General features: G+C 37.3%; 3 protein-coding genes across 4 annotated transcripts; 1 reads left to right on the forward strand and 2 right to left on the reverse strand.

Moving 5' to 3' along the window:
- Positions 1 to 13,708: 13,708 nt before the first annotated feature.
- cyp24a1 (cytochrome P450, family 24, subfamily A, polypeptide 1) lies at positions 13,709 to 20,824 on the forward strand. The gene is made up of 12 exons (XM_084129001.1): positions 13,709 to 14,149; positions 14,575 to 14,765; positions 14,845 to 14,938; positions 15,021 to 15,114; positions 15,205 to 15,296; positions 15,472 to 15,583; positions 16,798 to 16,943; positions 17,187 to 17,353; positions 19,107 to 19,185; positions 19,633 to 19,830; positions 19,919 to 20,030; positions 20,146 to 20,824. The coding sequence occupies exons 1-11, from the start codon at positions 13,907 to 13,909 to the stop codon at positions 20,027 to 20,029; spliced, it is 1,527 nt and encodes a 508-aa protein (XP_083985127.1). The 5' UTR covers positions 13,709 to 13,906; the 3' UTR covers position 20,030; positions 20,146 to 20,824.
- A 5,706-nt stretch (positions 20,825 to 26,530) lies between these two features.
- On the reverse strand, positions 26,531 to 34,974 carry LOC311092879 (N-acetyltransferase family 8 member 3-like). Its single transcript, XM_084129890.1, has 2 exons — positions 34,740 to 34,974; positions 26,531 to 27,377 (listed from the first exon to the last, which is right to left on the reverse strand). The coding sequence occupies exons 1-2, from the start codon at positions 34,843 to 34,845 to the stop codon at positions 26,692 to 26,694; spliced, it is 792 nt and encodes a 263-aa protein (XP_083986016.1). The 5' UTR covers positions 34,846 to 34,974; the 3' UTR covers positions 26,531 to 26,691.
- Positions 34,975 to 36,045: 1,071 nt separating this feature from the next.
- On the reverse strand, positions 36,046 to 43,745 carry LOC311092285 (N-acetyltransferase family 8 member 3-like). Of its 2 annotated transcripts, XM_084128871.1 has the most exons (3): positions 43,733 to 43,745; positions 43,447 to 43,516; positions 36,109 to 36,878 (listed from the first exon to the last, which is right to left on the reverse strand). In XM_084128871.1, coding segments are annotated over exons 2-3 (687 nt in total). In that variant the 5' UTR covers positions 43,448 to 43,516; positions 43,733 to 43,745; the 3' UTR covers positions 36,109 to 36,192. The 2 variants fall into 2 exon arrangements, with proteins under 2 accessions (XP_083984996.1, XP_083984997.1); XM_084128870.1 differs by lacking the exon at positions 43,733 to 43,745 and having other exon boundaries at positions 36,046 to 36,878; positions 43,447 to 43,620.
- Between the last annotated feature and the right edge of the window lie 28,344 nt (positions 43,746 to 72,089).

Below are 72,089 nucleotides of genomic sequence, written 5' to 3' on the forward strand. Positions count from 1 at the left end.
AGTAACTCGGTGCTTCAAATAACGATTGTACAGATTACATCGATAACAGCTTAACAAGTGACTGTTAAAAAAAAATTATTTAAAAGAGAAATCCTGATTTATCCAGTAATGAAAAGTGAGTCACTGAATCATTCATTCAAACAGATTTTTTTTTAAATGATTCATTCAAATTAATTAAAAGTTATAAATAGACTGCAGCAATTAACATTTTGTCAGAGCCACTAGTAAATTACATGTTATTTTGTTTAGTTGTCTGTTCAGAATCGTGAAAGAATCGTTATATCTATTTGAAACAAAAATCGTGATTCTCAATTTTAAATTTGTTTAACCAGAGTCGTGCAGCTCTAATCAATAGCTTAGAAAATGTGCATAAACATGCTGGACCAGGGGCGTAATTTGTGGGGGGGTTGGGAGGGAGATAACCCCCCCAATATTTAAATCTATGCATTACAACCCCCCCAGTATTTATACTATGATCACATGAAAAGGAGGCACCAGGAGGCATACCCAAACTTCAACCCCCCCAATGTTCAAACCAAATCTACACCCTTGTGCTGGACAAAATACACACTGAAATACTTAAGGTTACGGCTTGATAACAAACCCTAACCATAATTATCTGCCTAAGAAAACCCTACTAAATATACAAAACACAATTACAGGCCATCCTGTTGCATGCTGGGAATTATTGGATAGCTGTTTACAACTTAATGCAAAGCAGCTGTCCCATAAAAAAAACTTTAGCGCAAGAGTCACAAACTCCAGACTGTGTTGATTTTTCAGTGTACGGCGCAGAACAGAACGTGTCGTACGGGAACTCATTGAAATAAGTCAAAGGGCGATCATAACAAGGGAAGCACTAAAGCGTATCTGTTGTTTGACTGTAGCACAGAAACTGTCCCCAGGCTACAGTTTCTCCACCGTCTTTTATCAAGCGGAAGAATTTGTGGTTGCACAACACGCTCGTAAATTTAGTGTTACACTCAAGGAACTCGAGGAAGTTGACGTCATTTGAGAAAACACAGCGGTGGGCAAAACAACCATCTCTAGAAAACAGGCTCGGGCAGGTCATTGAGAGCACTCGGATATTGTACCGTTGCAAAGACTGAAACAGAGATCAAATCTGGATGGTTTCCACCAGAGGAAAAAAGCAGGGAATATGTGGTCGGGTGTTTGTAACTTCACTCCCGCGCTCAAAGAACAAGCATTACAACATTTGTCCCAAGAGTCAACGTGCCATTCGGGTCTGGCGCGGTTTGAGGGAACGGTCAATGCTTTTAAACTTGACCATGATGAGGAGAGGCCAACAAAGTCAAACAACGTGCCTATAAAATACGTCAAGCATCTGGAAGTCAAAATGTTCCCAAATATGATCCAAGAATTTAGCAGTGGTGTTTGGTGAGGCAAGGTTTAGGATTGGTTCTAGACTTTAGGGTGGGCTCATTCGACTTTGACTTAATTGCTAAACAATGCCCTAGCAAGAAACTAAAATACACCCAGAAGACCCTACTAACCACCCAGCACTGCATGAAAAGACTCAAATCCGGCAAAATACGGGCATGGTAAACTCCTGTGTAATTTGATGTTTTCCGGATGTATGTGGGAAAAAGCGGATCAGAGTAACATCGAACAGTATATTTCCAGATAAACCCGGAAACCTCACATATGCGGACATATACAGGAATCCATGAAATTTCAGGGACATAAACACTGCTGGGTGTGAGGGGACTGACGACTGTTAGGTGTGAAGATCTTTCATATGTTAATGACTGACACTAACACAGTGCTGGCTGTTCTCAGAGGGAGGGGTGGCCAGGGAGGACTTCAGGATTGAGAATTATCTATGGATTACTATGCTACAGCAAACAAGCTTTTTGTACAGAAAAATAAATAAATTCTTAAGGCCCTGAAACACAAAACCGACGTCAAAGAACTAGCAATGACTAAAGCCGACTCTAGGGTTGGCTCACGTCGCCTGTGTCAGGGCCTTAAAACCACTGCATGAAAAAAAGTCTCTCAATCAAATATTTTTTTTATAAAAACAGGACAAAATAAACAACCAGTCTGAACATATACGTTCACAAAAACATCTGAATATTTGATTCCCGTCTGCTGGGCCGCGGGCCGGGTTCGGGCAGATAATTCATGTTGATGTGTCGGGTTACATCGGGTCCGGGCTTTAAAAGCCACGGGTCGGGTCGGGTTGTAATTTTCAGGCCCGTTGAGAACTCTAGCTGTGACCACTTACCTCTTCGAAGAATTAAGGACAACTTTTACAGACGTTGACCCTGAATGTGTAAAAGGTAATCTTAAAGATGATGTAATCATTTTAATGTCCTCTGTTTTACTTAGTTTTATTGGCATTACATTTATTTATGATTTATTTAACAGGTTGCAAGACGTATTTTGAGACTTTGCGGAGAAAGTATTCTTTGGCTCAGCCTGAAAAGGCCCAGAAAAGAAACACTATGAAGAACATTGCAAAGAACCGTCAAAGAAAGAGACGGGTAAGTTAAGAAACTGGTTAAGCAGTTTTTTCTTTTTTTTCTTTCTTCAGAATGTAACTGTCCTCCTCTCTGTGTTTTAGTGGTTAAATTACTGTCATGTTTTGCAGTTGCTGGAGACCAGGTCCAGTGTTGTACAAACCAACACAGAAAGGGAACTGTGGAAGACTGCAACAATAGAACTGATGTCTGATGAAGATGCTATTGTTGATGGAAGGCCAGTGTGGATGCTGAGGTCTCCACCGAACAGAACCACAGAGTTATCTGCTCTCTGCCAGGTACTACAAACCAGACTAGAGGCTGACCCACGCTACATGTCACACCACCAGTGCATCATGGCAGTTTGAAAAAATGAATATTTACATATATGTTATATACACTTTAATTTCTATATTTCTTATTTATTGATCGTTTTATATTGTATACTTTGTATATTTGTTCCTTTTTGATGTGCATGTTGCTTATCTCCACGTTTTGTATTTTATTCCTTTACACCTTTGTTCACATTTCTTTTTCCCCATTCATTTTAATGTATGTTTATAATGTTCTTTGGAATGTTCATGTTATATTTGTTTTTGTTCCTTTACATTTTCATCCCTTCAAATATTTTTGTTCCCCCATTCCTTTTTAATGCTTGTTTATAATGCTCTTTGGAATGTTTTATTTACCTTAATAAAAATGTCAGACTTTCTCATTGTTTTTTGTGTGTGTTTTTAAAATTATATTTGAATGTATTAAAATTGGGGGAAGGGGGGTTTAGTGTATACTGAGCAATATCTGCATAGCTGGCCTATAACCAATCAAATCACTCTGCGATAAGGCCTAGGGTGGGCTATGTTCTAAAAGTAACCAATCAAATCACTTTCCTGGGTTTTCAATGTGTCCTGTCCTCCAATAGTGGTCTGAGTAATGGGAGTGGTTTTAAAAGAAAAGGACCAATAGGGGGGAAGGCCAAAAGGTGCACAAAGGTGTGAAAATGTTCTCTTGAAAAAACCTTTGATGGGATTACTTGCCATGGCAACAAATGGCTGTAGCATGGAAGTATATGTCCATAACATACATCCGATTTGGTATCATTTTGGATGTATACAGATATATACAGACCCATGGAATTTGAGCTATCCGGCCAGTATACTCCTGGATTCTTCCGAATTTCAGCAGTGTATACAGGAGTATACTGGTCCGGATACACCTCTTTTCATGCAGTGCAGTATCCTATAATAACTGCACAGCAATAAAATAAAACCTTTGCAACTGTATAGCAATGCTCTTAAAACTACACAAAAGACCATTAAATGTGCACATCAATGCATAAAAGCAAGTTGACACATCCTTTAAACCACATAACAATGCCCTAGCAATCACCTGTCAAAGCTCTAGTAACTCTAGCTCTAGTGAACGTCTGATGCATATGGCACACAAAATGGGAAATACTTCAGGAGTTTCGAAGTCGTCATTTGATTGGTTGAATTCTACAGGATTTCCAGGAGACGTGTGTGTCGTGTTCTTTAACAGTCTGCCTGGAAACAAAGATGCCTTGATGTCAAACCCCCTTATGGGAAAAGCAAGCCACTGTGTTCACAACTGTGACAATGAGCGCTTACCAGGATCATAAACGCAGGATTTTCAAAAGTATGTGAAGTTTGCGGCTCCATTGTTGTAGTAAACTTGCACAACATTCTTGAATTAATCATTTCACGCCGGTCTGTAATCGTAGAGACATCGAATTTATATTTTCACGCCCCTAAACAAGACACGGAACAAACCGAAATGTGATTGGTTACTTTACATGTCGGTAAGACGGTCCTTGGCAAATGAAAGCTGTGATGGAGTCCAGACCTTCTGTCAGTCTGAAGCTACGAAAGACTATAGTAATCCGAACCTAGTAAACCACATACCAATGCAATACAAACAGCCAGAAACCATTTGCAAGCGCACAGCAATGAACAAAAAATGATTCAGCACACCCTAGCAACTGCATACCACATAGCAACGCCCTAGCAACCACCTAGCAACCAACAAAGCACTTTGGAGGTAGTTGTGGGCTAATGGTTAGCAAGTCTGACTGGTAACCCAAAGGTTCCTGGTTCGATTCCAGAACCAGCAGTAAATGACTGAAGTGCCCTTGAGCAAGTCACTTTCACTTTCACTTTCAACTATGCTAAAAACTATTTAGAGCACCCCAGCAACTGCATAGTAATTCCCTGGCAACCAATAGATCATTAGACCATTCCATCAGTAAGGGCATGATCATGTGTCCAGTTTGCATTCAGATCATATTATTCAGAGCTTTAATGTGTCAAGACCTTTTCCAAACAGCAGTCTGGTTTATGCACAGGTGTCCGCTTATATTTTAGAAAATCGTGTATAGTAAAGACCTAAGTGAGAGCTGAGTGATTTGAATCAACATGTTGGCTAAACCACATGTTGGCTATACAACCCCCATCATAACAACCAGCAGTGATGAGCTCATAATAACACTGAGTCACTTTTGTGTGACACTGGAAATGTGTAGCGGGAGTTCTTCCAAAACATTTGGAAGACTTCATCCTTTTAAAATATCTCAATACATCTATTTCAGTCAAATAAACCTTTAACTCATGGGGGGAAAAAATAACCCGCGCCAACATTTTAGAAGTAGCCATGTGGAAACCACAGACTTAGCAAACCCGGCACAATGCCAAATGGCGCTGAATGGGTCGAGTAACACTGTCAACACCTATCAGTTCCAGTGTAGGTAAACAGTCATTCAGATTAGTTTATTTTTTCTTCTATTTTCCTTCTAGATCAATAGAAATAGATTGACTATAAATAACCCAGTAAATAACCCCCAAAATACCCTAGCAACTAGACAAAACACCTTAGCAACTGCGTATAAATGCCCTAGAAACAAGTGTTAAGGAAATTACAAGATACTTAGAAATGAAAGTAGTTCTGGATGGATGGATGGATGGATGGATGGATGGATGGTACATAAATGAATTCAGTGAACAGTCCAGGAGAGATCCAGAAAATTGAAGTTTTATGAAACCACAAAACTCCAATTTTGATTTCATTGGGGGATGATTCATTTTAAAAGGCATGATCTAGTCATCATGGTGGGCAGATTTATGGGAATGTTTTTAACCTTGTGTAAAACAACATCAAGATTCCAGTCTGATAGTTTTTCCGCTCGTCGTCTGGAGGGTATTTGCTCTGTTCAAATTTCTACCACTAACAGACGTCAAATGGCAGAAAACTAAACGACTGGAAAAGAAGGTGCAATAAAGAACCTCAAGCCCAAATAGATTTACAATTTACTCTCACATCAAACTGATGGGTTAGTGAGCTCTTCAGTTCTCAGGGGGATTGATGTGTGTAGGGTAATGTGCAGGCTGACATTCTCTGTGCTCCTGTTTGCTTACTCATAACATGATAAGATAAGACCAGCTGGATTTCTGCTTGTTTCCGAAAGGCACTGCACCCTAAATAGGGTTTATGTGCCCTATGGGACACAGTATCTAAGGTCAAGAGCTTCAGCAAATTTACCCGAGGCTTTAAGTATCTTGGTCGGGGTCATGGAGGACGAGGGGTTTCATCACCTATGAGTCGGGCAGTTTACTGGCTCTTTGAATCCGTTTAGTAGTGAGAGTTGACAGTGTAGGCTTTGTTCAGACAAGCAGCAGAAATCTGACTAAAATCCACTTAGTTCTTTATAGTCTAAAAACTCACAAAATACATTATTTGAAATTTGAATTAAAATACAATTTGGGGAAATTGGTTTCAGTTGGCCTGAATTGTTCAAAGTGTTATGCTCACTCTTTCCCATTTAGTATACTATTTTAGCTTTAAGCAGTACACGGTATATAGGCTACGTGAATATGTAAAATAAAATAGGTCTCTTGGCAATGCGCTAATGCTTAAGTCATCACTAACTGCGTTTCCATTGCCCTTCAAATTGCACAAATTGAAATTGAAAATTCAAAATACGCCCAATGGAAACATGTCAATTTTGCAAAAACTCCCATATATATCGCAAAAAAGTCTCATTTACAGGTCACCTGGTGTACGTAAGTCACATGATCATTCTGAATCCACAGTTCCTCTGTGAAACTGTGTCATATAATCTCGCAGAAACACCTCATATGTGTATAAGTATAAGAAGCTTTCCTTGCCATTAAAGCTTGGATAACACGCCTACGTCTCCTTAGATTTAAAATAATGGCTAGTGCGCTGGCTGGGATATATGTAAACCTACCAACATCAGTCACCATGATTTTTGGAATGACTTATCACGAGAGGAAAAATTACGTTTTAGTCGCATAACATTGGCTAATGGAAACGCCGTCATTTCACAATAGTTTTTTATCTACAAAATATCGCAAAAGTTTTGTACAAATCTGTAATGGAAACCAGGCTAAGTGACTTTTCTTCACTTAAGAGGTTTGTTGCAACCGGCTGCAAAGCTTCACTTCATGTCATTTAACCCCAAAATCCTCTTCAGACAAGAGTATAAGAGTATAACTGATTCAAAATTAAATATTAAAAAACTGGTAGGAGTTGTTACTAGAACTTTACTGTAAACATAAAGCTTTAAAAACTCTATTTGGGATTGGGACTCTTTTTCCCAGTCATCTCAATGGCAAAAAGTGTCCCAATCAGCCTGTATTCACCCCTATATTGTATTTTAAAATATAACTTTAATTTTATATGCTAAGGCAACTTAATTTAATACGGCTGACCAAATAACTGTAGCGTTTTATATAGTTTTTCTGTTAAAATCACTGACCTTCTTCAGTAAAGAATATACTGTAATCATCCCCATACCATTTTTCTTTAAATTATGTATTTGCGATCAAAGATACATTTGTTGGAGGCACCACTTCACCATCAAAATGACATATAAAGAAAAATTATGGGAAAGGGTCAAAAGTAAATCATCTCATGGTGGTTTGCTTGTGACATGACATCACAAGAATGGTTAAAAAAGATAAGAAGGTAAGAAACACAATCCTGGCTTTGTCACTTTTTTGGGGGTGAGTGATTCTAACCTACTTATAATCAACTCGCTAGTTCTCATGGCAGTGCGTCACCGGTGGTTTTAAAGTGTTAATCTTCTTGACTCAAGATAACAACACCCAAACAGACTGTTTACAAGCTACATTTTATGGGAAAGACCAATCAGAAACGAGAGCCCTTTACAGTAATTTCTCAAGTTTTTCTTAGAAAGCAATAAGATTCAATGGAGAGCGAATAGACTTTGGACTAAGTATCTCAGTTCTCAGATGTTTCTACTGAGAAAATGACCCCAGCGACCTCACATGTGTCTCCTTCAGTTTCAGATCTCAAACATCTGTCTGAGATCTCAAACACTTTTCTCTGAATGACCCTGAATGATCTGAGCTGATCTACACATTCACACTCTTCTCTACGACCACCATCTCTGAGGAAAACCCAAACATAATGTGTCATGTTCCTCTGGGATGTGCTGCTCTTATCCGTGCTGTCGTCTTTCGACTCATCCATCTGAAAGCAGGAACATTCCAGTGAAAGTATGCTTTGTACATGCGGCCACAGGATGAGCGCAAAAATGTTAATAATCTCTCTCTGCTGGCAAGTGAAGACGCACGTTTACTCTGTCAAATATGCAAATACGAGGAGCTGGTTTGGGAAAACAGCTATTGATTGCACTCGTTGATCTATCGGCTCATTTTAACCCTTTCCTCTCAAGGCTGTGCAAAAGTAGAGCACCAATGTATGGATTTTTGATGTGGACTTTGTTAAAATCTTTTAAAATGAGGTCAATCAGACTTAAATGAAGTTAAGACACTACGGGTGAATAGGGTAAAAATTAACTAATGGATATCACCATACTTTTCCCAGTTGAGTTCTCACAGTACACAAAGACAATTGTTTGATATTACAAGTTTTCTGAAATATTATGTTCATGATTAATTATCAAATTAAATACGCAGTCATTTGCCTACAGGTGAAACTCGAAAAATGTGAACATCGTGCAAAAGTTCGTGTATTTCAGTAATTCAAATTAAAAGGTGAAACTAATATATTTAGTATATATAACTATATACATATGCATGATTATACTTTTCAGAGGGCCGACATTTCTGTATTTAAAATCTTTTATTTTATTTTATTGATTTCATGTAATATTCTAATTTTCTGAGATTTGTTCATAAGCTGTAAGCCATAATCATCAAAATTATAACTTTTGCACGATATTCGAATTTTTCGAGTTTCACCTGTAAATCTGAGCATTAGATTAAAAACATTGGATTTCATTTTGTTGATATATTAGAGATAAGGTTCCTTGTTTAAGGAGTAAAATCTTATATACATTAAACCATGCAAATGATATATGAGCAAATCCCTCTGTAAAAACCTTCAGAATATAGATAGGAATAAAAGTGTTAAATACTGAAGATGATATTTCTGACTCAATGGCAGAGAAAACAATTCATTTTTGAGAAACCTGCCTTTATAGATATGTCTTATAATTTAAATCTACATACACAAATAGATCATGTGTACTAAAATAAACACTTGAATGTGTTTTCTTTCCACCAGTTATGAAAGCAAAATAGCCCAAAGTTGACCAGAGTCTGAAAATAATCTGTTGTTGCCAGCAAACTGGATGTGGATGGTTCTCAACTGTTTTTGATTTACGACACACTTTACATTGGATATCAATTGGTGACTCCAACACAAGTAAAGAAAAACATCCCTCAAATCACACACTGAAATGTATTACCATGAACTGCACAGACCAAACAATATGCACAATTATTAACATGCTGAAAGTGTCATGCTCTCTGCGGCCTGTATTCAATGGCATCTGACGTCAACAACAAAAGATATGGAAGCTGTCGATCTTATCTATGCTTAGTTGCACTTTATTATTTACAATTTGCATTGTTGTTTCCACTGCTGTCAACAATACCCAATCTTGGGTCCAAACCCACCAAGTTGGGAACCACTGCACCAACACCCCAATTCATTTCATAAAGACTTTATGATAAATGTGCATTGCAACGATGGCCCTAAATCAAACACTCTTTGAGGTCCCGAGTAGACCAAAGGTGGCTGCTAAAGGTATAGGGAAACCCTTAACCCTTTCCCAGCCCACCGAGTCGTTTACGCAATAAAAACCTCAGAGAGGGTCAGTGAGTTCTCTGTGCCGCTCTCAAATGACATCTATAAATCACTGTCCAAGAGGCGTAAACGCACTGTAAATTGACGGCGAAATGGTGCTATTGGACCAGATTAGTTTCTCATGTATGTGCTGATGTGATAATAGGAATGAATGATGCTATAGGGACATTTTTTACTCTAAAGCACACACACAACTCTTTCAACACCTTGATGCCATAGTCGAATGCTTTATTCTGCACAGGATGGCTAAGGTCGTCAACCGGCACGAGAAACAGATGTGGCTGAGAAATCTGGTTTGAGAATGTGGGAGCTTATTCAAGGAGCGCAGTCATGTTTCAACAATCAGATAAGATCCTCTCTGTGGCAGTCAACAATTTGCTGGAGTTAATCATAGAGGTTTAAGTGATTGCATAATTATACAATGTTGTTCATTTGAGAAGAGTTCATTGATTAAAAAGTTCTATTTTCAATAGCCAAACTCCTCGAAGGTGTTCACATATGCGATCTTTGATTATATTTTGAATTAAGAAATCATTCTAATGCAGTCAAAGATAAAAGAGACATTCATTTGTCAAGATTCAAAGTGTTTATGTGCATGTGTGCAGGCTTGTCACTGAACTCAATGACCCCTCAGTCGGGGTCGTACGAGCTTGAGTCATCAGTTTTGGTTCACTTCATGTGTCTTACGTGTGTAGGGTCAACGAGTTTATGAGGCACACACATGGGTTCACAGAATGTTAAAAACATGTTACATATCATATAATTGAATCTTAATTAGCTGTGTAAGTTAAGTTTTAACTCATTTTGTACTATTTGGAGTATAAGAGGTACAAGTGGTGTACTTTCACTTTTCCAAGCAAACAGAAAAAAAAAAAAATCCCTGACCTGAGATGAATCTCACAAAGGCCACTAAATAACCATGTGGAAATCATCAATTAACAACACCAAAGAAACCACATATTAATTACCCAGAACACCTTAGAAACTGTCTAGCAATGCACTGGCAGCAACACACAACGCCAACATCGTGACGGTGAGTTCTGCATGGCCAAACACCATGTGTTTCAAAACCATGTGTGTTTTTATGGATATGCATGAGCAGTTTTATCTTGTTTTCCATTTCTTTTGATCTACTCTTTCTGAAGAAAATCAAACCAGTGTTGAGCAATAAAAAATCCAAAAGTATGAAAGAGCTTAACCAAAATTTACCAAAGAAAGAGTCTTGTATAAACCACAATATTTCACAGTCTAGTACTGCCAAATAACCCAAAACAAGTTTAGGGGTTTAAGTCCTTGCATGGCTGTGGTTCTTTCAATAGCTCTAATACCTTGTTTTTGCCAAAAAACAAAACGACCACCCATGTGTTCCGGAACAACCTGAGGATCGGGTCATATTGCATTCATTTAGTCACTTTAGCCCAATAAAGTTAACAAGAGTTAAAGTTTTATTGAGTATGTTACTTAACAAAACATGTTATTGTTGTATTGTTGTTACATGTGTTTTTAGGTTAACAAAAGCATGGCCTAACAGAACCAACATCACTATAAACTCTGACTACTCGCTTCACTGTTTATAGTCCAAACATCTCCACCGTTAACCAACTAATTCTGAAGTGCACAAGTGTTAAAGTGCTTTGATTAATTTCTGCAAACAAATGATACTTCAGATGTCTTCATACTGACTTTCTCAAACAGGATGGAATGTTCTAGAGAAAATACTCACTAAAATGTGTGCTGCTGATTTCCCTCCTAAATGATGTCACTTCCTGGGGAATGATGTCATCATCAGGGAACTGGCTTTGTAATTTAAAGGGGTGTCGCTACTAACAGAAGGAAAAGCGACAATTGAAACTCTATTCCTAAGAAATATTTATTATTTATTATTTTTTTGTTATAAATTATTTAAATTAATTATGTAATTCAATATACTTTTACATATATGATAGGCATACAAATTATATGATAAATCCGCCAATATTTGGCCATTTTGAGATCATTGGTCAACAGACATGGCTCTTCCAAACACAATCGTGATGAATCTGTTCTCTGTGTGTTTTGTGGACTTGATCTTGTTAAATGCTACGGCAGCACAGCAAGCACTGCGGAGGGTTCAAGGTTATTTAAACAAGGTCTATGTGCTATGAGTCAACATGTTTGCTGTACCGCATATCTGTACTTTTGTAAAACTATACTAAACTACCATGAGCGTGGGATTACCAGTGGGCTTGAGTTCAGATGTAAGATGGTGTTTTTGCATCATGCACACTGGGTACTGGGCAACACGCTTCCCCCGGCTAATTTTATACTCAAACCTCACGGATCATACGATACACACATTAACAACATGGTCCGGCAGCAAGACCCTTACTGTAAACCCGAATAAGTTGGCAAAACGCAAAAAATGTAAGGCAATCAGTTGCCTCAAATTTTTTAAGTAAAGAAATTCAAAGTTTAAGTAAGCAGAACTGGCAGATTTTTGTTTTACTTATACATTTTAATTGTTCTTAACTTGAAATGTTTGAGTTCACTAATTAATACATTTAACTTAAAACTTTCATGTAATCTCAATGTGAACACTCTTATTAGTTAAACTTGGCTAGCTTTAACAAGTTTGCAAACATACTAATTTGTTAAGTAGCACTTGCTGTATGAGTGCAGCATTATAAAGGTTTTATTTGCTCTCAAGTCAAGCTGCATGCACCACTTGTCACCATGATGGTAACTATGCTAAAACCAACATTAACAGAAATTCTTCTAAATTAGCATAACAAAACATTAATCACTACTTAACATTAATCTTGCACACACAAAACCCCCATTATATTACACTTAATTTTAGCATTCACTCTCCCTTTCGAGTGCCATCGGCAAAGCATGCTGGGAAATAGACATCCCAGCCGTTTCAGTTAAACTTAAGTTTGTCTAAATTGAAAGAAACTCAAAACAATTAAACAGTTCAGTTTACTTAAAATATATCAGTTCTGTGAACTTGAAAGAAAAAGAAAGTGCTAAATACTCATAAAAGTTAATTTGACTGAACTTATTCGTTTAATTTAAGTTTGTCCTAGTTAAACCAATTCATTATTTTGAGCATTAAATAAACTTAACTTTACATTAACTTGTACTATTTAGTAATTATTTTAAAGTTAATTTTATATGTTTATTAAAGTAATTTGAATCAGTGTATAAAATACAATATACAAATAAAAAATAGTATGACTTGTCTTGCATTTGCATTAATAATATAAATGCTTGATTTTATTTCAATTTGTGTGCTCTTTTAGCCTAATATATATATATATATATATATATATATATATATATATATATATATATATGCTATAAATTAACTTAGTAAATCAGTTATTTTAGTGAAGTTTAGTTAATTTTGTTTTCTTTATGTATGGTTATTTAGAGAACTTTGAATCTCTACAGCTGCATAAAACGTGCTATATTTGTCCTAAACGCTGGTTAAAATGCTGTAATTCAACTGGAGATACTTTTTTGTTCTTCTAGGATTATTATGCATGCTGTCTTCATTACATCATATTCATTGAATACTTTATATGAATTACATTTGTACTGTATATGAATATGCACTTCCTCTCATTCACACATGCAACTTCTCAATCTAAAATCTTGATATTCATGGACACATCCATGTTACTCATCAACTATTCTGATTTCAATACTGTACTAAAACCAATAAATGAACTTATCTCAATGCAAAAAGCTTTTAGAAACTTTTCTTTTCAATTTTTTTTTTTTTTTTTTTTTGCAGTATTATCAATCAAGTGCTGCACGTATACATAATGATGATGAAATGTGAAATGCCATCAATGAAATTCCACGTCGAAATGTTCCATGGCACCATCGCAAATACTGTACAAACAAGCGCGATTGCCGATCGCCTTTGGCCAGGAGCGCGCAGGAGCTGCTGAGTAAATATTTGCGGTCTCAGTGTTGACTCAGAGAGAGGAGTTGAGGCCAGCTCAAAGCGAACCGCCTCACCTCCGTTATGTTTATTTATAAAGCGCGTTTGAGGGCACTTCCTCGGTCTGTGCGGGGTCATGCGCTACTCACCAACGTAGATCCATAAATGAATGGTGGGCTCGACTTCCACACACGATTCCTGATTGGTCGCCGCGTCCGACCGAGATAAACACAGCCGCGAGTATATATATAGGCTATAGTGGCATCTAAGAGAAACTCCACTGACACTTTTACGCACGTCGTTTTACGCACGCTTTAAGATGAGAGTGCATATCCAAAAAGGTCCTCAGATTCTGGAGCTACTGAAGAAGAAGTCGTCTGTGGGGCTTCAGCACTGTAAGCCCACATCCTCCGTGTGCGTGCTGGACTCGAAGGATGCTGGCGGGAGCGCGCCGTGCGCGCACAGTCTCGACTCCATTCCTGGACCAACAAACTGGCCGCTGTTCGGCAGCCTCATCGAGGTGCTCCGCAAAGGAGGCTTAAAGAGACAACATGAGGCGCTGGTATGAACCTCTGCATTATCCTATTATGCATTATACATTTTTTTTTTTTTTAAGTTCATTTAGGTCCTTATATATTTTAATGATTTTAAAATAACTTTTTGGTGTCAAATTTAAAATAAAAACACTTTTTAATTAAAAAAAAAATCTGTTTATACCTATTTAAAATAATTTGCATCAAAATGTTTATGAAATATACTATTAAAAAGGCTTTTCTTGCATTAATAATAATAATTATTATATTTTTCTTATTTATATGTACACTATAAATTAACTTCAACTTAATTAAACTTAATTAGTGATATTTTTGTGATGTTTAGTGAAACTTTTGACTTTATTTATGCTTATTTAGAGCACTTTATATCTCTACACACACACACACACACAGTTTTAAGTTTTTTATTTTCTCTCTTCTTTTTTTACCTCAGATCGATTACCATAAGAAGTTTGGGAAGATCTTCCGGATGAAGCTGGGCTCTTTTGAGTCGGTTCACATCGGGGCTCCGGGTTTACTGGAGGCTCTTTACAGGAAGGAGGGCAGTTATCCTCAGAGACTGGAGATCAAACCATGGAAAGCCTACAGAGACATGCGGGACGAGGCTTATGGGCTGCTCATACTGTAAATATCCTGGTTCTCTTACAAGATTTTATTAGTTATTTCATGACAGTTGTGGTATTTTAAACTGGTGTATTTGCAGGGAAGGGAAGGACTGGCAGCGGGTGCGCAGTGCTTTCCAGCAGAAACTCATGAAACCAACCGAAGTCATGAAACTGGATGGGAAAATCAATGAAGTGAGTTGTGCTTGATAAACATCAGTTCACGTACTGTATCATCCACGTCTATGCACGTATATGACTGATTGTTGTCTTTAAGGTTTCAGCTGATTTGATAAAGAGGATCGGAAGAGCCAATGTCAATGGAAAGATCAATGATTTGTATTTTGAACTGAACAAGTGGTCCTTTGAAAGTGAGTTTTCATGCAACACTTCCCACATATACTATAGTGCATTGCTATAATGAAATGCATTTAACGTTTCTCTCTCTTTTGGTCTTATAGCCATTTGCTATGTGCTCTATGACACACGTTTTGGGCTCTTGCAAGACCATGTCAGCGAGGAGGCCATGAATTTCATCACGTCGGTAAAAACGGTAAATTGACCATATCTTTGACCCAATCAATATTTTGAACACATATTTAGACTATTGATGAAACTGATGAAAGTTAAGCTTTATCCACATCTCCTTAGCTGCGTTTTGAGGCATTAGAAATGCTAAGATGCAAGTAAGCTAGTTAAAAAAACAGATGGTGCTTTCTCTCTTTCAGATGATGAGCACCTTTGGAACAATGATGGTGACGCCCGTGGAGCTTCACAGGATTCTGAACACCAAAACATGGAAAGACCACACAGCGGCATGGGACCGTATTTTTAGCACAGGTACTAAAGAGTTCCTTGATCAAATGACGTGTGACCCATAAAGTGTTCAAAGCACATTTACAGTCAGGTGATGACACATGAACTTACGGCTTTCTGCCTCGACCCCCTAAAAGAAGAAGAGTGTGCACAGCAGGAGAGAGAGAGAGAGAGAGAGAGAGAGAAAGAGAGAGAGAGAGAGAGAGAGAGAGAGAGAGAGAGAGAGAGAGAGACCACGAGTGAACCACGGTAGTAAACGCGGTGACCTAAGTGCAAGAGAATCCAGCCAAATATTTGTATTCCAGCAGGGAGGGAGAGAGAGGCGGTAGGAATGTCGACGCGAGACTGAGTTACTCTCAGTTTGTTGTGTTGCTCCATTAGCGGCTCTCACTGACAGACTCCTGTCACACTATCACCAATACTTCATCTTTCCTGCAGCTAAACCACAGCAGCATGTGCTGGACACGTTCAAGATGTCGGACACGTTTAGGATGACCGTTTAGACACCATACCAGTGTTTAATTAAAAATTAGTTATTTACATTTCTGCATTTGGTAGAAAGTATACAAGGATATATACATATTCCTCTGAATATTGAATATTAAACAAATATATAAAAAAGATTACAAATACATAATACAAATTAAATCATTTGTTTATTTAAATGAAACATTTCACAGTGATGATTCGAAGTGCTTTGCATAATACAGAAAAGCAGATTTTAAATTACTGTTATAAGTTAATTCAAACTCTTTAACTCATCAAAATAATTTAAGCAATTTCAACTTTTGTATAACAAAAGCTATACAAGATTAACCTCTTTTTTCACAGTTTAATATAATTTAAGTTGTACAGCCAATTTGAAAGCTGAAATTGTATTTTTTTCCAGCAAATTATCATATTAGAATGATTTCTGAAGGATCATGTGACACTGAAGACTGGAGTAATGATGCTTTGATCACAGGAATCAATTACATTTCGAAATATATTAAAACAGTAATAATATTTCACAATATTTCTATTTTTACTGTATTTTCCTTCAAATAAATGCAGCTTTGGTGAACATAACTTTCAATAAAGGACACCATTAAATAACATCATGCATTCACTGTAAATATTATTGAGCAAATAGCATGTTTTATTCACTTTGAAATACCATTTAAGAATGCACACACTTTTATTAAAAAGCATCCATCAGAAATGTCACCAATCACTCAAGCAATCTATCATCTCAACAGCTAAACTTTACATTGACAAGAAGCTGACGAAGAACTCAAAGGGCAAAGCGGACGATTTCCTCTGCGATATCTTCCACCAGAACCACCTCACCAAGAAGGAGCTGTACGCCGCCACAACAGAACTTCAGGTCGGAGGAGTGGAGACGGTGCGTTCACAACACACACCAGCTTTCACAACCCCAGACAAACAAGCCTGTTTTTCAGCGAGCTTGTTTTCCAGTCACACGCCAGCGAGCTAAAAAAACTGTTGATTTAACTCGTCTTTGTTCTGCTCTTATCCAGGCTTAGTTCACTCAAGCACATAAGTCAGAAGAATGAGGCAGGGCGAGTGTTAATTGTACAGTGTGTCCTGATTGACCAAGCAAATCCTTCTTGTTTTCCCCCTGCAGACGGCTAATAGCATGTGTTGGGTTATTTTCAACCTCTCCCGAAACCCCTGCGCCCAAGCAAAACTTCTGAAGGAGATCCAAGACGTGGTGCCTGCTGGGAAGACGCCTCGTGCCGAACACATCAAGAACATGCCCTACCTCAAAGCCTGCCTGAAGGAGTCCATGAGGTGAGCATGAGCGCCGTCGATGGGTCATGTTTCACCCCAAAATGTGCTTCATTGCTCTTAAAACAGATTTTACATAATGCAAAATATCACTTCTCGTGTCTTTCTTTTGATTTAATTGAAAGGTTTTCCCTTAATACTGGTTGAGACAATCCACTGTACACTCTTAAAAATAAAGGTTCTTTATTGGCATCGATGATTCCATGAAGAACCTTTAAAATTCATGCACTCTTAAAAATAGATTCCAAATTAGATTAAATTCCAAATTAAAAAATATATTATTTTTTTTGGTCTCCCAAAGAATGACAGAACCCTTTACAGAACCCTTTTCCACTATAAAGAACCTTTTGTGGAATAGAAGGTTCTTGATGGAAATGACATCAATATCAGTAAAGGGCCTTTATTTTGTGTGTGGAATCTTTTCGTTCTTCTTCAAAATTATTTGGGGAAACCAAAACCCTTAAAAATTCTGTTTCTTTTTTTGGCATCAATGGTTCCATCAAGAACCTTTAACATTCATAGATCCTTTCTATTCCACAAATGCTCCTTTAAAGAAAAAGAGTTCTGCAGATTATTGAATTGTTCTTCACACGAAGAAAAAATTATTAAGAACTGCTCACTGAAAAGTTCTTTCGGGAACTCGAAGTGGATCTTTCACTGTTAAATATAACGGTTCTTTATTGGCATTGATGGTTCCAATGAAGAACCTTTAACATTCAAGGAGTCTTTCCATTGCACAAAAAGTTCTTTAGATTATTAAAATGTTCTTTACACAAGAAAATGGTTCTTTAACTTTTAAAAATGGTTTACTGAAAGGTTCTTTGGGGAACCAAAATAGTTCCTACAAACTTAAAAAATTAAGGTCCTTTATTGGCATCTATGGTTCCACGAAGAACCTGTAAAATCCAAGGAACCTTTCAAAACATTACAAAAGGTTGTTATACTGGAAAAAGTTTCTTTAGATTTTTAAAATGTTCTTCACACATGTCGTGTTTCGAGGAACCCAAAATGGTTCTTCTATCCCTGCAAAAACTCCCTTTTGGAACCTTTATTTTTAAATATTTCCATTGCACAAAAAAATTGTTTAGTGGAAAAAGGTTCTTTAGATTATTAAAATGCTTCATTTAAGAACTGTTATTTTGGGAACCCAAATATTTCTTACACCTTTAAAAAATAAAGGTTATTTATTGGCATTGATGGTCCAATGAAGAGCCTTAAACATTCATGGTAACATTCCATTGCACAAAAGTTATTAAAATGTTCTTTAACTTTTAAAAAACGGTTAACTGAAAGGTTCTTTGGGGAACCAGAAATAATTCTTCTATGGCATTGCTGTAAAAACCCCATTTCAAAACCTTAATTTTTAAAAATGTAGCCATCCATCCCAGCACTGTTCTGATGAATGTGTGGAATCAGCTGTGAAGGTTCATATGAGGACTTCACCAGGTCCAGTCAGGTGACATAATAATAGTCCCGACTGGAATCCGAAAGCACATGGAAGTCGTGTTTATACCCTCACTCTTTCATGTTCCAGTCGACAGTCATGCGTTACAGGAAGACATGTCCTTGGACATTAAAGAAGGATAATGCTGAAGCATGTGCTGTGAATGTGGGATTATCTATAGCCTTGACTTGCATTAGCGCCATAAAGTGCCTCATGCCATTCAGCTTACAGTCTCATGCATGCAAAAGATGGAAATTCTCTGGAATTCTCAACAGCAAGAGGTTCATTGTTGTTGTTGTTTTTTTCCTGCAGAGTTTCACCCTCTGTGCCGTTCACCAGCCGTACCTTGGACAAAGACACCGTGCTGGGCGATTATACTCTGCCTAAAGGAGTGAGTATTCATTATTAGCAGTCCTGCTCACTACTTCCCCCTATATGAACTCTGATCCGAAACCTAGTGAGCGGTCTTGATGTCTATTACCGCTTACAACATCATAACTGAAATAAGAGTTCATAAGCATCTGATTTGGAAACATTAGCAGCTTACATTACATACATATCATTAGCAGCATTGAAGCTAATGAAAGAATTGACTCACAATTGATTCTAATAGAGTTTGATGAAAAGATGTTATAGTGCACCTGACTTAAAATACTGCCTACATAGACAGCTAACTGGGTTTTGCAAAAGACTGTGACTAGTTTGTGTCCTATTCATAACTTCATCATAATATCTATGTTAAATGTGAAGTTTTAAAGACATTTTATGCAATGCACATTCATATTTAGCAGTTCATGGAGCATTATATTTATTTAACCCTATTTCTTTATGTTCTCAGACCGTCCTGATGATCAACAGTCAGGCTATCGGTTCAAACGAGGAGTATTTTGACAACGGGAAGCAGTTCAGACCAGAACGCTGGCTGGAAGATAAAGGCTCCATCAACCCGTTCGCCCATGTTCCCTTCGGGATCGGGAAGAGGATGTGCATCGGCCGACGTCTCGCTGAGCTGCAGATCCAGCTGAGTCTTTGCTGGGTACGTCAGCTGGACATTAAACGCTTACCGATACGATGCATGTATTTTCTTCACCCAGTCCTAATGTTTCATATGCTGTTTATTACAGATACTACGCGACTATGAGATTGTGGCCACAGACCATGAGCCGGTGGACTCGCTGCATTCAGGAACACTGGTTCCCAGTCGAGAGCTTCCAGTGGCTTTTGTCCCCCGATGAGGTACTGAAACGAGCTCAAGCGTTTCATTCAAGACCATAAAGATATCAGTTTGATGCTCATGTGTGCACCTGAGAATCTTCTTGTATTTTAAAACCTGTTTTTTTTATCTTTGCAGAAACCTTGTTCCAGTACTAACCTGAACACATGACTCCATATCAATGGATCAGACACATTACGAGACCTTTATATTGCTGCTAACCTATACAGAATGTATCAGTCTCACACTTCAAATATACCTCAAACTATTAGTATACATACAGTAGTAAATATGATTATTCTATTTATTTAGGCCTACTTTATGGAAATGACAGGCTAAATTAACTATTTAAGGTTCTCATAATTGCTGCTACCTACTATATTACTACAGTAAATATATTTTACTAAAATGTTAAAATTATTATGTAGAGGTGGTAAATTTTCTATGCAATATTGTTTTGTACTGAAATCGTTCCATGTACAGTATTATGTAAAATTCTTTTTATTCTCTCTTTTTTTTAATACAAGAACTGTGTGGAAATGTACATATATGTCATATAAAACATAAATGTAACATTCTATTTATATACTCAATAAAATATGTTTAATGTATGTCTGTATGTGTGGTGAGAAAACAATGCGACTGTTGTAAAGCAAATCGTTCAAAATTTCAATCTAGAAATGTACTGGAAATATTGTTCACCGCAAACCACTTGTGTTTATAATACAAAGTGTGAATGTCATGCTGTGGTCTGATATGAATTGAATTCATTGTGTGTGACACATTAAAAATACTTTGCACTCACTTACAAAACAGTATCACGGTATTACTATGTTTTTTCTAGACATGCATCATAATTTGAAGCACCATATCTTAATATAGTAATCATTCATGGTGTACCATGGTTTTACACTCTGATACAATCACTGATCAGATCTAAAAAAGCTTTATATCAGGTTTTTAATGATTAATTCTCTATAGAATTGGAGGCTGAAGTTGATTTAATGAAGAGGGGAAATATATAAATTTCCAAAAAGACCTTTTATTCTTTTTACCAACTAAAGACTCACAGGATTGTGGGATAGCATAGGATACATCAGTCCTGTAAACTGAGCATATATATATATATATATATATATATATATATATATATACAGTGAGGAAAATAAGTATTTGAACACCCTGCTATTTTGCAAGTTCTCCCACTTGGAAATCATGGAGGGGTCTGAAATTGTCATCGTAGGTGCATGTCCACTGTGAGAGACATAATCTATAAAAAAAATCCAGAAATCACAATATATGATTTTTTAAACTATTTATTTGTATGATACAGCTGCAAATAAGTATTTGAACACCTGTCTATCAGCTAGAATTCTGACCCTCAAAGACCTGTTAATCTGCCTTTAAAATGTCCACCTCCACTCCATTTATTATCCTAAATTAGATGCACCTGTTTGAGGTCGTTAGCTGCATAAAGACACCTGTCCACCCCATACAATCAGTAAGAATCCAACTACTAACATGGCCAAGACCAAAGAGCTGTCCAAAGACACTAGAGACAAAATTGTACACCTCCACAGGGCTGGAAAGGGCTACGGGGAAATTGCCAAGCAGCTTGGTGAAAAAAGGTCCACTGTTGGAGCAATCATTAGAAAATGGAAGAAGCTAAACATGACTGTCAATCTCCCTCGGACTGGGGCTCCATGCAAGATCTCACCTCGTGGGGTCTCAATGATCCTAAGAAAGGTGAGAAATCAGCCCAGAACTACACGGGAGGAGCTGGTCAATGACCTGAAAAGAGCTGGGACCACCGTTTCCAAGGTTACTGTTGGTAATACACTAAGACGTCATGGTTTGAAATCATGCATGGCACGGAAGGTTCCCCTGCTTAAACCAGCACATGTCAAGGCCCGTCTTAAGTTTGCCAATGACCATTTGGATGATCTAGAGGAGTCATGGGAGAAAGTCATGTGGTCAGAAGAGACCAAAATAGAACTTTTTGGTCATAATTTTGGTCTAGAAGAATGATGAGTACCATCCCAAGACCACCATCCCTACTGTGAAGCATGGGGGTGGTAGCATCATTTGGGGGTGTTTTTCTGCACATGGGACAGGGCGACTGCACTGTATTAAGGAGAGGATGACCGGGGCCATGTATTGCGAGATTTTGGGGAACAACCTCCTTCCCACAGTTAGAGCATTGAAGATGGGTCGAGGCTGGGTCTTCCAACATGATAATGACCCGAAGCACACAGCCAGGATAACCAAGGAGTGGCTCTGTAAGAATCATATCAAGGTTCTGGCGTGGCCTAGCCAGTCTCCAGACCTAAACCCAATAGAGAATCTTTGGAAGGAGCTCAAACTCTGTGTTTCTCAGCGACAGCCCAGAAACCTGACTGATCTAGAGAAGATCTGTGTGGAGGAGTGGGCCAAAATCCCTCCTGCAGTGTGTGCAAACCTGGTGAAAAACTACAGGAAACGTTTGACCTCTGTAATTGCAAACAAAGGCTACTGTACCAAATATTAACATTGATTTTCTCAGGTGTTCAAATACTTATTTGCAGCTGTATCATACAAATAAATAGTTAAAAAATCATACATTGTGATTTCTGGATTTTTTTTTTTAGATTATGTCTCTCACAGTGGACATGCACCTACGATGACAATTTCAGACCCCTCCATGATTTCTAATTGGGAGAACTTGCAAAATAGCAGGGTGTTCAAATACTTATTTTCCTCACTGTATATATATATATATATATATATATATATATATATATATATATATATGTATGTATATATTAAATAATACTTTTATTTTTAAATAATGTTTATATTTATATTTCACTTTTCACACTAAAATGCTGGACTGCCTGTTTGTTTTTTTTTGTTGTTTTTTATTATTGCACAGATCTTTATAAAAAGTTGGATATATAAGTATGCCCAACTTTATCCGCATACATACAGTAAACACATGAAGTGATGAAATCTCAACTGCGTGATTGCTTGTATCGTCACTAAATGTGAACTATATATAGACTATAAAGCATAAAGATATTGTAAACATTAACATGATTTTCTGCTTTGAAACAAGAATGTGTTTTGTGAAAAACACTATATAAATAAATTTGGATTGACTTGAGGTATCAGAAAATAAAATTATATATATACTGTATGTGAAAATAATATATGACATTATAGGAAAGTGATAAAATAACTATATAAAATATATATAAAATAGTGTATATATATATATACACACACACATGAAAATTTTTTGTTTTTCTTTATTTTATTTTATGACATGTCAAGCATTTTTAGTATAAAAAAATATTAAACATATAATATATTCTATAGAACAACTATAGAAAAATAAATATAATATTATTTTAATATTAATATGAAAATTGTACATTTTTATGATATGTCAAGCATTTCTTTGAATGAAAGGTAAACTATTAAAAAAAGATATAATATAATTTATTTTTGATAAAAATATTAATATTAGAAAAAGCTATTATTATTATTATTACCACTATTGTTTTTGTTGTTTTTCCCGTAAGTGTTGTTAAAGAGTGTTGCTCTGTTGGCCGTTCTCCAGTATGAAGTGGACCTGTTCTCAGGGGGCTTATGGGGTGGATGGGGGTGTCTGGGTTAATTGGCCGCTCTGAGCCGTCAGCTGACACTGGACTGACACAGATTCAACAATGTCATCATGTTCTGGCATTTCACAAGCTATGAACCTGATGTTTTGACAGAAAGGCACACAAAAACACTGCCAAGTGATATAACATGCAACTACTGTAACTTTAACCCCAGTTTCTCAACGTCCCTTTGCTTTGGCCCGGGGCCAGTGTCGTTCACCTCGTGTTGTGTGGGCTCAGGGCAACAACAATCACTACGCCAATAGAGCAATGCAATAAAGTCAAATGTCTGATTGCCGCCCGTGTTGATAGTAGTATTAGAACACCGCCGCTCAAGTAGAGCGGTGCATTAATCATCCAAAATGAATGTTGATCTTTATTCTTGCTTAACCTACTGAAATTATAATGGAATTGCGTTCCTGTGACTAAATTGTCATGATCTTGTTGTCTTATAGTTTTCCTGAATTATGGCATGTGTTTATCTCATAGTAGAGCGACTGACGTAATTCCTGCTTCATCAATGCCAAACTAAAACAACAAGTTCAACATTGGGACTAAGATCCAAATTTCACATGAAGTGACATGATTGAAGTTTTGGATAAAGGCTTTTATCAAACCAATGAACAACATGAAAAAACATAATGGTGCTCTCACTGCAAACCAAATTACTCACGGGGTCGTTCACCTGCTGGAAGCCCTTTATCCCGAGTTAAGAAATGGGCAACGGTCCATGCAGAACTAGAAGTTTCTACAGAAACAAATAGAAAGAAGACACTGAATTCTGTCAGGTTGTTCACTTATATAACGAAAAACATACGGAATAGCAAACAAAAATATCCAGTAATAAAATAGGGATGCAAAAACACATTAATCAAAAGTGACAGTAAAGACATTTAAAATGTTACAAAAGATTCCATTTCAAATAAATGCTGTTCTTTTGAACATTCTATTCATCAAAGAATCCTCATCACAGAAGTCACAGAAATATGAAGCTGCACAACTGTTTTCAACATTGATAATAATCATAAATGTTTCTTGAGCGTCAAATAATCATATTAGAATGATTTCTGAAGGATCATGTGACACTGAAGACTGGAGTAATGATGTTTAATAATGATGTTTGATGTTGAATAAATTACATTTTGCTATATATTCATATAGAAAACAATTATTTGAAATTGTAATAATATTTCACAATATTACTGTTTTTATTTGATCAGATAAATGTAGTCTTGGTGAGCAGAACTGACTTCTTCCAAAAACATTTTAAAAATCTTACAGACCCCAAACTTACGGACGATATCATAAATATAAGCAGGACAACATAATTGTTCACACATATATGAATGAAACTAGTTTAACCTGTAGAAACCCTACCCTACACACACACACCTATATCCATATCAGCTTTCTCCTAATCATTCATGAAGCTTTACTGTACAACAGTAATGTGGAAGTTTTCTAATCTTTAAAAGGTCATTCACTTCAAGACAGCTTTACTCCGAGGTATAAACGTGGTTACTACAGTTATACTACATCTATAGCAGTGAATCCAGATCATTCTCTCTACTCCCAATGTCAAAAGATTTCTTGCTTATACTTGAATTCATAAGCTTTGTTTCCTGAGGAATGCCTGTAATACTTTCCAATACTTTCTGGGATATTTTCTAAACCATGATCACTGGGAGACTGTAAAATATGAAAGTTACCATTTGATGCGACAAAATACCTGTTACATTCTGAGGAACAAAATATTAAAGAGTAAAAGGAAAATTGCTTATATTGTATTAAAACTGAGAGTTTTAATATATTTCACAAAATAAGCAAAAGCAGTAAAAGTAAAAATCTACCAAATGATCTCACACGCAGTTTGGACAGAATATACAGGTGAAACTCGAAAAATTAGAATATCGTGCAAAAGTTTGTGTATTTCAGTAATTCAAATTAAAAGGTGAAACTAATATATTTAGTGTATATATAACTATATGCATATGCATGATTATACTTTTCAGAGGGCTGATATTTCTGTATTTAAAATACTTTTTTTATTGATTTCATGTAATATTCTAATTTTCTGAGATTTTGAATTTGGGATTTTCATAAGCTGTAAGCCATAATCATCAAAATTATAACTTTTGCATGATATTCTAATTTTTTGAGTTTCCCCTGTATCTGATCCGCCTGAGAACTTTTATCCAACAACCTCAGAAAAAAAAGGTACAAAAGCTGTCACAGGAGCAGTACCTTTTCAAAAGGTACTTTATGAACTAATATGTACACTTTGGGCACTAATATATACCTTTAAGGTACCAATATGCTCCCTTTAAGTACAAAAGTGTACCTTTTGAAAAGGTAGAGACTGATCAGTGCCACAGTGACAGCTTTTGTACCTTTTTTCTGAGAGTGAATAGAGCAAAATGAACATTTTAAAGTTGATGTCTCCATCTAGTGTCTGTTTAGAAGTAGTACAACAGTAGAGCATTTAAAAAAATCCATTTTATCAATATCAAGTGTTTATTGTAGCATTACTTTTGCTAAAGAACACTTTACCTTAATTGTCAATCACCCTATAAATCATTTTGAATGATCTCCGTGATGTTTTGACTTTGAGGGAGACATTTTACAATGAAGAACTGTATTTGCATGTCCATTTATTTCCAATGTAAGTCACACTTACGTCTGCACAGGATGTGCATTTATGGTGTCAATTCAGTTTATGTAAGGAGAACGAATCAGCTTCACCCTAAACGGGGCTTCATCTGGGCTGTGCAATGAAATTTACACATGTGTAATGCACAGAAATAATGGAATTTGTAAAAATGCACAGATATGTACTGTACAGATATGTACTTGCAAGCAAGAAATGATCCAATTCAGAATTCAGAATCAGAAAAGTGAAAAATCTTTAATAGCAAATTTAATTGCATTTGTGTGATTTAAAACAGGGCTATAAAAACTTCTGTAAAAAGTGCTACAAAGCTCCGATTACTAAAGAAGATCAGTACATAAATCAGAACTAGAAAAGGAACTTAGTTAATGATCAGATGTTCTTCTCCATGATCAGAATTGTGGCTCTAGTCATCCAGACCATCCACTTTGGGGACTCAGATCGCGTATGAACCAGGATGAGTTTAAAGCCCAGCTTGAAGTACAGCGCCACGGCTGCTTTCTGCGTAGAAGAGGTGGAGAGTTCGATCTTCGAGAAGCCACGTTCCCTACAGAAGTCTTCTGCAGTTTGAGCCAGCTGTCGACCGAGACCAGTGCGGCGACAGGTGGACGAAACAATCATTCGGTAAACCTCGCCATACTTTTTCCCATCACTTCCCGGGTCATTTTTTCCTTCAACGGCCACCATCCCCAAAATCTGAGACCGGCCGCTCATCTCAGCTTCGGCAACCCAGAAGCAGTTGTCTGGATTACTGAGGTAGTATCCCGGAACATCCTGCATGTCCGTGTTCAGTCTGGCCCGCACGTAGCCGGCGTAGAACTCGTAGCAGCAGAAGAGCACGAGACCGATCCAGGCTCCTCCAGACGCCAGGGCCAGAAGCGCTGACTGTCCACTCCACACATAAGAGCCGATGTAGAAGAACAGGCTCACAGTGATGTGCAGCGGTCGGGTCATGGCGTACATGAACGCAGGAAAGATGTGCTCCTCTATTCCATCTCGGAAAACTCTTTCCACAGCCTCCCGGTCTGAGGGCTGATAGCGCCGGATCACACTGTGCACTGGTGGAGCAATCCCAACAGAAGTGGAAAGAGAGAAGTAGAAATCATCAAAATACAGAAAAGAATTTGAAAAAAACACTGTAATTTATTTAGTATATAAAATGTTATATTATATAAAAATACAGTTATAAAATATACAGTCGTGCTCAGAATTAATCACACCCCTGGTAAATATGATCAAAAATGGCTGTAAAAAATAAATCTGCATCGTTTATCCTTTTGATCTTTCATTCAAAAAATTGGCAAAATCCTAACCTTTCATTGAAGTAAAAGAATTGAAATTGGGGGGGAAATCACATTATAAAATAAATGTTTTTCTCCAAAACACGTTGGCCACAATTATTCATACCCTTTTATTAAATACCTTTTTGCAATCTCCTTTTGCCAAGATAACTGCTCTGAGTCTTCTCCTATAATGCCTGATGAGTTTGGAGAACACCTGAGTAGAGATCAGAGACCATTCCTCCATACAGAATCTCTCCAGATCCTTCAGATTCCCAGATCCATGTTGGTGCTTCTTCTCTTCAGTTCACTCATCAGGTCAGGGAACTGGGACGGTCATGGCAGAAGCTTCATTTTGTGCTCCCTAACACATTTTTGTGTTGATTTTGATGTTTGTTTTGGATCGTTGTCCTGATGGAAGATCCAACCACGGCCCGTTATAAGAGCTCTAGCAGAAGCCGTCAGGTTTTGATTTTTTATCTGTTGATATTTGATAGAGTCCACAATGCCATGTATCTGAATAAGAAGTCCAGGACCTCCAGCAGAAAAATAGGCCCACAACATTAAAGATCCAATGGTATATTAAATTGTACACATGGGGTACGTTTTATCCTTGTGTGCACCAAACCCATCTAGTGTGTTTGCTGCCAAAAAGCTCTTTTTTTAGTTTCATCTGACCACAGAACCCTGTGCCGTTTGAAGATCCAGTCGTGTCTGACAACTGAATATGCTGGAGTTTGTTTTTGGATGAGCGAGGAGCATTTTTTCTTGAAAACCTCCCAAACAACATGTGGGGATGTAGGGGTTGTTTGATTTTTTTTTTATAGGCTTTCTGACCCCAAGACTCAACTAATCTCTGCAATTCTCCATCTGTGATCCTTGGAGAGTCTTTGGCCACTCAAACTTTCCTCCTCACCGTCCATTAAGACAATATAGACACACGTCCTCTTCCTGGCAGATTCGTAACATCTTTAGTAGATTATAACTTCTTAATTATTGCCCTGATGGTCAAAATGGGGATTTTCAATTCTTTAGCTATTTTCTTAAAGCCACTCTCTATTTTGTGATGCTTAACAATCTTTTGATGCACATCAGAACTATATTCTTTGGTTTTACTCATTGTGATGGATGATTCAGGGAATTTGGCCTTTGTGCTTCCTCATATTTAAACTCCTGTGAAACAAGAAGTCATAGTTGGACAATTTCATGTTCCTAGTCACCCTGGTGTGCTAAAAAAGGTAAATATTAATGGGAATATACTTCAGAGATATTTTATTCATAAAAAATTCTAGGGGTATGAATAATTGTGGCCAACGTGTTTTGGAGAAAAACATTTATTTCATAATGTGATTTCCCCCCCACTTTCAATTCTTTTACTTCAATGAAAGGTTCGATTTTTGCCAATTTTTTTAATGAAAGATCAAAAGGATAAACGATGCAGATTTATTTTTTACAGCCATTTTTGATCATATTTACCAGGGGTATGATTAATTCTGAGCACGACTGTATATATAAAAAGCATTTTACTGTATATATATATATATATATATATATATATATATATATATATATATATATATATATATATATATTATTTAGAGGGGTCTACTAACAGTGCATGCTATATATGGCTACTATACAAATTTATATATATATATATATATATATACACCCACACACGCATACATACATGACATGACATGACATGTTTACATGACAACGATGTACTAGTAATCCTGGGATATTACATATTATATAGCCTAACAACACAATTCGAAATGATAACTTATGCTATTTGGTTATTTCGAATCTTTACAAATATATATGGCTTAATGTGGATTTAAAATAATTATCTGACCTTATGGTATATATATAATAATATATAATCTCAATATAATATGGTATATATATATATATATATATATATATATATATATATATATATATATATATATATATACATATGTATATGTGTGTGTGTGTGTGTGTGTGTGTGTGACCCTGGACCACAAAACCAGTCACAAGGGTCAATTCTTTGAGTTTTATACATCATCTGGAAGCTGAATAAATAAGCTTTCTATTTATATATGGTGTATTATGATAGGACAATATTTGGCCAAGATATAACTATTTGAAAATCTGGAATCTGAGCGTGAAAAATAATCGATCATTTTGACCTATACAGTACTACTGTTGGCTATTGCCACAAATATACCCGTGTGACATGTGACGTGTTTTTGACTTAGGTAAAGTTGGTTTTATATTCGCATATTCGCACATTCGCGGACTTCCGCGTTCAATAACTCGTGAACTAAACGTTGTTGCTACACAAAACACCTATCACATATAACTACAGATTAAACACCAGAAGCTACAACATAATTTTCCTCAAAACGATCTTTCCTTCGCACTGGACAAAATACATTGATCTCTATGCCCAGGCTGATAAGAAGGGACCATCTGCAAAGTGCAAACCCGAAGGAAAGCTCGTTTTAAGAAGAAGATTTAAATATTAAAACAATGTTATTTGTGTAGTAACAATATTCAGCTCACGAGATATTGAACGCGGAACTCCGCGAATATGCGAATATAAAATCAACTTTACCCAAGTAAATGACTTGATCATTTAGGACCTTCAGGACCACATACGTGGACAGCACCATGAACATAGTCAAGTAAAAAATAAAATAAATAAAGTTGCCAACCAGGGTAGAAATAGTTTCAGGTTTGATATTTGCTGCATATTTTTACTTTTGTGTAGGCTACTGTACATACAGTACGCAAATATGTTTTATGTAAAAGTTACAGTAATTCACCAAAGGGATTTTTTTCATGTTCCAAAGGTTATAGTATGGTCCTACTGACCAGACTGACTTACTACATGTGACATTTTGACAATACCTCCCTTACTGTACGTTCAGTATACAAATATTAATTTAAAAAAATTACAGCAATTCACCTAAAGTATTTTTTCCTGTTCCAAAGGCTGTAGTGCTTTCCTAGTGACCACACTGACTTACTACAGGTGGAATTTTGACAATATCTCCTTTACTGTACGTACAATAAACAAATACGTTTAAGAAAAAATTACAGTAATTCCCCTAAAGTATTTTTTCCTGTTCCAAAGGCTGTAGTGCTTTCCTAGTGATCAGACTGACTTACTACAGGTGAAATTTTGACAATACCTCCCTTACTGTAAGTATAGTACAAACATATTATTATTAAAAAGTTACTGTAATTTCTCCTTTTTTTCATGTTCCAAAGGTTATAGTATGTTCCCAGTGATCACTCTACTCAATTAACTTGGATAAATGTATTAGGTAAAAGTATGTATTAGAACTGCTGTTCCTTGTACAACACAATTCTTTCATTGATTAAAAAAAGCAGATATTTTAGGTTAATAATATTTTCAATGTTATAAATAAGCAACACCCTTGTTGTAATTATTCAAGTTAAGTTTTTATGAAGTCCTGAAGAAGTGGATTCTGGAACACACTGCTGCTTCAATGTATATCTAATGAGTGATTATAATCAAGGTATTAATCAATAGTTTTCCTTCTATATATCAAATGAGTTGAATGAATTCTCTAGGCTTATGAGATTTTACTTTGTTATAGAAATTATCAGTGTGATTATCGAAAATGTTATTTCATGTATCCTTTAAATGTCTGTATTTGATATCTGAGGTGTAACGTATGGGTCTGGCCCATGCCAGGAATGCAGTAACAGTGCTTGCTCATTTAGCCTGGCTTCCAGAGATGAAATATGGATTTCTTTAACAGGTGTCACTACATCCATCTGCTTTTCTAGGCTACCCTGATAGCAATGGTCTCAGGAGTCATTGAAACCTATAGTTGAGAGACCATTTCTTAGTTAAAGTCTTTACTTTACAGTTAGATTTAAAGTATCCTCTCCTTGAGATAAATAACATGTTATATTAATGTTTTGAGAAGACTCTCCTCCTCACCAAATCCAATCTTGAAGAAACTGTGTCTGTGTGTGTTAGTATTTTGGTTACATGTTAAGGAACAAGTGGAAATATAGCTGCAAGCAGCGATACGGGGCCAAGCTGAAGCAGCAGCAAGAGCAGTAATAGTAAAAACAGCAGAAATTGAAGAAAAAAGAGCTGGTTTAGAAGTATAGGTGAAAATGAACTCAAAATTAACAGAAGTTCAGATGAGAATGAACATATAATGAACAAGACATACATTAATCCAAGAGGAAGAAAGATTAGTACAACGTTGAATAATAAAGGAATCGACATGACACAACATTACACACAATTTTTTTTAAATCATCCCACACGGGGCTCAAACCCATTATCTCTGGGTCAGATACCTGTAACTCATATCATTGCGCCACTGGGAAGTTGCGTTTTTAGCAAGATGAAGAAGGTCCAGTAGTTCAAGTGAGAAGCAATTCAAAATGAATAATTTTTGTATAAATTCGCTGCATGTTGTATTTATCGAGTTCGCTCACATATAGACACCATGTCTGGAACAGAAGCAACTTTTACACCACAATACCTCTTGCGGTCTGGGAATGTGCCACACAGGATTCAAACCCACAACCGGAATGGTTCAGGGCTCGTGGCACGTGGTTTAGCGCACCACTCAGTTGACGCTGTCTTACCAAGCTGCCGAGGAGAGGCTTAAGTGTAAGAATGAGCACACAAAGGCATGCTAACCAGATTAGTTAAGTTAGCAAGTTAAGTTAGCTTAATGCTAATGTAGTTTATGGTTAGCCTTATAGCTGAAGAGCCACATTAGAAAGAATGGCATCAGGTTAGCATGCTAACCAATTAGCATGCTAAGCTAACTACCATAAGGCAACAAATACGGGTCAAATTTGGAAAAAAGTATATCAGGAACGATAGCAAAAATAAAAAATCTGTTCAGTCACTTCTGTGTGGCTTGGTCCAAAGATCATCTGAGCCAATTTTTGTAAAAATTGAACAAAATGTGAATGAGGAGTAGCACAAAAAAACTGAACACTGTACTTTTCAAAATGGCCACTACTGTAATGGGCAGAGTCTTAATGTAAGATATTGATTGTGATCACCATAATGAGTGGAATCAGGTGTACTAAGTGTCATTTTACATCTATTTACATTCACATCTAGATCAAAGGGTTCAAAAGCTATAATCCTTTTAATGTTGAATTTTTGAACTGGTGGTGGCGCTATAGAGTTGGTCCTAGACTGGAGACTCAAAAATTGGTCCAATTACTATTCATTACAATCACTACAAGTGTGGAAGGTCACGACGTGCCTAAATTCAGGGTCCGAATGTCAGCCGCATAATTGATGGAGATATGCTTCAGTCTATCTATGTGTAGAAAATGTGTGATTATTTATTAGCCAATCAGAACCTACTTTTGATCACTGGTTCTGATTCTTGACTTCTGCCTGATAATAAACTGCAAACATTCTTCAGTAAAATTTCCTTTAATTTATTATAATTCTGACTCTTGTCTTAAATTGAGTGCACTTCTAACTCCTGGTCTTAATAAATCATATCTGGTCCACGGGTCTTTAACTGTAAGTCCCAAAATACAGATATACAATGGTAATCCATATTGCAACAAGGACAATAAAGCAGAAGTTTCAACAGATATTCTTTAATGATGTTCCACTGTTTAAGGTACACAGTGAGCACAACCATTGGGCATCTTTTTCAGGTAGCTTGTCTGGTGATAGTCCAATGCAGCATACATTGGGTACCATCTTTGGCACTGTTCATGTTGGTAAACATGACAAGGATTAACTATGTAACAAACCACTAACAGTTATAGTTATGTGTGTTAACCAATTACATAATGCAATGAATAAATATTAAATAACATGTTCAATTGCTTAAATATTTTTGTTTACCCAAAGTAGTCCTGACTGGAAACATTTGAAAAAATTGTATTCAAACACACACATTTGTTTTACTTAAACTTTTACGTCACTTCACTAAAAGAAAATATAGTAAAGTAAAAAGTACTTGACAAAACAATCAGTTAAAGGGTTTATGATAATATAAGAACAACTTAAACCAAGAGAGGATCAACAACAGCAAAATTTTGAAGAGGTGATATTGAAATATTACTCTAACCACAAGGAATTAATTACAACTTTTATGTATAATCTCAGTGGAACAATTAGAAAGATAATAGAAATAAAACAGTGCACTGTACAGTATCTTGAATGCCTCCATGATCTTGCTGTTCATTATCTGTCAGATTTGCTGCACCAATGCGTACAGGTTCAGTCACTACTGTTAATAATAATGTAGCCCCTATTAATGTACTACAACCTTAAACAAACAAAACCCCTTTTAGTGAATTACAGTTATTATATATATTATTATGTAAAACAGTATTATTAGGTATTGTCAAAATTTCACCTGGAGTAAGTCAGACTGGTCACTAGGAACATGCTACAACCTTCGGATAGTAAAAAATCCTTTTGGTGAATTAATGTAATTGTATTCTAAAAATATGTATGTACATTATGTATAGTGAGGCAGGTTTCCTAAATACAATCATTATAATTCACTTTTTATTGTTGCTAAAGTACAATCAATAGCATTAGAAGACATAATGTGAGAGATATTTGCTGGTACATCTGTACTTTGCAAAAATGTAGTTGTCTGTTTGCACACAATGAAAAAAAAATAGAACTTTTTAGACGGTCCCTATCTTGTTTCCCACACTACATTGGACATTCAGTGAACATTCGCAACTTTGTATGCCATTAAAACAATATTTGCCCATTGTGATCGATTGTGGAGAGTGTTGTAGTTCACCATCTTTGTCCTAAAGATCATGTAGCTGCTTTTATTTTGCAAAAATGTGCTTTATTGCGCTTGTTATTGAGACAGTTTTTAAGCAAAAAAGTGTGAATGTGCGAATATAAAACCAACTTTACCTAAGTGTGTTTTTGTACTGTGATCCAGGGTCACACACACACACACAGTATATACACATACATACATACATTATATATATATATATTCCCCTATAGAGCAGCGTGAGAACAATGCTGGTGAGCTAATGATAAAAGTTTTCACGTTTTGGTGACACTGCAAAGCATAAATACAATAATAATAGTGCAGGTGCAGAATAGACAGACAGACAGAACTGTTCGCTACTTACTGTTTAATGTGATTATCCTTTTATTTCCAATCAGTGTTTCGGTTCCTGTCTGACAGAACCTGTGTGTGCACTGTCGAGGATCACATGAAGCGCGTGTCAAACTCATTATCAGCGGTTATATCAGTTCAAAGGTCACAAGTTTACAGGATCAGACATTCTTGATTCAGATCGGAATTTTTTTAATAGTTTTTTAAAAAAGTGTATGGTTTCATTTACATGCATAGAAATGTCATGAACATGGGGAAAGATATGTATAAAAGAGTGCCGAGATTCCATCACTCACTCATGTGTTCTTCAGTCGCGCTGTTCTGCTGTTATCGCCATCTAGCGTTACTGTTTGACCGCACTGCTTGTGTTTGATGAGCTGTATCACTGCTAATGATAGTAATTATGAAAGTAGCATATTTTCCCCTTCATTGTTTAAATATGTTCATTTGACCTCAATAGAAAAAATGGCTGACATTTCTGTATTTAAAATACTTTTTTTATTGATTTCATGTAATATTCTAATTTTCTGAGATTTTGAATTTGGGATTTTCATAAGCTGTAAGCCATAATCATCAAAATTATAACTTTTGCATGATATTCTAATTTTTCGAGTTTCCCCTGTATCTGATCCACCTGAGAACTTTTATCCAACACCCTCAGAAAAAAAAGGTACAAAAGCTGTCACAGGAGCAGTACCTTTTCAAAAGGTACTTTATGAACTAATATGTACACTTTGGGCACTAATATATACCTTTAAGGTACCAATATGCTCCCTTTAAGTACAAAAGTGTACCTTTTGAAAAGGTAGAGACTGATCAGTGCCACAGTGGCAGCTTTTGTACCTTTTTTCTGAGAGTGAATAGAGCAAAATGAACATTTTAAAGTTGATGTCTCCATCTAGTGTCTGTTTAGAAGTAGTACAACAGTAGAGCATTTTAAAAAATCCATTTTATCAATATCAAGTGTTTATTGTAGCATTACTTTTGCTAAAGAACACTTTACCTTAATTGTCAATCACCCTATAAATCATTTTGAATGAGCTCCGTGATGTTTTGACTTTGAGGGAGACATTTTACAATGAAGAACTGTATTTGCATGTCCATTTATTTCCAATGTAAGTCACACTTACGTCTGCACAGGATGTGCATTTATGGTGTCAATTCAGTTTATGTAAGGAGAACGAATAAGCTTCACCCTAAACGGGGCTTCATCTGCGCTGTGCAATGAAATTTACACATGTGTAATGCACAGAAATAATGGAATTTGTAAAAATGCACAGATATGTACTTGCAAGCAAGAAATGATCCAATTCAGAATTCAGAATCAGAAAAGTGAAAAATCTTTAATAGCAAATTTAATTACATTTGTGTGATTTTAAAAACTTCTGTAAAAAGTGCTACAAAGCTCCGATTACTAAAGAAGATCAGTACATAAATCAGAACTAGAAAAGGAACTTAGTTAATGATCAGATGTTCTTCTCCATGGTCAGAATTGTGGCTCTAGTCATCCAGACCATCCACTTTGGGGACTCAGATCGCGTATGAACCAGGATGAGTTTAAAGCCCAGCTTGAAGTACAGCGCCACGGCTGCTTTCTGCGTAGAAGAGGTGGAGAGTTCGATCTTCGAGAAGCCACGTTCCCTACAGAAGTCTTCTGCAGTTTGAGCCAGCTGTTGACCGAGACCAGTGCGGCGACAGGTGGACGAAACAATCATTCGGTAAACCTGGCCATACTTTTTCCCATCACTTCCCGGGTCATTTTTTCCTTCAACGGCCACCATCCCCAAAATCTGAGACCGGCCGCTCGTCTCAGCTTCGGCAACCCAGAAGCAGTTGTCTGGATTACTGAGGTAGTATCCCGGAATATCCTGCATGTCCGTGTTCAGTCTGGCCCGCACGTAGCCGGCGTAGAACTCGTAGCAGCAGAAGAGCACGAGACCGATCCAGGCTCCTCCAGACGCCAGGGCCAGAAGCGCTGACTGTCCACTCCACACATAAGAGCCGATGTAGAAGAACAGGCTCACAGTGATGTGCAGCGGTCGGGTCATGGCGTACATGAACGCAGGAATGATGTGCTCCTCTATTCCATCTCGGAAAACTCTTTCCACAGCCTCCCGGTCTGAGGGCTGATAGCGCCGGATCACACTGTGCACTGGTGGAGCAATCCCAACAGAAGTGGAAAGAGAGAAGTAGAAATCATCAAAATACAGAAAAGAATTTGAAAAAACACTGTCATTTATTTAGTATATAAAATGTTATATTATATAAAAATACAGTTATAAAATATACAGTCGTGCTCAGAATTAATCACACCCCTGGTAAATATGATCAAAAATAGCTGTAAAAAATAAATCTGCATCATTTATCCTTTTGATCTTTCATTCAAAAAATTGGCAAAATCCTAACCTTTCATTGAAGTAAAAGAATTGAAATTGGGGGGGAAATCACATTATGAAATAAATGTTTTTCTCCAAAACACGTTGGCCACAATTATTCATACCCTTTTATTAAATACCTTTTTGCAATCTCCTTTTGCCAAGATAACAGCTCTGAGTCTTCTCCTATAATGCCTGATGAGTTTGGAGAACACCTGACCAGAGATCAGAGACCATTCCTCCATACAGAATCTCTCCAGATCCTTCAGATTCCCAGATCCATGTTGGTGCTTCTTCTCTTCAGTTCACTCCACTCATCAGGTCAGGGAACTGGGACGGTCATGGCAGAAGCTAGGCCTGTCGCGATAATTAAATAACCGTCTGATCGCGATTATTTGATCTAACCGCGATTGTTTCAGACAACCGCGATTATTGTGGTCTTTTATAGGCCTACGGCACAAGGGGAGTCATGGACCAAAATAAATAGACAAGCACTAATTACGTTTTCCAGCAATATATTCAAAGTCATCTGAAGCCATTCCATAGCTTAATGTGAGGGACAGCAGTATATTTACATTGTTAAATTAAAGTTCACAAACTCGTCTGCTGTCAATCATTCCATTCAGCATTCAAACAGCTCGCGTCGTCCGGTTAGGACAGGATACACGGTAAAACTTTCTCCAATGTGACATTGACGTTATAATGCTTGATCTGTAGATAAAGGGCTGTGGATTTGCATAAAATGACTTTATTTTGCTGGAGTTTTTTGCTGTTTCTAAATGACTCGCTCGCTACCGTGTGCCTACACAGCACAAGGACTATGAATTGGCATCAGACGCACAATAACTGGAGTTTAAAACTGTGAAGAAACAAATGATCAATAAACTGTTGGACTGATATACACTAGGATTTGTGCCCTCGACATTTCTTCGCTTTGTGCCGTGAACTTTTAAATGCACACTTGTGCAGCGCTGCGCACTGTGACTCCATGTTGCATTAAGCACATCATTCTGCACCCGCGATGCGCATATGCGCTTTGTTCCGCTGTTTTGAAGCGTATCATATTATCATGGTTTGTGCACATTTGTTTTTATTAACATGTTTAGATTTTATTAAATTACTGTGCAGATGTTTTCAAAAATTACTTTTTGCTGCTGATTTATACACTCACTAAGTTTAATAAACAAATTGTCATAGCTATTGAATATATTTATTTAATATTTAAAGGTGTTAACTGTAATCTTACACTGCAAAATGATAACTTACAAAGGATTAAATTCATCACAATTATTTAATGAATGAAGCACAAAGCCCTAAAACAGACAATTAATCGGCATAATCGCCAAAGCCCTAACACAGACAATTAATCGTCAAAGCCCTAAAACTGACAATTAATCGGCATAACCGCAATTATTTTTTAGACAATTAATCTTCAGCCAAATTTCATAATCGTGACAGGCCTAGCAGAAGCTTCATTTTGTGCTCCCTAACACATTTTTGTGTTGATTTTGATGTTTGTTTTGGATCGTTGTCCTGATGGAAGATCCAACCACGGCCCATTATAAGATTTCTAACAGAGGCCGTCAGGTTTTGATTTTTTATCTGTTGATATTTGATAGATAGTCCACAATGCCATGTATCTGAATAAGAAGTCCAGGACCTCCAGCAGAAAAATAGGCCCACAACATTAAAGATCCAATGGTATATTAAATTATAGTAAAGTATAGTTTTATCCTTGTGTGCACCAAACCCATCTAGCGTGTTTGCTGCCAAAAAGCTCTTTTTTTAGTTTCATCTGACCACAGAACCCAGTGCCGTCTGAAGTTCCAGTCGTGTCCGACAACTGAATATGCTGGAGTTTATTTTTGGATGAGCGAGGAGCATTTTTTCTTGAAAACCTCCCAAACAACATGTGGGGATGTAGGGGTTGTTCGATTTTTTTTTAATAGGCTTTCTGACCCCAAGACTCAACTAATCTCTGCAATTCTCCATCTGTGATCCTTGGAGAGTCTTTGGCCACTCAAACTTTCCTCCTCACCGTCCATTAAGACAATATAGACACACTTCCTCTTCCTGGCAGATTCGTAACATCTTTAGTTGATTATAACTTCTTAATTATTGCCCTGATGGTCAAAACAGGGATTTTCAATTCTTTAGCTATTTTCTTAAAGCCACTCTCTATTTTGTGATGCTTAACAATCTTTTGCTGCACATCAGAACTATATTCTCTGGTTTTACTCATTGTGACGGATGATTCAGGGAATTTGGCCTTTGTGCTTCCTCATATTTAAACTCCTGTGAAACAAGAAGTCATAGCTGGACAATTTCATGTTCCTAGTCACCCTGGTGTGCTAAAAAAGGTAAATATTAATGGGAATATACTTCAGAGATATTTTATTCATAAAAAATTCTAGGGGTATGAATAATTGTGGCCAATGTGTTTTGGAGAAAAACATTTATTTCATAATGTGATTTCCCCCCCACTTTCAATTCTTTTACTTCAATGAAAGGTTCGATTTTTGGCAATTTTTTTAATGAAAGATCAAAAGGATAAACGATGCAGATCTATTTTTTACAGCCATTTTTGATCATATTTACCAGGGGTATGATTAATTCTGAGCACGACTGTATATATGAAAAGCATTTTACTGTATATATATATATATATATATATATATATATATATATATATATATATATATATATATTTATATATACACGCACACGCATACATACATGACATTACATGACATGTTTACATGACAACGATGTACTAGTAATCCTGGGATATTACATATTATATAGCCTAACAACACAATTCGAAATGATAACTTATGCTATTTGGTTATTTCGAATCTTTACAAATATATATGGCTTAATGTGGATTTAAAATAATTATCTGACCTTATCTGATTAATTCAAACTACATACAAGCATTTTTTTCTTTAAAAGTCAATGTGGCGACACGTGGAACATTCCTGAGACATATATATATATATATATATATATATATATATATATATATATATGTATGTATGTGTGTGTGTGTGTGTGTGTATGTGTGTGTGTGTGTGTGTGTGTGTGTGTGTGTGTGTGTGTGTGTGTGTGTGACCCTGGACCACAAAACCAGTCACAAGGGTAAATTCTTTGAGTTTTACACATCATCTGGAAGATAAGCTTTCCATTTATATATGGTGTATTATGATAGGACAATATTTGGCCAAGATATAACTATTTGAAAATCTGGAATCTGAGCGTGAAAAATAATCGATCATTTTGACCTATACAGTAGCCTACTGGCTATTGCCACAAATATACCCGTGTGACATGTGACGTGTTTTTGTACTGTGATCCAGGGTCACACACACACACACACACATATTATATACACATACATACATACATATATATATATATATATATATATATATATATATATATATACAGTGAGGAAAATAAGTATTTGAACACCCTGCTATTTTGCAAGTTCTCCCACTTGGAAATCATGGAGGGGTCTGAAATTGTCATCGTAGGTGCATGTCCACTGTGAGAGACATAATCTAAAAAAAAAAATCCAGAAATCACAATATATGATTTTTTTAACTATTTATTTGTATGATACAGCTGCAAATAAGTATTTGAACACCTGTCTATCAGCTAGAATTCTGACCCTCAAAGACCTGTTAGTCTGCCTTTAAAATGTCCACATCCACTCCATTTATTATCCTAAATTAGATGCACCTGTTTGAGGTCGTTAGCTGCATAAAGACACCTGTCCACCCCATACAATCAGTAAGAATCCAACTACTAACATGGCCAAGACCAAAGAGCTGTCCAAAGACACTAGAGACAAAATTGTACACCTCCACAAGGCTGGAAAGGGCTACTGGGAAATTGCCAAGCAGCTTGGTGATAAAAGGTCCACTGTTGGAGCAATCATTAGAAAATGGACGAAGCTAAACATGACTGTCAGTCTCCCTCGGACTGGGGCTCCATGCAAGATCTCACCTCGTGGGGTCTCAATGATCCTAAGAAAGGTGAGAAATCAGCCCAGAACTACACGGGAGGAGCTGGTCAATGACCTGAAAAGAGCTGGGACCACCGTTTCCAAGGTTACTGTTGGTAATACATTAAGACGTCATGGTTTGAAATCATGCATGGCACGGAAGGTTCCCCTGCTTAAACCAGCACATGTCAAGGCCCGTCTTAAGTTTGCCAATGACCATTTGGATGATCCAGAGGAGTCATGGGAGAAAGTCATGTGGTCAGATGAGACCAAAATAGAACTTTTTGGTCATAATTCCACTAAACGTGTTTGGAGGAAGAAGAATGATGAGTACCATCCCAAGAACACCATCCCTACTGTGAAGTATGGGGGTGGTAGCATCATGCTTTGGGGGTGTTTTTCTGCACATGGGACAGGGCGACTGCACTGTATTAAGGAGAGGATGACCGGGGCCATGTATTGCGAGATTTTGGGGAACAACCTCCTTCCCTCAGTTAGAGCATTGAAGATGGGTCGAGGCTGGGTCTTCCAACATGACAATGACCCGAAGCACACAGCCAGGATAACCAAGGAGTGGCTCTGTAAGAAGCACATCAAGGTTCTGGCGTAGCCTAGCCAGTCTCCAGAACTAAACCCAATAGAGAATCTTTGGAGGGAGCTCAAACTCCATGTTTCTCAGCGACAGCCCAGAAACCTGACTGATCTAGAGAAGATCTGTGTGGAGGAGTGGGCCAAAATCCCTCCTGCAGTGTGTGCAAACCTGGTGAAAAGCTACAGGAAACGTTTGACCTCTGTAATTGCAAACAAAGGCTACTGTACCAAATATTAATATTGATTTTCTCAGGTGTTCAAATACTTATTTGCAGCTGTATCATACAAATAAATAGTTAAAAAATCATACATTGTGATTTCTGTTTTTTTTTTTTTTAGATTATGTCTCTCACAGTGGACATGCACCTACGATGACAATTTCAGACCCCTCCATGATTTCTAAGTGGGAGAACTTGCAAAATAGCAGGGTGTTCAAATACTTATTTTCCTCACTGTATATATTCCCCATAGATAGATTTCCGATGACGTCACATTTCTCCCGCAACTCCTTACGGCGCCATCTTGTGTGTCAAGTGGGTCAAGCGTTTGTGTTACGGAGCATGATAATATCCTGAATCGGCATTATTCTGAACATAAAAATCATACGATTATTCTCCGTTTGGCTGGAGTTAATATTCAGTGCTGCTCTTGTGAACATTTAGAGGTTTTGTGCTCTGGAGATGTGACACTTTATCTTATCATTTCCAAGATGGGCTAGCTAAATGCGCTAGCTCTCATCGGCTGTCAAATCGCTGTACCCAGGCGGCTACTATCGACACAGCCCTTGAGAGGTGTTGGCTGGGCAGAAGCACACTCTGACGATTGTCCACCTTCATCACTTTCTCTGTGGCCACATCAGCTGGTCGAGACAGAGGCAGAGGCTACACCTCTACACATCGCTCCGTGCCTCTGCTCTCCATCTCTCTCCTAAGTTACACTAAATTAGTTCGGAGCGTTGTGTTGTTGTTGTTGTTGTTGTTTTTTTACCCAGATGGTGTTGTCTTGACACTGAGTCTAAATGTACCATATAATAAGGGCTGTGCAGATATCAGCCGCCAAGCTACAGCGATGTGAACCGTCAATGCAGGGCTCCAGACTAACATTTCCACGAGGGAGAGAGAGCAAGACAGCGCTTAGTTTGGAGACGGTGAAGTCTTGTTTACATGTTCGCCTGGCTCCGAAGAGAGAGAGAGAGAGTGCGCGCGCGCGACCGGCTCTCTCTCTCTCTGCTCGTTCTTTCAGTTAAACATGCACCCAGTTCATCTACATTACTCACCGATCAAATAAGACTTTGGCGGGACAAAAATTCACTTTGGCGGGCGCTAAAACAAGTTCAATGCAGGAGAATTCATGTGTGAATTTAAGTGTAGTGTATGACCATGCACTCACACAAATGCGACCACTCAATTTCACATCATATCTTGCCTTGCAAACATCGTCTAATGTGTCCCTGTAAATAACCTTAACCTTGTCGCCAGGTTTGGAGGAATTTGTCATCGTTATCTCACACAAAAGAGTCAAAAATACTTTATATTAACTGGCTTTCTATTAATGCAGCACAGTGAATGAGCCGTGTCTCCCTGTGGCTTACTGACAGCTTTGACACACAACATGGCGGCGCGCCGCAGAGGTGTTGTGGTGAGCTAATGATAAAAGTTTTCACGTTTTGGTGACACTGCAAAGCATAAATACAATAATAATAGTGCAGGTGCAGAATAGACAGACAGACAGAACTGTTCGCTACTTACTGTTTAATGTGATTATCCTTGTATTTCCAATCAGTGTTTCGGTTCCTGTCTGACAGAACCTGTGTGTGCACTGTCGAGGATCACATGAAGCGCGTGTCAAACTCATTATCAGCGGTTATATCAGTTCAAAGGTCACAAGTTTACAGGATCAGACATTCTTGATTCAGATCGGATTTTTTTTTTAATAGTTTTTTTTAAAAAGTGTATGGTTTCATTTACATGAATAGAAATGTCATGAACATGGGGAAAGATATGTATAAAAGAGTGCCGAGATTCGATCACTCACTCATGTGTTCTTCAGTCGCGCTGTTCTGCTGTTATCGCCATCTAGCGTTACTGTTTGCTTGTGTTTGATGAGCTGTATCACTGCTAATAATAGTAATTATGAAAGTAGCATATTTTCACCTTCATTGTTTAAATATGTTCATTTGACCTCAATAGACCTTATTCAGAGCAGCGCCATGACAGGGACAGACTTGCTGTGTTTCCAATGGCATCCGCTGTAAAAAGCTGTATAAAGCTACAATTTTCCACATCTTATATTGTCGGGAGTTTTTTGTCAACTGAAATTTCTTGGAAAGATATTTCCCAGTGTTTCATGAGCAGAATAATCCAAAAACACATTAAATAACAGTACTACGGTGACCGGGAGGGGACATGTTCGGTTTACTTATTTTTGTCGTGGCCACAACATATAAACTAACATATAAACTCGTGGGAACGTCATAATATCTCGTGGGAACGTCATATTAAGTCGTGGCCACGAGATCATTTTGTTAAGGTAACGACATCATTATGTCGTGGCCACGCGATGCAAAGTCGTGGCCTCGAGATCATATGTTGAGGGAACGATATATTTTTCTCGTGGCCACGACATCATATTTTGAGAGAACGACATCTATTTGTCGTGGCCACGAGTTGAGGGAGCCACAGCGGCCAATACTGTATTGCATCATACATGAGACCTATATGAACAATATACAGTTGGTTTTATGACTGTAAGTCATTGTCTTCAAATGATATTGAGCTTTAAATATTGTCATATTTTGTGTATGATCCCATAGTGAAATAGGCCTACATAGCAATATTTGCATATGATTTAGCAGTTTATTGTCATAAATATAAAAAATCTAAAAGGTGTGCATCATACATGAGACCTGGGTGAACAATGTACAGTTGGTTTTATGACTGTAAGTCATTGTCTTCAAATGCTATTGAAGTTAGAAACGTTTATGCCAATGTCGCATGTAATTTTGAGACGGTCCCTAAATATGCGTGCGACAAAAAAGTCTTAAGAATGCGCTTTCATGTGTCTTTCACTTATAACGTACCCATGTCTTAATGCCAAAGACCGCACTATATCTTTATATGATATTCCTAATTTAAAGTAAAATGTTATTTCTTCTGCCATCTCCATCTCTGCTGTAGCCAAGTCTATGCTATGGTACGGTTACAGTATTGGCCGCTGTGGCTCCCTCAACTCGTGGCCACGACAAATAGATGTCGTTCTCTCAAAATATGAAGTCGTGGCCACGAGAAAAATATATCGTTCCCTCAACATATGATCTCGAGGCTACGACTTTGCATCGCGTGGCCACGACATAATGATGTCGTTACCTCAACAAAATGATCTCGTGGCCACGACTTAATATGACGTTCCCACGAGATATTATGACGTTCCCACGAGTTAATATCACGTTCCCACGAGTTTATATGTTGTGGCCACGACAAAAATAAGTGAACCGAACATGTCCCCTCCCGGTCACCGTACACCGTAGGCTACAGCCCATTGAAGAGATGCATGTCTGTCCCTCACAGCCTCGCTTTCATTCCCATTAAAAGTCAAAGATGGCGCTGCTGTGAATAAGGTCTATAGGCTGAAACTGAGGCTTTAATCTTCTGTGGTGTCATGAAGCATTCACTTTACTGATGTGAATGGTAGCCATTCAGTTTGATCCGAGCAAAACCACATTGCAGGAATACAATACATTTTCAGTTTGGTGTCTCAGTATAAATTAACTTATAAATAGAAATCTTGAACTTATGGTTGGTGATACCAAATGCAAATTTGATGATTCCTTATCGCTTAAATCAGGGGTTTTCAAACTGGGGTCCGGGACCCCCAGGGGCCACAAGGGAGTGCAAGGGGGTCTGTGGAAAAGCAGAGTAAAAAATGAAGAAAAAAAATAAACATAAAATTAAACTAAATAAATAAAATAGATTAAAATAAAAATTAATCCAAATAAGCAAATAAAACTTGATTTAAATAAATAAAAATAATAAATGAATGCATTTTACTACACTACATTTATTAAAATAAATAAATAAAAATAAGATTAAACTAAATACATAACATTGATTAAAATAAAATGTATTTAAGTGAATATAATTTGATTTAAATACATAAATAAATAATACATTGATGCATTTTATTGCAATGCATTAAGATAAATAAATAGGGTGAATACTGGCAAAGTGGGACAATGGGTAAAGTTAAGCTTCTTAATTTCTATCTTTACATGTAAATGATTCCATTACTAAAAATCAACACTGAGCTCATCATAAGCAAGTATGTGATAAAAAAATATAGATTCTGTGGCTATGACATCACTTCCGGGGGTGTGGCACACCATATCCAACAACCTTACAGTGAACCATGATGGTAAAGTAAAATTACATAGCATTCTGAGGTGAATAATGTTAAGATTATAAAAATTAAAACACTCATGGATCATTTGTAATTGTTATATATTTTGTTATAGGATGTAATGGTGAATCAGAATTTGTAAAAATGTTTTTTATGTGATTTTGACACTGTCCCAGTTTGCCAATAGCGTATTGTTAAACTGGGACGGTATTACTGGCAAACTGGGACAGCAATTTAAGTCATTCTAATGAGGGAATTGAGTTCCCTTTTTGTATGCCCCTCATAATTTTTGTTAGCTAACTAGATATTTCAACAAAGATTGTAAATGATTTTAAAAAACAATGCCAATTCCAAAAAAAAAGAAAGAAAGATGGCTTGGATGGCTGGGACATTTGCAATATTTGCAAAAAAACTTTTCAACAAAAAGAAATTAAACTTAGCCTGTGTGGAATAAAATTAGCCTATAAGAAGAAATGTTTATGAAGATTTCTATTTTTTAAATTTATATGAAATAAATTAAACCCAATACAAAATATTGTGGACAGGCGAGGGAGGGAGGGGTGGAAAGAATCTGCTGTACCTGCACCCCTCCTTAAAAAAAGTGATTTTTATTATTTTTGTTGTTGTTGTTTATATTGTTATTGTGTATTTAATTCATTGGGCCTACATTTGAATAACAATTTAATGTGTTTGAAGTGTCCCAGTTTGCCAATAAAGGTGTCCCAGTTTGACAGTAGCGCCTGGAAAAATGTGGTTTGGGGTCCATGTGTGTTTGAGGAAGAGTCATCCATCCTGTGTTTAATGTTTCTTTCTTTTTTATTCTGTATAGTAGAGTAGAGCACTTAAGCTATTTAGAATAGTATCATATGAGGGGCTAAGACATTTGGATCATAATAAAACATTATGCAGAAGGTAAATTATCAGAAAGTGTCCCACTTTACCAGTATTCACCCTAAAATAAATATTTGATACATCTAAATTGATTCAAATAAATGATTTACATGAATATAAATATGAAAACTAAATAAACACATTGATTAACTTGATTAATTGATTAAAATAAATAAATGAAATTAGCTAATACATAATATTAATTGTGTCTTCTTTATAGGCTACATACATACCGTGGGGCTGTCTTTTAAAAGTTAGAAAGGGGGGTCAGTGCATCTAAAATATTGTATGATTGTTAGTGTAGATAATGCTTTTACTGTTAAACGCAGCTCAAATTGTGTTCACGCTGTGTGGCTTAATCGATGTTCGTGATTGACGATCGGCGAGGGCTTTAGGACCCGGATGCTCGGCTCGTCCAGACACCGGTTGATGATCCGCTCGCGACTCATTCAATGTCTTTTATCAAAGAACAATAAAACGCTCGTCTCAACCGGACAGGTCACACACGTTTATGCTCCTGCGTTAACAGTAGTCCTCATACTCCTAACAGAGACTGGGCTGATCACTGCACATCTGCAGCACCGGCGAGCTCCTCCTTCATCCAGCCCGCTTCAGGCCACCGGCGACGGGCAGCATGAGCCAGAGGTTCACCGTGACTGCCGGTGACATGCAGGGGGAAGTGAACCAGCTGTTCGAGGGCGATGAGGAGACACCGACACCGAGCTCTGCTGGAGCGGATGCTGAAGCCTCCGGGAAAGGTGAGAGATGTTTAAGATGTTCTGACACCTGTGAAGGATAAACTCATCCAACAGCTGGGAATATGTGAGACTGGGATATTAATATTCAACACGCCGCCCTCAACCATCAAATGAGACTATGACTATTTGATGGACTATCTTCACTACAGTCTATACCTATTCCATATAGCCTAGATGATATTGGTTCAGAATCTTTTTATTTATTTTTTATTTTTTTATTGTAAGAACAATCCATATAAACTTATCAGATTTTACATCAGACATTTTCATATCTGTAAGCCAGGTCGATATGGCATTAAATGCACTAAACCTTTTAGTTTTCATTTTCTACATCATACTTAATGCTTTAATAATGTCCAGTGCATATTAATATAGTTTTAACATTTTTATTAATATTATGTCATATCACAATTAATTTAGGCTACTATTTCATAAATAGGCTACAATATGAATATAATATTTGATTATATGAATAGGAGTGTAGCCTAATATTTCACAGAATATCATAGTTGCAAATCCATATAACATCTTATGCTGCTGATCTCTTGGGCTTGCATATATCTATGCAGATCGATATATTACACTCATTCATATTTCATAAAAAGTAATATTTCATACATTATCAAGGAAATCCATTTAAACCTTGTTTTAGAACAAATACAAAACTATCAGATTTTTACATCAAATTGCCCCAATTTTTCTTTTTTTAAACTACTGAACTAGTCTTGCAAACCATTTTGTTTAGTTTATCATACATATCTTTTTTAATTTTCAGTGCATATCGATATAGGTTCATAGACTAGACTATATTTATATATTAGGCCCTATATAAATTATGTATTGCATATGATAAAAGAGTCTATATTTTTAGACTATATTGATTATATGTGCATTTCATAAGGACTAATAAAATCCACATGGCGTTGATGTACTGTATAGCAGTGCTTCATGATATATGGCATTAACTGCACTGAACCGTTGGGTTGTGTTTGTCTACAGCAGACATGAAGCTTTTGCATGCAGTGCAAGTGTATATTTTCCTTCCCTAAGCTCAAACTGACATATATTCGGTTCATAATCTGTGTAAACTTTGAGATCTGAGCCTTCTTTGTTTCATGAAAGAGAATCTGCTCGATTTCACATCTCTTCATCAGTACTGCAATGCCAGATCTGACTTGAGCGTAACAGAGAGAGCATTTTTGTGTAAAGTTCCTAGTGATGATTTAAAGAATTGATGCAGTATGACGATGCATGTAGATGCTTTTCACAGCACTTCAGAAGCTTGTTCAAATGGTTACACTGTCTTGCCATCATGTCTGTTAGCCTTAAGTGGGCATGGTTGTCTTCGCATAATGGCCCTTCTGATTATACTTGATGAAGCCTTTGAATATTGAATGAGGCAAAATGTGTTTTAGGCCCAGTAAGCTGTATGACACACAGGAGGTCTATTAAAGGTAGTTTTATTCCGCTGTAATCATTAGCCTCTTGATGTTTTCTGTGACGAGCTTTGCAAATCCTTTTCTCTGAGATTGTGCTGTAGTTCTGATAAATATTAAGCAATTATCTAATTTAATAGACTTTCTCTCAGGGGCTTGATAAATGCAACAAAAACAGTCTGGCTTTAATATTACAAGAGGTAAATTGTCTATGCAGTCTATGCATAGTGAAAATGAAAATGCAGTGTGAGGCATCAGAACATGTGTGATGTTGGTTTTGTGGAGCAGATTTTGAAGCAGTCAGATTTCACTGTGGATGGGAATCTTTAATGTGAGATGATGACAGAAATAGAAAGTGACCCACTAAATACAGGACTGGAGTTGATGTTTCTTGCTAAAGTTTGCTTGCTAATTAAGGGTTATTATAAGGCTCTATTTTTTTGAGAAACTGCTTTGGAGCAATATGCATTGGAACAAGTGCAATAATTTGAATGCACTTGAATTGTTCTATTCACTTTTGGACAGGTCTCAGGCCCTGTTCACTCCTGCTGTTAAGATGCGTTTTGGTCGATCGGATCACAAGTAGACAAGGCAGACACGTACCAGTTTACACCTGTTGTTTTAATCCGTCTCTTTTGTACAGATTCAACCACTTCTGTCCTGATTTCTTTATGTATGTGTTTTTTCAATCTAATGGACAAAACAAGCTCGCGCAATTATAAATATGAATGTGCCCGGAGACGACGGAAAAACACACGGAGAGCATCAGCTTTAGTTTCTGCTCTGACAGACGCAACACCAGCCGAACGCTGTGAGTGTGTGTGTTAGAAATCAGGAATGGTGAGAGAACATCGTGCTTGGTACGTTTGTCGTCTTCAGACCAAACTTGGGTCTTCAGCCGACAGTTTAAATCCCGTCTGGCTAGCGCTCTTCTCATAATGTTTACGCATTAAGTCAGTAAGGTGGAGAGTATGTGGTCTTTTGTGGCTGTTTGAACGCATTCGTCCACATGAGCGTTTACACTACGATAGCAATCCGGTCGAATGCTTTTTCGACGACCTCTGGAAGTGTTCGACACAAGTGGACAAGCTCAAAACGTTTTAGACCCCGTTTACACCTTTATTTAGCGTCGTCCATGTGATCCGATCGACCAAAACACTTCTTAATTCCAGGTGTAAACAGGGCCTCAGAGTTTGATGAAGTTTTGTTATGAATGCCTGTCTTCTTATCCCACAGGTGCATGGTTTCTCTGAACAGGTGCATGATGGGTAGCTCTGCTCAACCTAGTGAGCTGCCTACCTAGACAGCATTTTAAGGTATCGCCTTAAAAATGGGAATCTTTATGTTCTGGTTCTGGGAATCACAATCCAATTTACAATCCATCTACTTTTTTTTCTTTTTTCTGATCAATTAATATGTTTACAAATGGTGAATATCTTTTTATTAAATTACTTATAAGTACTTTTTACAATATTTCAAATTAATAATAATAAAAATTGTAAGTTAAGATAAGAATTACTAACTAAATATAGCTTTTAATTGCAGAGGCCATTCCAACAGATGGTTATTTAATGATGTAATGATATAAAATACTGCTTGTGTATGTACAATGTTCAGCTTATAAGGAACATTAAATTTAGGATGCTCCCTTAGAAGGCGCACTAGGTTGAGACATCTCTTCTGATAACTTCACTACCAAACATGTGCGGAATGCATTTATTCATAACATATAGAGCGTGTCCAAGGAGTGGAGTGTATTGGAGATGTCCATCCATAGAAATGAAGATGCGCACCTGTAGTCGCCTAGAGACGGCACAGCCTTGGCGCTCGTCTCCAGTTCAAGTCGCCACAACGTTTCCATGACAACTGAAGCCTCTTTGTGCGGTGATTGCTGTGCGCAGAGGGAGTGCTGAATGTGAGGGGTTGAAATGATAAAAGTAAAAACACAATAACTGCTCTCACTATGCACGCACTGCCAAATAATGGTATAATGCTGCTCTATTACAGTACCTCCTGTGTCCCTATAAAAGAAGCATGAATTGTGTGAAATTTGAAGGCAATGGCCATTTTCCCACTCTGAGCTCTTTTTAAAGAGTGCATGGGTATATATTTGCATTTATGCATGCATGCATAAAGAAGAAAACAGCAAAGATTTGTGCAGTCAAACCACGTATACATGATATCACAGGTATGCGTCCCATGGATGTTTGGTGAGAAAGCCCTTTACGAGGATGAAGCAATCACTGGCGTTTTTCATGTTATCGTTGATGCTGTTGTTATCGATGTGAGGAGACGCTGGGATGCCACCCAGCCAGAGGTCCGCCTGACCTTGAAGGTCTCCAGACAGTCTGAAGATCTACAGTAGCCCGACTCTGACCGCTGTATGAAGCTAATAGGGTGATTAAGATGTCCTGGATTTCATGTTTAAATTATTAAATATCTGATTCAAAGTGACCCTCTCTCGTAGTAGCTTCTTTTTAGTGGTAGGCCAGTCAAGATTACATTAATACTTAGTCAAGAACCTTTGCAGTTAACAAAAAAGAACAAAAGTTAACAGTAGTAACTAGATTTTTACATTTTCTGAGGTGCAATGCTATTTTGTTTTTTTACTGTAATCTGTTTATTGACCAATGTAGGATATTTTTTAATAAAAACATTAGATCAGAAGAGTGCATTAGTGCCTGTGTCCTTTTTTTCAGTGGCACTGTTTCCGGAAGTATTATTTTTTTAATATACATTTTTCCCATAGACAAGTTAAAATCGATTTTGTTAGAGCGTTATAAACCATGAACCAAGCCAACCCACTACGAGGAGAATCAAAACACTACAACATTTGATTTGAAGCAAAAAAGTTTATGAAAATCAGACAGAAAGGCAAAGATACAAGGCTTAAAGGGATAGTTCACCCAACAATGAAAATTCTGTCTTTAATTACTCACCCTCGTGTCGTTCCAAACCCGTGAGACTTTCATTCATCTTCGGAACACAAATGAAGATCTTCTTGATGAAATCTGAGAGTTTTCTGTCGCTCCATTGACAGCTTCGCAACTACCACTTTGATGCTTCAAAAAGTTTAGTGTAGTTTAGTCCAAATTTTCTGAAGAGACTTGATCGCTTTATATAATAAACAGATTGAATTTAGGCTTTTAATAGAAATCTTTTCAACTGCCAGTGTGTGTTCTTACATTGAGTGACATAGAATGGGGAAAAAAACTAATTCTGGCTTCTTAAAAAAAAAAAATCCTGGCCAACAAAGTTTATTTTATAATTTTTCTTAATTGTTACGCATAAACTTGCAGTGTTTAATAACACTATTTTACCCTGTTGCTCCTTTGGTCATCAGTTTAAAAAAATTGTTTTGTTGCAAAGTGTTTTGGATTGACTTTTCTAACTTTATTGACTTTGTATTTTTTCAAACTTCTACATTATCCAGAAGCATTTTATTGGTGACTCTTTGAAATAGACCCATTTCATATTAAATGTAGAAATACCGTATTTCAATTCCTTGCAGTATTTTACATTCATAAATGTAAATGTTCAAAGAAAATACCTTTCGAGAAAGATGTTGATATATTTTTTGATATATATTTTCATAAATATGAACTTAAATGGCTTTAATTCATGCTTTGGAGAGCAGACCTAAGTTTGGTCTCATTTTAAAGAAGGCACTCAGCAGATTATTGCAAAAGTGAAAGCACTTCAAAAAATGAAAGTGTAAAAAGTTTAAGTTTACTGTAAGGCAAATGTACTGAACTAAAAATATATATTTTACAAAATAATTCGGACTCTAAAATTGCTATAAAAAATTTGTCTAACCAAGTTGTATTCCAACTTTGAAGTTGATTTGACACAAATGAAGCCCGCTAAAAGGTACTGTTTTGATGGTAACGCAGTGTCCAATTTCAAAATGATTTTCACAGGAATGAATTTTGAGTGTTTAAGCTTTCAAATAACCCTAACTTATGATGATTACTAAAATATGTGATGGGGACGAAAAGGCAATACAATAAGAGAGCCAGGTGTCTGACGGCTAATGGACTAAAGAACTAACAATTCAATTGCTTGTTAAACTCTTCTTTGGTGTAATACTTAAGATGACATGCTTTAGTTTATTTCTGCATTTTCATGAATTGTAACCCTCTTAGAATATATATTTTTTGTCTTTATGTTTGTAAATGCTAAAAAATGGTTGTTAGGGGTTCTGAGTGTTTTTTTGTGTGTGGTTGCTACAGGACATGATGCTAGATTTGTTCTAGATGCTTGACATGTGTTGTTTTTGGACTGTTTTGTCATCCACCAGGTGAAAATCATCCGTCAGGGCACATAGTAATAATAAAGTAATTGCACACCTCTCCTTAACTTGAATGATTTGAGGAATCATTCACTGTTGAGTGTGGATTGTGCGTGGATGAGTTGCATGACTAATTACACTTATTATTTTCTATCAAGCAGCCAGGAATAGTAGTGCCAAATACAGTATGTCGTCATGCATTTATTTGCTATAATTGGCATAGTCTACACACCAGACAGAACTAGCGCCATAAGCCGTTTTAACCATGTCAATAATAACTCAGTACATATTCCGCTGGTGCACAATAGCTGTCCTCCGTCGCAGACGTGCAGCGTGGGAGTTTTGGCTGATCCGCAGTGAGCGTATACTGGAAGCACACCATGATGCGCTAATTCATCTCCATTTAGTGATCGTTTGCACAAAGACAAAGAGCTCAGTCATCAAGAACGGCCCATTCAAAGGTGTTTGGGAAAGTGTGTCACTTTGTACTTGGCTTATGTTTCTTTTGTAGTTTTGGCAAAAGTAAAGGAGGACTTTGTATCTTGTGCATGGGAACCAAAGCTCTGGCAATGCAACCCTTGTTTTTGTGCACTAAAAATGCGTTACCATGTCCACATATAGCATTACTATGCACAATAAATATTCCCATCTGTAAACAGTTAATTGCATATTTTTACTATACTTCATACAATTTACTTGTCATTCCAATCCCATATTTTTGAAGATCCATCCTGCAGATCTTTTCTATGCAATGCCAATACATTATTGCTGTGTTTTGTTCAATTTTCAGATCAAGCTGGTCCTCATTTTCCATGTTATAACACAATATCATGGGAAAATAGACGCCCGATGCAGTAAATACAGTCAGAGCCGCTTCTATTGTTTTAGCTGATGTTGTGTTTGTCTCCATTGTTGTCATTGGCCGCTCAGCCTGGTTTAATTTGCATAATGCCAATTGCTGTCCAAATACGGTGGATGCCATTAGCCTATTGGGATATGTAGATTGCTTAGCTCTCAATGAAGCGTTCCATCCTTTCTTCATAATGGCACGTCAGCCTGTTTGTTTCCATTCAAGCCGTCGCTGGCAAGACAGACGTGGAAGCGTTCTCGCTATTTTAGCATAATGGAGGTCTGGTGGCGCAGGATTTTCCGTGTCTATTAGTCTATTGTTTGTCTGCCTGTGTAAACAGTCAGTCTCGCAGTCCCACCAGCCGTCAGGTAATAATGTGTTGATCACGAGCTCAGTGGCTCTATGGGAATTCACAAGATCAGGATTCACTCACTGTGGAAGGTCATTCCTCTGTCCCTCTCTTCCTCTGTTTGGAAAGCTCCAGTTTTATATGAATGAATGAATGAATGAATATATATATATGTGTGTGTGTATATATGCATGTGCATGTATGTGTATGTATATATATATGTGTATATGTATGTATGTATGTATACATGTGTGTATGTGTATATAAATACTGTCTACAAATAAACGTATATGTGCAACATGCAATATATACATATATCTCTACATACTTCAATACAGGAAACATATTTGCTCCTTTAATCTCATCTTAACCTCATATCTTGCTTTGTATAATTATTTATGATTCGATTTTTGTATTAAATTTTTTTGTTGACTGCAGTCGTTTTTGTTTTGTCGTGAAATAATAACTGAATTACCCTTTTCCCGAAAGGACAGTTCAATGAATCGGTTTGGATCTATTGTTACACACATGCAGAAACACACGGACAGGGGTTTGTGTCTGCACGTGAACTCTATACATCCGGTAGATATTGATGTTGCTGTCAGATCACTCGTCTGTGCTGTAAATGTAATGTTATTAAATGAGTGCATTTCTTCACATTGATTTTAATCTTGTCTAGTCTTCTTGAGATAAATGTTGCTTATCAACGTCAACGACAGGCCTTTCCTCACGGTCATGGTTAGATATCAATGTTGACCAAATGATATTACTCATACACAATATCTGTTTAAGCCTTAAGGATAAATAAACCTGCAGTGAAATCAATTTAAAAAGAGATGTAATTACATTACTGCACCACTAGATTGCACACCAGTAATAAAGATAATAAATTTTTTTCTTATGTCTGCCTGATACTTAACTGTATTCTGTGTATTTGTGAATAACTTTTGGGCTAATAATGTTACCCATAACCCCCTGTGCTTTGTAATGGTTCTCACACTGTACAAAGTGATCAGTTGACTTTACTTAGTAAAGAAAAAAAAGTAAAGAAGCCTGTTGCCTTAAAATTATTAAGTAAATAAACTTCATGCATAATTGAAAAAATTAAGTTATGTGGAACTGTCAAGTTCACAACTTATTTTTTTTCAATACTCGGAAGTACCTGTGTGTTTACAAAAACATTATTTATTTTTTTTGCATAAATAAAATGAAGGCAATTTATCATGTCAATTAAGTTTTTTGCATTTTGAAATTAATGCATTTTAGCCCACAAATTCTCATTACCGTAATGCAAAAATGTAACTCTCATTATTTGAATGTGAAAAAAAACATTTTTATTTAACTGAGTTACATATATATTTATTATTTACTTGTATATGTAAAAGTATTTGAGCATCATGGCATTATTTAAAAATAAAATAAAATAATAATAATAATTAAATGAGCATTTTTGTACATTTGTATAACCATGAGAATCACATTGAGAATAATGGCAATTACTATTAATTATTATTATTTTAATATTTTTGTGGGGACAAATTCTTTATGCATATTGCTCTGGACATGTATTTGTGAGATGCACCCCATCTGTTTGTAGTGTGTAGTATATGTTTTGCAAAGTTCTGTTGATCAGTGTAATGTGTGAGAACTGTAGAGGGCAGCTGTGCTCTACTGGAGGATCATGGGTAGAAGCAGACATGTGGTGGGGGTCGTAGCTGTGTAGATGGTGCCAGCGTCATCATGCAAAGCCTTCATAGGCTTGTTATGTAACGCAGTGTCTACACAAAGAAAGGATGAGCAGAAATAAGCGTTTGAATCTCCAGGAAAAGGGGAGAGGATTCGCAGTTGTGCTACATCAAAGAGAAGACACGCTGTAATGATGTTAGGATTGAGGTCCGGGATCTTGCCGTATTGTTGCACGGTCCAAATGGCAACAGAAATGATTCTTGCAATGGTCTTTCTGCCTTAAGCCATTTCTGCAGCTTCCCTGCAGAAACAATGATGTGTGGTTTGAATTATTGATCAAGACCGGCAGTGAATATTAACCTAAATTTAATCATAATAACTTACTTATGGCGACTGTAATATTTTGAGCTCAGTTATATTGGTTTAAATGAGAGAAATGTGCAATCACAATCACTCACTCTAAATGGATCTTTTTCACTAATAATTGTGAATTTATATGCACAGACATTTTTTTAGTTTCTACTCTCATTCTAATGTTGATCCGGATTGTCTTCAGTGATGAAGCGTGAGCCTACGGTTAGTAATTAGGATAATACATGCTCTAATCATCTCCATATAAAGGTTTTCCACACAATTCCTCTCCTACAGCCATTTGTCACTTGTCATAGAACATGAGCAGGAAGATCTTCCTCCATTGTGGCTGATTTGGTTTGAAATGCATTTAAGCATGCATGATAATTGCGAATCATCACACCGATATGCACAAATATATCATAATTATTGCTTTGAATGCAAGATATTGGGAATTAATTTGCCTTGATAATTAATTATCACTACGACAGTTGCAAGCAGAGGTGTGTGTCCAGTGTTTGTTCTGTGGTGATCTGGATTTACTGGAGCGCTGTAAGGACGTTTGCTTCTCGTGAGCCGTTGCCTCTGGTTTCATCATGTTCTCTCGAGGCGGTGGAGCCGCTGCGATCCTGGAGGGTTTCAGCACACCTTTATTTGACATTTCACACCAGAAATTAAACCAGAAGTCGTCAGTCTGTCTGTCTCTTATTCTATCTATCTGTCTGTCTGTCTCTTATTCTATCTGTCTTTTATTCTATCTATCTATCTATCTATCTATCTATCTATCTATCTATCTATCTATCTATCTATCTATCTATCTATCTATCTATCTATCTGTCTGTCTGTCTGTCTGTCTGTCTGTCTCTTATTCTATCTGTCTTTTATTCTATCTATCTATCTATCTATCTATCTATCTATCTATCTATCTATCTATCTATCTATCTATCTATCTATCTATCTGTCTGTCTGTCTGTCTGCCATTCTTTTTCTATCTATTTGTCTATCTATCTGTCTGTCTGTCATTATTTTATTCTATCTGTCTTTTATTCGGTCTGTCTGTCGGTCTGTCTGTCTGTCGTTCTTTTATTCTCTCTATCTGTCTGTCTGTCTGTCTGTCTGTCTGTCTGTCTATCTGTCATTCTTTTATTCTCTCTATCTGTCTGTCTGTCTGTCTGTCTATCTATCTGTTTGTATGTCGTGTCTGTCATTCTATCTATCTATCTATCTATCTGTCTGTCTGTCTGTCTGTCTGTCTGTCTGTCTGTCTGTCTGTCTGTCTGTCTATCTATCTATCTATCTATCTATCTATCTATCATCTATCTGTCTATCTATCTATCTATCTATCTATCTATCTATCTATCTATCTATCTATCTATCTATTAATCTATCTATCTATCTATCTATCTATCTATCTATCTATCATCTATCTATCTATCAATCATCTATCTGTCTATCTATCATCTATCTGTCTATCTATCTATCTATCTATCTATCTATCTATCTATCTATCTATCTATCTATCTGTCTGTCTGTCTGTCTGTCTGTCTGTCTGTCATTCTTTTTCTATCTATTTGTCTATCTATCTATCTGTCTGTCTGTCATTATTTTATTCTATCTGTCTTTTATTCGGTCTGTCTGTCTGTCTGTCTGTCTGTCTGTTGTTCTTTTATTCTCTCTATCTGTCTGTCTGTCTGTCTGTCTATCTGTCATTCTTTTATTCTCTCTATCTGTCTGTCTATCTATCTGTTTGTATGTCGTGTCTGTCATTCTATCTATCTATCTATCTATCTATCTATCTATCTATCTGTCTGTCTGTCTGTCTGTCTGTCTGTCTGTCTGTCTGTCTGTCTATCTATCTATCTATCTATCTATCTATCAATCATCTATCTGTCTATCTATCTATCTATCTATCTATCTATCTATCTATCTATCTATCTATCTATCTATCTATCTATCTATCTATCTATCTATCTAATCATCTATCTGTCTGTCTGTCATCATTTTATTCTGTCTGTCTGTCAACCGAATGGATCATTTTGATGGATCGCAATGAATTTTTATTAGTTGTGAAAAGTATTACAATTTCACTGAGAATCAACTCATCATTACTTATTGTGCAAATTGTAGACAATTTGCACAATATTCATTTGCTCACTTGTGCCAAAATACGTGTAATTTGCTACATCAGTAGAAAAAAATATATAATTCATGAATTGAATTAAAAAAACTAATTTGAATTCTGAATGAGTGCACAACCCTGATTCCTCAGCTAATGAGCTCTTCTGGAGAAGTACAAGCTTTACTTTTGGCATCAAATCATTGATTACAATAATCAAAACACTTTTTGTTTTTTGCTCTCCGCCCTTGCAACTATGACCTTGCAACGAATTGAAATGGTAACAGCATAAGCTCCAGTGTTTACACCGTTACTGTATAAACTAGAAACAGTAATACAGTTTCCAGAGTGGTATTTTAGGCTGGTTTTTCGATCAGTATTTACAGGTTGTCATAGAGACACTCAGGTCATGATCTTTCTGTGGAGGAGCTGTGCTGTTTAAATATGGACGCGGTCTCTAATGAGAGATATGATGGATAGAGCGATGCTACGACTGCAATTAGCTTCGAAAGCAGCCATTTTCCTCTGCTGAATGTGAAGGAGAATGTGAAGGAGAACGGCCTTCTGTTTCATTTTTTTAAATCGAAGGAGGTATAAAAAGTGCCCCTGGCAAAACATTGCAGGCTATTAAACCACGAGTTTGAGAGGAGTTGATGGTGAAAAGTAGGTGATTGCTTTTGGTGAGTCATTCAGTACCACCCAAACACACCTTCATACTCCTACACACACACACACACACTGAATGCTCAAAGAAAAATACCCACATCAACACCAGCTTAATAACTTAATGTCACAGTCAGCTGCCCTCCTTCCAGGGTCCCACATTCACTTTTTGACACTCCTACCAATGACGGGTGAACTGAGAATATTTACTGGCCATGAAAGGAATTATTGCACAGTTATTTTCTAGTATATTTGAGGTCAGAATACAGTCTACTGAATCATTAAAAACTATATTAAGGCCAGTCTCTTTATAACATACCATCTCTTGCATAAACATCCATCCGTGTTTTGATCCTCTGAGAATATATATATATATATTTGCATGCATTGCTTGGTGGTTACTAGTAAAATTTGAAAAGCTTTGATAAGTTTCCAAAGATGTATAGTTTTTCAAGATTAAATAATCAATTTAATGGTTTTATATATATATATATGGAGTACATCTAAAAATTGACTAGTTACTCGCCAAAGCAAAGACTGACTTGTATTCAGCTCTTATCATGTGTTAATTTTGTACACCACCTCTTTCTTTCAAATTTCTCTCGTTTTATCTCTCTGTGACCGTGAGTAGCTCTGTGCTCTTTTATAAAACGGACTGTGATATAAACGTGTTGCTCTGAAATCTCAGTCTTCCATCAGGATCCCCAGAGTCCGTCCCATTAATCCCAGTGATCTCAGCTCGTGTCCAGCGGTTATCGAGACTGATCTCGGCCTCTAAAGAGTCTCTGCCGATTTCAGACCAAGGGAACCATTACAAACGCCGCATTACCAGCTGGACAAAGTCAAAAGGTAAAAAACGGTCTTTTCCCTGACGATAACCGACCGCTCTCGTTCCCTGTCACACTGATGCCAGAGTGATTTGTTTATCGCCGTAGTGCATTATTAGCTTGGGTGGAGGACTTTAATGATAAAGAATGAGTCTGGAAATACACATCGAGCTGTGGAAAAAGCTGCAGTGATGAATGAGTCTGGGCTCTTATGGACTGAGACTCGAATGAGACTGTCGGCAGGGGTTCAAAGAGCTAAGAGTTCAGGAAGCTACGTTTAGCATTTTATACATGCTGGAAACCGAATGATGAGGTTGAGTTTCATTACAGGACTAATGCATCAAAGCTGACAGTATGTGTAAAAAATGCATTATTATTAATGAACAGTGTTTAAAGGGATACTTCAGGATTTAGCATTAAGCTTTGTATTAGTAGAAAACCTGTAGTATTTTCGAATTACCGTGCTTTCCACCCTCATATCCCCCTGAGACGAGAGGTTTATGTATTTTTTGTCTGGAAAAAAATCTTCAGATGATGCAAAAATCGTCATTTTGCGTCATCGGAAGATTTTTTGGCCAGAGGCGAGAGACTGTCACCCGCCCATAGAGGGTGGGATCTCACTCACAGAATGTACACATAGTGTCAGCCATCTTTCTTTGGAAGCTAAGCTAGCAGGCTCTTGTTCTGTGGAGAAAGCTGAGTAGTAGGGGTTACCATCCTCTTTTTCCCGGACATGTCCGGCCGTCGAGATCGTCCAAAATGTCCGGGATTCGCCTTTTGCTTTCTGCAGTCGCGATTCATTGTTTACATGCACACCTTTTGTTTCAATCTAACTGAATTCATTCCGATTGGTGAATCTGAATGTAGTGTTTACATGAACACTAAACAAGTGATCGTTGATGTGCGTTTTAACATTGCTAAGAAAATTCCCGCTCCTCCGTGAGAGATACGAGACCGGTGCGTCTCGCTCATCAGTAATCACGCCACCGGCCTCGCGCCGTTCTCCCGCAACCCTCAGCCTCGTCCTGCTCGCCACAGTAAACACAATGAATGGCGACTGTAGAACGCAAAAGCCGAATCCCGGACATTTTGGGCGATCTCGAAATCCCTGGCAGACTCGTCACGGAGACTCACTAGTAGCCTAGCCTGCGCTCTCTTACCGGTAGGCGTGGCTTGGGAGTGGCCTCCTAGGGCAGCGAAGCAAGTGCATTCTGGGAGTTGTTGTCTTTCATCCACATAAGCCAAAAATACATTTTCTGGCTTTTCTCAGTCTAGAAAGGGTTAGCTCCAAATTCAAAAATATTTTCACTTTTTCTTCTACATAAATGACCCATTTTAAATACACATTCATCTTTCCAGAGGTGAAGTATCCCTTTAATGCATCACTAGTTTTGCTTCTATTTAGGGTTAGGGATTTGAACAAACCTCAGCGTGTTACTTGTCCTGCAGTGTTTGCTCCAGACATGAATAATTGAAAGAAAGTGATTTCAACGATATTGTTTCTCTGTGCCATTGTCGTTATAGTTGTGTCGTGGACAACGATTTTTAGAACTATATCTTTATTGTTATCATTATAGTTATCGTCTTTGGTATGAACAGGCCTTTACACTGAAGGTGGGACCTGACACTCTTTTCACTTATTGAGCAGCTTTATTTTAAAGTTAAATGCATGAATCTGATGAAATATTAAGAGCTCCAACCCCTTTTCAGTGACTTGCATTGACTTGCAAATATGAAAAAAGTAGGTTTGCAGCATTTACTGTGAACCGAGCCACTCTGAGATGGTGAAAACAGTGGATCATGAGCCGTACGCATGTAAAAGAACGCAGTACCACGCTGTGCTCTGAAACACGCAGTGCAATTTACTATTTATTTAATTAAATCGGCATGTTCTTATCAGAAGTCTAATAATATTTTTGCTTCATTATTAAAGGTGCATTGCGCAACATTTCATGTTAAAAATACCCGTTTTTCTAACCCATACATGCTTAAACAATTGCCTGATGGGCTGAATGAGCCCTTCTCTGATCACTGCGATTGCCTCTATAATCCTGTACAGTAAAATAAATTAGAGGGATTCGGGACGGAATTTGAGACTGGGCGTGACGTCATGCGCGTTCACGCTCACCTGGTAATGTCTGGCAGGTTTGTGTATTCGCCGCGACGCCGCCATTCTCCGTATCAGCGAAGACAACTCGAGCGACAAAACTTTAGTCAACTTTCGACAAAAGTAAAAGATGGATTCAAAGAGACCGGCTTGTAGTTCATTCCAAACCCCAACGCAAACTCCACGTAAGACAAAGAAAAGAAAACTTTTGTCTAGTGCCTTAAAATGACTTGCAGATTTATAACTTTATTACCTCTGAAGACATTATGACTGTAAACAAAAGATTTGTGCGGCTGATGCTCCTTTGGTTATGAACACCTCGTGCAAGCGTGCGTGTGCGTGTGGTCCATGAGCGTGCACACCTCTGGTTGCAGTTTCGCTTGTCGCCAGAGGGGGCATAGTTCTGCAAAAACTCAGAGACTTGCGCAATGCACCTTTAAACTAGTGGGAAAAACAACCTTGGTAATTTTTTGGAAACTGCTAACATCATGTATACTTATTTTATTTTTATTTTTATTACTTTTATTTTGGAAGAGTCTAGTGAAACCGTGTGAAATACCTTAACCTAATTATAGTTTGTCGAGCTCATCAGCAATAATGACTTACAAAATAGTACGCCTGTGTCGCATCTTTGGTGGCTCAGTGGCTCAGTGGGAAGCAACTAAGCAACTACGTAGAGTCCTTTCTGTGTGGAGTTTGCATGTTCTTCCTTCGTCTGCAACCCAAAAACATGCAATATATGTGAATAGGAGACGTTAAATTGTCCGTAGGTGTGAGTCCCAGGCCATGTAATTGGGAGGGTTGAGGAAAGACCTGGCAACCTACCCCGGAAAAAATAATTGGCAGGAAAATTCATGGACAGTCTCTTGCGTATGGCAAGAGATGGCCAGAGAGTCACTAAGGATAGATAGATAGATAGATAGATAGATAGATAGATAGATAGATAGATAGATAGATAGATAGATAGATAGATAGATAGATAGATAGATCGATCAGTGTATCACTGCAGAAGTTTGGTGAGTGTCGTGAGATGGATGTGCGAGTGTTGATATAGTTGTGGTCATTGAGTCTCTGCTGTAGGTTTTTAATCAGTGCAAGTCTGCTCTTATCTACCACACGCCCACAAGCTTAAAGGTCACCGATGACAGCTCAAGGTCTCCTTTATCTCCATTTAGACACACACACACACACACACACACACAGGCCAGAGCAAGGGCTTCACAGTCATCATTTGGTGTACATTTGCAGAAGTACATACTTTCTACCCTGTTAAAACACCCTTCACACTGATTCTGAGTCTTTAACTAGTAATATAAGCATACAGCATGGCCATTTTACCAGATATTTGGTGCTTTGTGCGCACTGTGACAGTACATTTTCATGTAGAGGTCAGGATCTGTTGTTAAGAAGTTGTAACTGCCTGAAAAGTTTGGATAAAAGACAGAGAGCTGTTGCATGTGGTTCATTTAATGCTTTTACTGCAATTTAATGTTTCAAGAGGTTACGTCAACAAAATGATACTTTAAAAGAACAACCAAAAGATATCTCAATATGACCAGTGTTAATTTAGGACTATTTATATACTATTATTGTATTTATTATTATTTTGAATGGGCTTTTCTTTTCTTTTTATATTTTCAGTTTTCATTTGAATTTTAGTTTAAGTTTGTGCTTTTGTAATTTTTATCTCCTTTGTTGTCTATGTAGCTGTCATGATTCCTGTCTTGTGTTTCCCTTGTCTTGTGTGGACTTTTGTTATTTCCTGTTCTGTGCCATGTTTTGTAGTCCTTTGTAGTTTTTCTTGTTTATTAGTCTTCCCAGGTGTTTCTAATTAATTAACCACGCCCCCTTGTTATCTGGCTTAGCTTGTTTGTCCCTGTGTATTTATAGCCCTTGTGTTTCACTTGTTACTTTGTCAGTTGTTGTATGTGTAATGGTTGCCTCTCTCTGTGATTCCCAAGGTTTTGTTCCTTTGTTCTTTGAGTTCTGTGTTCTCTGTTTTGTGTTACTTTATTAAATCATCCTGCGTTTAGATCCTCGTCTTCGCCTGCTTTTCTCAGCTGCGTTACAGTAGCTTTATTTATTTCTAGTTTTATTTTTTAGCAGCTATAGATCTTCAGCTTCTTTTATTTCAGTTAGTTGTCAAGACAAAAGGAAAAATAATTCTCAATTTTCATTTCATTTCAAGGTTTTCCATCTAATATTTATATTTAGTTTTTATTTAGCTTTATTTCAGTTAACAAAAACACATTTGAATAGTTTTTAGTTAACAATAACAACACTGATACGAACTCAAGCATTATTCATCAAACATTGACTTTATAGCTCTATATTATTATTGCATGATATCTATTGACTCATTTGTGTCTGTTTTGTCTCTGGAGTTTTAGGTGAAACAAATGAGACAAAATTGATACCTATAAGAATCATGAGTAATGTCTCCGCACATATGAAAGAGCAACATTAGAGCAATGCAAATTTCCTTCAGGAAATAATTCCAGTTCAGTCCGGATTCCTCCATGGATGAATGCTAAGTTTTGGAGATGATTTCAGTTTCCGCACAGGAAATGATGCGTGCACACTCTCTCAAGTCGCATTGATATAATTCTTAGTAATCGCATGCAAATGCAAGGAATTCCCCACAGGGCAACATCGTATCCTGCTGGTAATGATTTTGTATAGGTGATGATTGTCTTTCAAAATGAAAAAGAGTGCGTTGACAAAATGTAGATACGTGCAAAGTGGAAAGTAATAGTAATGATTATGAAATAATGGGAAGCAAATGAGCACTTAAACGCCCCCAGACCTCCTCGCTCAATTCAGGGTACAAAGGCCAGATGCGTAGAGCAAGATGTGCATGGCTAATCCTCAGTGACAGCCTCGTTCCTTTTCTCCTTGTGCTCTTCTCCTTTGCTGGCAATGACCAGTTGAGCGGTTTAGTAACAGAGCTGTAACGGCGAGCCTCTGTAACCAGCAGATTTACATAGCAAAAAGTATTTACGCCCTACCAAGCGAGGAGAAACAGAAACGACTCCCATGCATTTGTTCCATTGTGTATTTGCACACGAGCCACAGAGTTATCAACCCTCCCCGATGCCGTTTATGGAAAAACAAGCCGACCCCCTTCACATTCTCTGAGGGCTTGACTTCAATCACTGCCACCGTGTAATAAATTTGGAACAGTCGCATGAAGACATCACGGCATTAAAATGCATCTCTCTCCGCATTTCGAGAAAATGTGGCTATTGCTTTCCCAGCCTCGTCTCAGAATGTGCAGAATGGAGATGTGATGTTTACTCGGCTATCTGATTTAAGCATCTCGCATCTTTTGTTTGCTTCAGCCGCTACCCTATTTATCTGAAAGGCGTTCAGATTCATTATGAAATCTGCTGCTGGCTAGAAACAAGATGCGCTTGGAAACAAGCGTGGCTCTTGAATGCGTCTCTTAGAGACCTCGTGCTGAATTATGGCCAGTTGTAATGTTTACAGGCCGAATGATTGTAGGAATGAGGGAGGAAATTATGGTGGGCATTTCAGTCGAAATTTATTTCCGAGCTCATAATGTTTCAGGGTCTTTTGCTGTTCTGATAATAGGCCTACACTTTTATTTATATATATATATATATATATGTGTGTGTGTGTGTATATATATGTATATGTATGTATGTATGTATATACATACTCATTGCAAGCTCAATTCGTGTCTTATAAATATATTTATATTGATATCTTTACATTTATAAACAATGCAAAGCGTATGGCTTTAAAGAAATATTTTACTAAAACCGTGTGAAATACCTTAACCTAATTATAGTTTGTCAAGCTCATCAGCAATAATGACTTACAAAATAGTAGGCCTGTGTCGCATCTTTGGTGGCTCAGTGGCTCAGTGGGAAGCAACTATGCAACTAAGCAACTACGGTAGAGTCCTTTCTGTGTGGAGTTTGCATGTTTTGCCTTCGTCTGCAACCCAAAAACATGCAATATAGGTGAACTGGAGATGCTAAATTGCCCGTAGGTGTGAATGCGTGTGAGTCTCAGGCCATATAATTGGGAGGGTTATGGAAACCTGGCAACCTACCCCGGAAAAAATAATTGGCAGGAAAATTAATGGACAGTCTCTCGTGTATGGCAAGAGATGGCCAGAGAGTCACTAAGAATTGGATACGACTGAAATGGTGATAGATAGATAGATAGATAGATAGATAGATAGATAGATAGATAGATAGATAGATAGATAGATAGATAGATAGATAGTCATATCTTTAAATCTGTTATCAGTGTATCACTGCAGAAGTTTGGTGAGTGTCGTGAGATGGATGTGCGAGTGAGAGTGTTGGAAAATGTTGGAAAAAATCTGTTTTTTTAAAACATTATGAGTTAATTTCTTCCGTTAAACAGATTGTCCAGGCCATATCTGTTATGAAAGATTTCAAAGGTAAGCTTTTCAGTCTCTTCTTCACAAAAGGCTATCATATGGCTTCAGAATGTCCTATTAACTACTTGCTTTTTGTCCGTATCGGAGCTTGACAGTCCGTGGTCCACATACACATTCACTGCATGGATCTGCTAAATCTCTCCTTTTGTGTTCCACTTAGGAAAGAAAGTCATACGGCTTTGGACGGACATGAAAGTGAGCAACTAATGACAGAATCTCCCTCTTCATATCTTCATTCAGTGCCCTGGGCTCAATCCTGCTTCACATTAACTAAACGAGTTTAATGTCTTGATGTAACAGTCGATTTACAAGGATTTCCCCATGCATCACGCAACATCGAGTGGGGAAAAAAAAGGTCGAGAGCGTAGCCGTCGGAGTCTGACTGTTTTAAGCACGCAAAGACTCATTCCATTTACTGGAGGATGTCAAATGCCGTTTCAGTAGTACTGCCACTAGTGCATAATCCGAGCTATTTTAGTGCAACCCTCCCACGCATGAAAAATCTAAGGCATCCTCTCTCGTTTAGTATTCCATGCACGCATTATGTAATGCTCTTTATGGGAGGGGGATGGGGAGAAACAGATGAAGAGGAAGAGAGAGGAAGACACTCGTCCCATTGCACGTGGACTATTGTCACAGGGTTTGTGAGCCAGTGGCAGCGATTGCCCTCGAGATACAACAACAGAGGTGTCAGGATACGTATGATTTACACCTCCTGTAGGTACGAGCGCGTGTGGGAAGACGGGCTGATGTTTATTGAAATTTAGATGCGTCTCTTTGTAGGAGGAACGGTTCAAATGCACAAGTCAAAATCTTGTCTTCCCGTGGCGTGCTCTGTATTCATGCATGAGCGAGCATTCATTAGTTACAACTAATCAGACCCTGTCGAACTAAACGTGTGCGTGTTTGTGCCCAGAGTAGGGATGCAAATTATCGATTAATTCATTAATCATTGTTCAGAGAATCTCATAGCCGACAATTAATTTAATTTAATCGAGTAAATTCTTGTCGACAATTAATCGATAATCGATTAACCGTTTCCATCCCTAGCCCAGAGGAACCTTTGATTTCTCTCAGGTTTCTCTTTGCATAACTTTCATTCAAGTGTGATGTTTGTCTCGGCTCTTTCTCCTAAAATGCTTTGGAAGGATAAAAAAATAGACTCAAATAGTTATCATACAGTAAGAGTATAGAGCTATAAAATGAATGTGAAGAGCAGCCCAGATCACTTGATGAGAAATGTTTGAGTTTGTATTGAGATCTCAGACTTTGGTGTTTTGGCAGATCTGTTTTTGTTTAGTCAAGTTAGTCGACTTAATGGAGTCACGTAGTCACATTTTCATTATGCTGCATAATGGTTAAATTGATAATCACAAGTATTTTACTCAAAATTATAATCACAATGATTGTTTTTTCATTAGACAACAGATTTAGTCGCAGCAAACAGCGCAAGCGACTCGTGAAGGAACACATACTGGCACTATTACACTTTCATTCGAGCAGAGTATTGCAATGGAGATCGCTAAATTGTCTCCAGCGTATTGTTTGTCTGTGTTTTCAGAGAGGGCGTGTGCATGGTTGCCAGATTGCAAAGATTAACTAAAACACTGGGCAGAAAATGTATTTTGGTAAAGTTTTAATTTTTTTAGTTACATTTTAGTCTCAACTTTTATCATTAATGATATTGCATGTTAATACAGTCACAGTTATCGTTTAATGATGTTGATGTCGTCTCATAATCATCTCGTCTCTCTAAGAAAAAAAGAAAAAAATTGAAATTTTTTTTGCAATAGATTTTGTTAACAAATTAGCAGAGGAAAATCTGAGATGCAGGAGAATCTCCACCATCATCTCACTGCTGTCTACCAATTAAGAAGTTAGCAAGATCTCCCTTCTGGGTTGTATTCTTTCATTGAATTGAAATAAACGAGGTTTTGAGTAAATTAGCTTTAATTTCCCCCCTCTTTCTACCTTTTCCCTTTACTGCATCACGAGAGACTTCTTCATCGGAGGAGGGACGTTTTCAGCACAGTAGTCGTTTTAATTGAAATTGATTTTGTCAGTGACAAGGCAAAGCAGAGAGAATAAATAGCTCAGTGGCTGAGACGCGATGTGCAGAGCCCCAGATTTCTAATAGTGGCCCGTGTCTGGAGTTAAATTGAAAGCAGGCTGTGATATTCTACAGGGAGCAGGGTGTAGATGAGACGGCTCGCTGAAACAACACATCATGCACACATTAGAAAGTTTCCCGTTCACCTCGACTTCCAAAACGAACTCTACAAATGCATAACATGGGTTAGTTGTCACATTTCACCACCATCGGTGAACATCTTCCCAGGTATTTCCTTATATTGCACGCTTGTCTCCTCCAGTTTCGATTTCTCACTTCATATTTTTTCCACACAGACAAGTGTGGGCATGTATTGCACATTTCCTTTTTCAGGTTGAGGATGTAAGTCTTGTGTATAGGCGTGTGGGAAGACAAGCGCTTGCTCTTTTTTCTCTCTATCTGTCTCTTTCCCAAAGAGGAAGCAGCAAATAGCTGCACAAAATGGTTGTTTCGGCTGCATCGCTATCAGTGTGTCATTGGGAATTGAATGGCCCACAGTCATTTTACCTATTAGCGCTCACCTCTAATTGAATTTAGCCAGGCCAATTGAAGCAACAGCTGCGCTTTATTGAGTTGCTTTTCCTGGTGAATGTGTTGATCACATTTCCATCACGTTCGAGGAAGGGAAGCTCGTCGTGATCTGTCTTTCTCGTACGCACTAGGGCTGCACATTTCGCTTGGTATTCGAGGGATAAATCAATTCTATCTTCTGTATTTTTTCACTAGTTGCTCTTTGTATCAGATGGGCATCTTTGACCTTAATACTACACCACAAACACTGCAAAGAATGTGTTGATTGTTTTTTCTGAAGACTTTTTCCCTGATGTATGGAAAATAAATTTGTTCCTTGCTTTTCTACTTTTTTGGTTTTAAAACCGAGGATAAATCAAATGCAACAGAGGCGTGTTGAAATGCACGGGCATCATTTAGCTGTTGCTATCTCATTAAATAAGCTTGTTTACTCATAGGGCACATTAGCATAATTCTTCCCTCTCTGCATTTATCTAGACATGCTTAGAAAAAAAGAATAGCTTTAAAAAGACAAAGAACATGGGGATCCATTGTAAGAGCTTGATCAAGTCATTTCATTAGCACCAATAAAATGTAATTGAAAAAGTAACAATTGTTTCCAAGCAGGTTCCCAAACACTCGTCCTCACCCTTCAGATATTTCCCCGTCTGTCATTGGTCAGCAAAACAGGTAGCTCCGCCCCAAACTCATACCATTGGATGCTCTTCATGTCAATTGCTACTATGCTTTACCTAGTTTCTGATAAATTATTTGTTATTGTTGTTATACTAAAATAACACTGGGTGGAATCAAGGTTGTGGCGGTAAAGCAAATGCTCCAAAAACCAGCTTGACCACCTTATTTTGCTTGACCACCTTATTCTTATGTTCAAAAAAATTATTTTGAACATTCTTCGCTAAGTAGTTTACCACGGAGTTCTTCATCACATCCACCTCCAGCTCTAAGCTCAGCTGATGTGTAGTTATCTTCTAGTCATTGATTAGCATATTCTGTCTTGATAATCTATAAATCGTGTTCAGGGGGCGGGGTTTATGTACATTTTAGGGTTGATGATGTCACTAACCCTGGAGGAATGTCGTGTAGTCTCTACCAGCCGTTTGTTGTAGTCCTTAAAAAGCGATTTCTTTAAAAGCAAATATCTCCCTTTGCTTTGAACTTTGAGCGTTGTAACTTTGCAGATGTTGTTTATGCTCAAACAGCAACATTACACACTAACTAAAGTTAAAAAGTGAAATCACAATCAACCACCCCTTTGAACCATTTAAAGTCAGTATTGTGTGGTGCTGAGTATAAACTACAGTTTGCTTATAAAACTGGTGTTGGGGTGGATGATGCACTTATTGACCTCTTGCATAAATCCTTAAGTCATTTAGAGAGCCCGGACAGCACAGTCAGAATTACATTCTTTGAGTGCATTTAATACTATTCAGCCTTCACCACTACGGAGTAAGATGGAAAATGTTGGAGTACATCATGGTATGGTGAATTGGATAACTGATTATCTCTCTAATAGACCACAGTGTGTCTGGATGCAGGACTGTGTGTCTCAAGTAGTGAAGTGCAGCACTGGAGTCCCTCAAGGACCATTTTTGTTCACTTTTATATTCACAACTCTAAATCTTGTCATCTCCAGATATCTTCTGATGATTCAGCAATAGTTGGCTGTATAACGGACCACGATAAAAGTGAATATAGGGAGCTAATAAAGAGTTTCATGGACTGGTGTGAGAAAACCGGTCTCAGGCTAAACGCTAGTAAGACAAAGGAAATTGTGGTTGATTTTAGCAGACTTCCTCAGCAAGTGGTACTAGTAAATTTATGAGAGTCAGAAGTTGAGATTGTAACAACTTACAAGTATCTGGGTGTATGTTTGAACAACAAGCTCAACTGGTCTGACAATACGATGCAAGTTTATAAGAAGGGTCAAAGTCGTATTCATTTGTTAAGGCGACTGATATGCTTTGGGGTTTGTCACGTCTACTTAAGACCTTCGTATGAATCTGTAGTCTCATCTGTGGTCTTGTACTCCGTCACATGTTGGGGAGGGGGACTGTTGGAAAAGGAGAAGAATGAGTTAAATAAACTTATTAATAAGGCAGGCTCTGTCGTGGGGAGTGTGTTACCCAACTTAGAGGAGATAAAATGATTGGGAAACTTTCTCTTATGATGAATCATGATTGTCACCCTCTTAATGAAATAGCTCGAGATTTTTTGAGTACCTTCAGCTCAAGATTAATTCATCCACGCTGTTACAAGGAGCGTTTTAGGAAATCTTTTTTTTCCAACCGCAATTAGATTTTACAACCAGTGTTATACAAGATGATAGACTATTTTTTACGTGGTTGTATATAATCATAATGCTTTGAGAAATTCATTCTGGATAACAAGATTTGTTGCTGTTGTGAACGTTATTTAAGTTTTCTCTTTATTCATTGTATTGTTGTGCTGCTGTGACATGTACATTTCCCCCTTGGGGATTAATAAAGTTTATCAAATCAAATCAAATTAAACAGGAAAAAAAAAAAAATTCTTGGGGGATAGTGGAACTATTCTTTGTTTTAAGTCTTTTGTTCCCAGTATACAACATAAATA

This window comes from Abramis brama (genome assembly GCF_963993115.1).
Source record: "Abramis brama genome assembly, chromosome: 11".
Lineage (NCBI taxonomy): Eukaryota > Metazoa > Chordata > Actinopteri > Cypriniformes > Leuciscidae > Abramis > Abramis brama.

Coding starts and splice junctions, on each gene's coding strand:
- cyp24a1 (XM_084129001.1), top strand. CDS start 13,907: ATGAGAGTGCATATCCAAAAAGGTCCTCAGATTCTGGAGCTACTGAAG. Junction 17,354..19,106: donor TGCCTGAAGGAGTCCATGAG/GTGAGCATGAGC, acceptor TTTTTCCTGCAG/AGTTTCACCCTCTGTGCCGT. Junction 19,831..19,918: donor TCCAGCTGAGTCTTTGCTGG/GTACGTCAGCTG, acceptor TGTTTATTACAG/ATACTACGCGACTATGAGAT.
- LOC311092879 (XM_084129890.1), bottom strand. CDS start 34,845: ATGAGTTTGACACGCGCTTCATGTGATCCTCGACAGTGCACACACAGG. Junction 27,378..34,739: donor AAGGATAATCACATTAAACA/GTAAGTAGCGAA, acceptor TTGCTCCACCAG/TGCACAGTGTGATCCGGCGC.
- LOC311092285 (XM_084128870.1), bottom strand. CDS start 43,552: ATGAGTTTGACACGCGCTTCATGTGATCCTCGACAGTGCACACACAGG. Junction 36,879..43,446: donor AAGGATAATCACATTAAACA/GTAAGTAGCGAA, acceptor TTGCTCCACCAG/TGCACAGTGTGATCCGGCGC.